The sequence below is a fragment of the Miscanthus floridulus genome, chromosome 8, assembly GCF_019320115.1.
Source record: "Miscanthus floridulus cultivar M001 chromosome 8, ASM1932011v1, whole genome shotgun sequence".
Taxonomy (NCBI): Eukaryota; Viridiplantae; Streptophyta; class Magnoliopsida; order Poales; family Poaceae; genus Miscanthus; species Miscanthus floridulus.
The window spans coordinates 80,712,994-80,767,810 of NC_089587.1; the positions used below are offsets into that span (position 1 = coordinate 80,712,994).

At 49.5% G+C, this 54,817-nt stretch overlaps 1 protein-coding gene and 1 pseudogene across 1 annotated transcript; one reads left to right on the top strand and one right to left on the bottom strand.

The window, feature by feature from the left end:
• Window positions 1-1,008: 1,008 nt before the first annotated feature.
• On the bottom strand, window positions 1,009-20,792 carry LOC136469471 (lysine histidine transporter 2-like; annotated as a pseudogene).
• A 4,887-nt stretch (window positions 20,793-25,679) lies between these two features.
• On the top strand, window positions 25,680-26,195 carry LOC136469473 (uncharacterized). Its single transcript, XM_066467656.1, has one exon. The coding sequence runs from the start codon at window positions 25,680-25,682 to the stop codon at window positions 26,193-26,195; it is 516 nt and encodes a 171-aa protein (XP_066323753.1).
• The last annotated feature ends 28,622 nt before the right edge of the window (window positions 26,196-54,817 follow it).

Below are 54,817 nucleotides of genomic sequence, written 5' to 3' on the forward strand. Positions count from 1 at the left end.
GACAACTGAAAGAGCAACTTCTTTTGCTCCTTCCTTATAGACTTGTCGTGTAGAGCAACTGGGGCCAAACACCCTATCTGATGGGGACAAGAAACAAGCACAATATGAGCAAACAATAGCCAGTAAAATGTCTGAACACCAACTCCTCCTTTTTGTTCCAAACAAAAAACACCAACAATTTAGTGAACACCACTGCAACTGGTAAGTTAAGGTATACTGAATTTTGCAACAAAAAATAAACTGAGCTCTGCTGCTGCTACTCACCGTAGGTGTAGGCGGTGGGGAACTAATAAATTCTAATGAATTGATAAAAAACTCTAAGCCTAGAACAATACGAAGTAGTACAAATGAAGATGAGGAATGCCCATGATTGTTTTCCAGCAGCCAAATAAGTAGGATAAACAAATACATAAAGAGAACAATGATTTCCGATGCGATGCACAGACCATGAGACAAATTTAGCCGGTTGATTAGTGAAGAGTGAACTAATTAAGCACCAATGCGATGCACAGACCATGCGATGGAAGTAGAACCTAAAAAAAGGATCGCAGCAAGTACTGGACTTCAGTAGGGATTCTACTACGATCTGAGATGCACGAATCAAAGAAATAAACAATAGATCAAGAAACACTGAAACTAACAGCTGACACATGGTGCACCAAACTTCACTAGGGATTCTACAACGCGCTAATCCTAGGCCAAAACTGATTTCCATCTCCCACAGGCATTTGAGCAAACAGGTGGAGCGCATGCTATTGCATACCTTGGAGCATGGGAGCAACACCACGAAGGCAGCCCCGCCGCCAGCACGACCTAGCGAGCGTCAGTAACAGCAGGGGCGGGGCACGAAGCACTACCCGACGTCGTCTGCAGCGCCATTGGCCGTGTCCTCCTCTCCCTGCTCGGCCTTGCCCCTAGCCTGTGCTGTCAGAGTAGGTGCACCGCGGGCACGCCGAACGCAGGCGGCAGCAGGTAGCACGCCATCCTCCTCCATGTTGACGATCCCCGCTATGGCTGCTGCGGGCGGGCTGGCGGTGCGGGGCGAGGTGGGCGCAGAGCACGAGAAGGGGAGCGGCACACGGAGCGGGAGTCAGGTACGGCGATGCCGCCGCCAGCTTCACCACCTCGGACCGCCACGTGCGCGAGCGCACCTCGCCGCCCGCACCCTTCGGCAGCGGGGACAGCTGCCGCCGCCAACGGGAGCACGGACGCCGCCGGGCCCGATCTCACCACGTCCAACGCCTTCGCCGGATGTATGCGGTGATGCCGTTCATAGGGGACTGGTGAGGACGGATCGCGTGCCCTAGCCGCCGCAGCCCTGCCCTCGCGCTCCACCGCAACACGAAGTCTTGGTGAGGAGGAAGAACAGAGACGAGAGAGTGGCATGGTCTGAACCTGAGAAATACATGAGACAAACTATACTAATTCGATCATCCCTGTACTACTCAAACATTATATTTTATTATAAATTTACCATTCTACTCTTAATTATATAAAAGAAATTCGAAAATAGAATTATAGTACCATTTTTTAAGGTGCTGATTCACTAATTTTAGTATGCACTTGGTGCAAATGATCCCACTATTTAGTACTCACTTGGTGCCTTCCCGGTGTCTCTCCAATTGGTTCCTCTACTTTTTTGGCCGTCGGATCGCTCCTCATGAGCCGTCCATTTTCTGACAACCATTGTAAAAATTCTCATAATATATATATAATTAATGACTATATATATAGTCATTAATTATTTCATAATATTTTTTTCTCTTCTTTTACCTATATATATATATACATGTAAAAGAAGAGGAAAAATATTATGAAATAATTAATGACTAACCCAGTTGATGAACCAGGAGAGGCTAAACGTCCTTGGCTTCTTAATCTTCAGCCACAGGATGCAGGGAAGCTGTTCAATTATAGTAGCGTCCGTTCAGTCAAATTAGTACATCAACAACTTGCATTGCTACTATAATACATACATACATACATACATACATACATACATACATACATACATACATACATACATACATACATACATACATACATACATACATACATACATACATACATACATACATACATACATACATACATACATACATACATACATACATGCATACATACATACATACATACATACATAATTGAAAGAAAAATTGTCAAGGATCTCTCACATAGTAGGTTGTCGGTGCAAATGCGTAACCACCAAAGAACCCTAGCAACCCCCCGAAGAACGGCACGGCGATGCCAACCAGAGCTGTGAACACTGCACATACGACACAAGATGCATGGAGCAACAAATAAATGATGAACAACACAATATAATACGCCAATTAATATAGATTTTCTTAGACACTAGACTATGCATGTAATCAGATCAGATCAGTTAATAAATGCATTGGATATATAAGTACTTACCAACATAGAGTGAGCGCGCTATCAAACGGAGAGGCAGACCTAGCCTGAACCGAAGTTTCTTCACCAGGAACGTCTCGAGCATGTCAAACACGGGCATGGCGTAGATCTATTATAGATGTATGTCGATCAGAAATGTCATCAATATAATCAATGAATCAATGCAATAATACATATGGGATTAGGGGATCGACGACGGGCCAGGGACCTAGCTACTATCAGACCTGCTGGTAGCTGCCGATGACGTGGACCACGACGAAGATGTTGGCCATGGCGATGAGCCAGCGTGGCTTCTCAAGTGTGATGAGGATGTTGTCGTCAACGGCATTGCCGAAGACATAGTAGCCGATGAACGCCACGGGGAGGTAGCAGATGGCGACGACGATGTAGGACGCCCTGCCACATGGGCTTCTTGGACGGCTTGTCGGGCGTGGACGGGATGGTGGCTTGGATGTCCAGCACCACGTTGTGGCCCGTGTCCGCGAACGCCACATCCCCCAGCGCGCTCAGGAAGTTGAACGTCTGCCCCGTCGCCATCGACGCCTTCTTGCTGTAGTCCACGTCGGCGTGCCGCCCCTTGTGCACCGACGCCGCCCATGCAATCGTCGAGTAGCTGCATTATATATACAAGTATTGATTGAATTGATCATGATCCGCGATCCAAGAGTAGGGGTTTGCTATGGTACCCCAAGTAACTTTGAACCGTGGATGACAATTATCATATTTATTACCCCCTAAGAAGTAATAAGATGAATATAATTTTATATATATTTTAAATAGGAAAATATCTTACAATTGAATTTATTAGGTAAACTATCTTGCAATTAGATCAAACATGCAGCATGCGAGATGGATGATCCTAGCACAGAGTCTTAGTCGTAACATTTCTTTAAAGTGATATTTGACTGACCCAATGCCAGTCTTAGTTGCAATGTTTGGCTATAGCCCCAACATGAATCATCATTCCAATGTTTTTTTTTGAGGTATACGAAATTGACATGATATGAACTATGCATGCATGTTACGGTTTGTAATGCAAATACAAGAAACATGTTAACTAGTGTCGGTGTTTCGTACAAGCATCGGCAAGTAAATTTATAGTAATGCGCGTTAGGCTCGGATGGTGCGCTAAAGGACACAGGATTTATACTGGTTCGGGCGGAACGTCCCTACGTCCAGTTTGTTGCTGCTTGTGTTATTAGCACCGTAAACGATCTGTAGTAAGGGATACAAATTGCCGAGAGAGGGACTGGTCCCAAGTCTCTGATCGAAGGATTGAAAGGTCGTCAAGAGCTTCGTAGCTGCTTGAATGTGTGTGAGTGCGTTCTATTGTTCGGTTCTCTTTTTTCCCGTCCCTTTGATGGAGGATGCGCCTCCCCTTTTATAGATGAAGGGGCTGGCTTTACAAGGGTGAGGGCTCCAGGATGCGTACTCTACTTAGCCTTGTGGCTCATGTCTACCTGGTCAGGTCCCCATTCTGATGAGTGCGAAGGAAGATAAGTGCTTACGATGTTGTCGATATCTCTGTAGGATGTCAGATTAGTCACAACATGCTGCCCCCAGGGTATGGGTTGTAGTACAGTGGTTTTGACTTAGGAGCCTCCCCCCAACCTTGCTCCACACGCCTTCTGGTTCCCATGATTCTTGTTGGGAGAATTCGGGGTCGGGGTCTAGTGTAGCGCCGTGGCCAAGGCTCTCTGACTGGGAGGACCTGAGGGGTCGGGAAGAGGGCCCCCCCGCTCCCTCGGGTCCACAGCGCGGTGACGGAGTATCCGTCGTTCGTGGAGATAGCAAATCCGTTCTTGGAGCGTAGCGGTTGTCGTATATCTTCGTTGGGTTCCGTGTCCCAGAGCTGAAGGCGGCGCCTACAACTCTACAGAGTGAGGTGCACGCACCTGTAATACCTTTTGGGCTCTGCGGCGCCCGGAAGGGTCTAAAGCATCAGTCCTGTCGTTCCCTGGCAGTTCTTTTCCTGTCAGGGCGCAGGGTATGGTCGTTGGAGCCATGGTTGACCCGAACGTCTTGTCTCGTCCTGTACCCATCGTTATGAGGGATAGATATCGATCAGGGCGAGGCTCGTTCTGGGCCATCGGGTGGAGGCCAATCCCTATCTCTTGGGCGAGACTAACCCTATCCCTCCGGGGTCGGGCGAGGCGGAATCTATCCCTTAGCCTTCGGACGGGACCGAGCCCGCCCTATAGGCGTCGGGCGAGACGGAGATTAGCCTTGAGCCTTTGGGGCGAGGCAGGGTTATCCCACAAAGGCGTCGGGTGAGGCTGACCCCACCCCTCCGGGATCGGGCGAGTCGGAACTCATCTCTCAGCCCTCGGGCGAGACCGAGCCCATCCTCAAGGCGTCGGGCGAGACGGAGTTTATCCCTCGGCCCTCGGGCGAGACCGAGCCTGTCTCAAAGGTGTTGGGCGAGGCGGAACCGAACCCCTGTCACTCGAACAAGGGATGACATGGCGCCCTTATGCGTCCAGGAGTTTTTTCCATTTGGTGGTTATCGGTTCCACCTCCTGGGGTACCCTGGTATTAGGTCCCCGACAGTAGCCCCCGAGACTCTAGGTGATTCGGGTAGAACCGCCTGGAGGGTGTTTTTTGATTTCGTTGAAGCTAATTTGCCGGAGGGTGCACGCGAGCGCACCCGATGGGTGTAGCCCCCGAGCCCCCGGGTGACTCCAGTAGAGTCGCCCGGGGGTTTGTATCGGCCCCTTCGCGGGTAAGGCTGAAGGACTTAGTTTTACATCAACTGGGTGTCTCTGCCCTTGATGGCGGATCGTTCGCGGATTCCTTCTTAGTTGGGCCGGCCGGCGAGTCCCTAGGCCCTAGGTGGGCCAAAGAGAAAAGAACAGGCCTTTGTGGCTTGCGCTTCCCCGGTGGGTAGGGAGTCTGGATTTGTTCGGGGAAGACGAACCGTTCACCGAGATTTTTGGGGTGAGAGGATAGGGACTGCGGGCGCGTGTCCCGCGATGTGACGCGGTGGCGCGCGTGGCAGGCCCAGAGATCGAGGCAGACGGTTGCCCTTCTCGTGTCCGTCACCCCCTATAAAACCACGGGGTTCGCCCCCAGGGTTCCGTATTTCGCTCCCCTTCCTTTGCATTCTGAGACGTCCGCCGCCAATCTTCCCAGCCCCTCACGCCCGCACCGCCACCGTCGACCGGCCTGCGTTCGTGTTCCAGCCGCCGTTAAGCTCGCGCCTGCCCTTCCCCCCCACTGCTTCAATGGAGTTATGGGGCAGATCAAGCATCTCTTCCCGGCGTCTGGAGGGCCTCATCCGCCGTGGCCTTCTCCGCCCACAATCCGCCGTCCAGGAGTGGTTGCTTCCTGGCGACGAGGGTGAGCCGGTGCCGCCTGAAGGGTATGTCGTCTCTTTTGCCCTCTTCCATGAGCGGGGATTCGGGGTACCCGCGCATAGATTCCTTCGGGGGCTATTAGATTACTATGAGGTAGAGCTGCAGCATCTAACTCCCAATGGGATACAGCATATGGCAGCGTTTGTTGCCCTGTGCGAGGGTTTCCTGGGGATCGATCCCCATTTTGATCTGTGGTGGTATTTCTTTAGCGTTAGTCTGTCGAGGAGGAAGATTGGGGGGAAAGAAGTAGACGCGCCGATGGGGTGTGCCAACATTCACCTGCGCCATACCCGGTCGAAGGGTTACCCGTACATGCATCTGGCTGCATCCAACAAGGGATGGCATTCGCAGTGGTTTTATGTTAGGGATGATGTGAGTGCCACCCTACCGAAGTACACCGGACGTCTTATTGTGGATGCTCCGGCGTCGTGGGGCTGGGGCGTCCAGACCAAAGACAAGAAGCACATCTCCGACCTTCTCTCCGCCCTCCATGCCCTGAAGGGTCGGGGTGTAAAGGGGTCGGGGATTATCGGCGCCTACCACGCGAGGAGGGTGGCGCCACTGATGGCGCGTGTGCTTCCCCTGCATCGGATGATGCCAGGGATATCGTTCGAGGGGACGGTGCTCGTTGACAAGGCGCTCCCTTATTCGGAAGTGGCGCAGCATGTCAAGGAGGCGACGGAGCCGATGAAGGATTCTGCCGGCATGGTCCTCGACATCGTGTATCCGGTGCCCGGGCATCCTCCAATGCGGCCAGAGCCTAGGTTCTTCGAATTCGTAAGCCCTCTTCCCCTGCACTCTTTTCTTTCTCCGGAATCTCCCCTTTTTAATACTGGCTTTTGTGATGTTGGGGCTAGCCGAGGGGGCTAGTCTTCAAGGATAATCTAGCTCCACTGCCGAAGGACAGGGCTGTGGCGGCGGCGAATCGACTCGCGGCCGAGCGGGACAAGAAGGCAAAGGAGGAGATGAAGAAGGCGAAACGACTGAAGCAGGAGGCACGGGATCGGGGAGAGGACGTGAGCAGTGAGGATGACGACGATGATGATGATGACGACGACGACGACGAGGTAGCCGTCGACGTGGATTGGGGCGTCCTGGAGGATGAGGAGACGCTGATAAGTGGCCACCCACCTGTGCAGGGGCCCTTCGCTTTTCACGCGGAGGGAAGTGAATCGATGAGGTCAGTGGAGGCCGGCGAGTCCGCCTCTTCGCACGGCGTGCCGGCCGAGGACCGGTGGATGGGGGAGGGCGAACCTGTCGCCGCCATCCCCGAGGCGACGATGGAGGGGAGCAGCTCCGGTGCTGCACCCCGTGAGACGATGGAGGGGGACGGCTCCGGTGCCGCGCCCGACGAGATGATGGAGAGGAGCGACTCCGGGGCCGCGCCCGATGAGATGAACCCCCTACCCCGGAGCAGGGGACAGGCATGAAACAGTCCCGCCTAGATGAGTCAGGGCAGGGGTCTGGGGATCCATCCCCAAAACGCTTCCGCCGGCCGAGGACGTCAACGTAAGCCGTTGATTCCTCTGTTTTCATCCTTTTTTCATTTTTATTTTGACTTAATGGTTATTACCTTTGCGCAGGTTCTTGCGGACGGGTCACCCCCTGGGGCTGGCGCCCAAGAAGAGTCTCGCCCTTCAAGTGGGACAGACGGCGTCGCCTGGAGCCACCCCTGTTTCGGGCAGGAGTGGTGCCGATGTCGGGGCCGCGTTGGCCGAACCGACGGCGTCCAAGGTGGCTCCCACACCCGCGGAGGTTACTGAGCGAGCGGTCTCTTCCGTGGTGGGCGTGGAACAGCCGGCCGAGGACCGCATACCGCCGGTGACGGTGGTCGTGACTGCGCCAAGCCAGGATCAGCCGGACGCGGTCATGGTGGCACCCGAGGGCGTGGTGCAATCCGCGTCGCCAGGCGCCCATGTGGATCCTCCCGTGGCGCTCGAAGCGGCCCAAACGGAGGAGGGTCCAGCCGGAGGGTCCTCGAGTGCGGCGGTGGTGCCGCACAGGTTCAGGAGGGAGCCGCCACCGGCCCCTTTGTCGAGAGGAAACCGCTCCCCTGCGCGGGGAGAGCCGCCGCTCCAGTGGATGGATGCTCAGGACCCGACGTCGGCTCTTTTCTCGCTCGATGATCATTCCGAGAGCATGGAGCGGGAGGGTCTTGACATCGGGATCTCGACCATGCTGAACGCCCTGGACCAAGCCAGAGGAGCCCTCCGTGAGATCGTTATCCCTACCACTCAGGTATTTTCTGGACTTTCTTCTTTCTTCATGTGTTTTTGTGTTCTCGTATTCCTGATATCAGTCTTCTTCCTCCTCAGATTCTTGTTGCTCGTAGCCGGGATAAATCCCAATTCCTCCACGAACAGAAGGAGGAGAGGGATCGCCTTTCCGAGGAGGCCCGGCTGCGAGCAGACTTGGCCGCCCAGATTGCTACTGTCCGAGAGCGGGAGGCCCAGGCGCGTCAGGATGCGGAGGAGGCGCACGGAATGTTCGAGGACCTGTCGGCGAGGTCTAGGCTGGATGGAGAGGAGATTGCCAGACTCAAAAAAGAGCGAGACGAGCTGCTGCAGAGGAATGCCGCGGCCAATGAGAAGGCCGGCGAAGTCCTGAAGGAGCTGGAGATGGAGCGGGACCTCCGGCGGAAGGCCGAGAGTAGGGCCACAGCCCTCCAGTAGAAGGTGGACGAGGACGTCGAGGTGGTCCGCTCTCTCCGGGCGGAGCTTGATGACGCGGTGAAAGGAAAGTCGAGTGCTGAGAATGCCGCCACCAAGCTGGAGAAAGAGGCTTCCTATACGCGCAGAGCCCTTCAGGCTGAGAGCGATGAGCACGATCTTCTACAAGCTGCGGTCGGGGTGGTCCTTAACGCCCTGAATGTGACGGAGCCGGTGGAGACCAGCCCGCTCGCGGCTCGCGTCGAAGGTATCACGGCTCGGGTGGGCCAGCTTGAGGAGAGTGCCTTTCACGCCGGGATTACCCAGGCCTTCATCGTCGCCCACGCCCACTATGAGAAGGAAATAAACCTGAAAGTGATGAGTGAAGGCTTTCCGTCCACCTACGAGGATGAAGAGCTGGAGGAAATGGAGCAGATGGTCGCTCCCCTTGCGAAGAACCTGGCAGACAGTCTGAAAGAAATGGTTCTCCCTTCACGGGAGTAATTAATCGAACAATTTTGAGAACAGCTTATATGTAATATGTGAACAAGTGTCGGTACTTTTCGAGTTTGGACGCCTTTCGTGCTTTCGCGTCTTAATTTCGTTTTGTTTGATTTTTGTGATTTCATTTTTTACGGTCTTACCAATATGTTCCCCTGAATTATGCCGCTGATTATAATGCGAGGAGATTGTTCCGAAAGAAGGAAAGGAGGTGGCCATACCTTAACAGCCCCCGAGTAAGGTCCGACCCCCGCACCTGCTGGGGTCGGGTGTTACTGGAGACCGGAATCGTGGTTCTGGTGATAATGGATGCCATCGCAATAATCCCCGCCCTGTCTTCCAACAGAAATCCCAACTGGAACTCTATGGGCTCGGCAAGGTGGGGCCTTTGTCCCTGCATTATTTGGCCCGAGCCCCCGAGCCTTGTCAGGGTCTGATAGGGGTCGGCCGTTATTTGCGTGTTACCCCGTCCTTGGTTTTCGCAATCGGAGGGGCTGAGTGAACGACACTTGCCTCGACGGCTTGAGTACCGCGCTCAACGAGCTCGCTAACGGGTACGCTCGTGCGGAATCCGGGTCCATCATTTGCTGATGGGGTCGGCAGAGCCCTCTGGTGGCACTCCACAACTTCTTAACCCGCCTCCCGGCAGATGCCTAAGTCGTTCGATAAGCTCAGGGGCCCCGATGGCCTCTCCTCGATGGAGATTCTGTGGGTTTGGCTCGAGGTTAGAATCGAACGAGAGAAGGTCGAGACGTCCCGGTTCGCTTCTGAGCGGGGTCGGGCAGGGCCGCTGGGGCTCGTCTCGGTTATCTCTCCCTGGCTCTGTTCGGCGTGAGGCGGCCTCGAGCCCTTCGCGGGCCGACCTTCGAACCTCAGCCTGTGGTTGCCTATATCGGATAAGGCGACAGTCGTTTCGTGGTGCGACACGAATCATTGGGATGCAATTTTTTGCATATGAAATGTTTTAAATGCAAGATTTAATTGAAAATAAAGGTGGTGACGTTACCTTGGTGGTATGAGTGGCGGAAAAGCTCCTACCAGATGACGTTTGTGACGAGGTTGGAAAAACCTGCGTAAGAATTGCCATTTTTTGTTTTGTGTCTCGGTGACGATCCGAGCTGTTCAATTAACTTGGGCGACCTGACAGCTGTAGGCGGACCCCTCCGATCCCTTCCTTGAGAAAGGCGGACGTCGAAACTAGAGACGCGAGAGGCGTTTGAGCATGATTTTTCTGGTGAATAGAAACATTGTAGCTATCGGGGCGTGGGGTTTGCTAGTTCGTCCAGTTTTACTCAAAGCTTTGTGCCTGTATGTCGCGCCCTTAGTTTCAAGCGTACGGAGGGGTTGGGTGAAGAGGATGTCTGGATTGGTAGTCATCCTCGACAGCCCCCGAGTGATGTTCGCGTCCCTGCTATTCGACGGGGTCGGAATCTTGCGAACAAATTCTAACGCATAAAATGTGAAAGATGAGAGGCTTATCTTTCTTTGGTCGTTCGTTCGTCGTGTCTTCTGGGCCGAACGGTCGACCCAGGAGAACTGAAGGGTCCCGTCATCGGGTCGTCCGTGGTCCTGCATGGGAAGGTGAAAAATTTGTCTGCCTATGCGGGTGCCTTAATCGCCGTGTCCGGAGCGGGTCAGTGGCGGGCCATACCCAGGCAGTGTTCAGTTTGACCAAAGAGGGACGCTTCGTAGACCGGGGTTCGTCCCATCACCTCTGGTGCGTCCCCTCAGATATCAATCAGCATTGATTGCGTATTTAAAAAGGGGAAGGGAGAGGGTTTTTCGTCCGACCTTTCGCCTTTCCTTAGTTACTGCGCCTCCTCTTTAAATAGGGAGGGGGAGAGGAGTTCTCAGCCCACCTCCCCTTCTGCCTCCGAGCCGCTATCTCTCCTTCTTCTTCCTTTCCGCCAAACGCGTCCGTGCGTCGCGGTGGTTCCTGAGTGAGGCAGAGTAATGCCAGAGAGAGATAGAGAACTTACAAACTTGCTCGTGATTCTGGTGCGTGATGTCGAGCCGGAGGTTATCCAACGTAGATGAGATGGTGCGCACGGCCCTTGCTAAGGAGTCACTGCTGCCGAAGGAAAGGAGGTGTCGGTGGGCATCGTACGTCGTTGATTGCGCCGTCGTTTGCTGCGCCCCTCCCTTGGCGGGAGGCGTTTCCTGCCCATATGCCGTTATCAGGGTTATGGCTGGGGATGATGGCGTAGTCTCCAGACGTCATGGCGGTAGCGTCGCTGCCGGGGTCGCGACTGACGACGATGGCGTAGTCCCCGGACGTTTCGGTGGAGGCGTCGTTGCCGGGGTCGTGGCTGACGACGATGGCGTAGTCCCCGGACGTTCCGGCGGAGTCGTCGTAGATGGTGGCGCCTTCGAGGATCCAGCGAAGATGTCGCCGATGGAGAGCGTGGCACGGCGACCGCAGTAGACGAGCTGGCCCGTGTACACGCCCCGGACGTCGCCGATGGAGAGCGTGGCGCGGTGATCGTAGTAGACGAACTGGCCCGTGTACACGCCCCGGGCGTCGCCGATGGAGAGCGTGGCGCGGCGACCGCAGTAACACTTGTGGTAGAGCTGAGCCGAGACTGTAATGAAATAACGTTGTGGGGAAGCCCCCGGGTAAACAGTCCTCGGAGTATATTGTTCCTTTTTTGTAATGACATCGCTTTGTAAGTGGTGAATTTGTGCAAAAAATGAACAAAATTGCATCCTTTGCTTATGGCAAGTCATTTTAACGCTTTCCAACTCTTCTCATGGTCTAAGTCATAGGAAACTAGGAACGTGGGTGAACTAATTCTGATTGAACTGGTGAGCAAAGAGGTTGCAGCCGCTGGGGCGTGGGTGCCTTGCGGTCCTACCAGTTGTATTCAGAATTGGTTCCCAAGATCTTAGCCCTCGAAACTCGTTTACGAGGCGAATGGAAAACTTAAAAAATGTTTGCAAGTATAACAGAGGGATTTTTTACAAGCGTAATACTTGTATTACACATGACATATGTTATGATCACATGCCAGCCCCCGAGTGAGGTCTGACCCCTCACGATTTGTAGGGGTCGGTAGTCACTAAGGATCGGGGTTCTGTTAAGACAAAAACTGATAAGGAAAAGTGTAAGCTTATTTTAAGGATAGAAACGACGTAGCTGCTCAATGTTCTAGGCGTTGGTGAAGACCTCGCCTTTGATGGTTTTCAACCGGTAGGCGCCTGGGCGAAGTATTTCTGCGACGATGTAGGGCCCTTCCCAGGGCGGGGAGAGTTTGTGGCGATCCTTGTTGCTCTGCACAAGGCGGAGGACGAGGTCTCCGACGTTGAAGGCTCGACCCCGCACCCGTCGGCTGTGGTACCGCCGTAACGCTTGTTGGTACTTGGCTGAACGGAGGAGGGCGATGTCGCGGGCCTCATCTAGCTGGTCCATGGCGTCTTGGTGAGATGCCTCGGCTCCCTGTTCGTCATATGCTCTGATTCTTGGCGCTCCATAGTCGAGGTCCGTCGGGAGAACGGCCTCGGAGCCGTAGATCATGAAAAAGGGTGTGTAGCCGGTGGCCCGGCTTGGAGTCGTCCTTAGGCTCCAGAGCACAGCCGGGAGCTCAGCGAGCCAACGCGCGCCGAACTTGTTCAACCGGTTGAAAATTCTGGGTTTGAGGCCTTGAAGAAGCATGCCATTTGTGCACTCGACCTGTCCGTACGTCCGGGGGTGTGCGACGGCTGCCCAATCGATTCGGATGTGTTGTTCATCACAGAAACGAATGAATTTCCTACCGGTGAACTGTGTGCCGTTGTCTGTGATGATGGAGTTCGGTACTCCAAAGCGATGGATGATGTCGAGAAAGAACAAAACAGCTTGCTCAGATTTGATTGTGGATATTGGCCGAGCTTCAATCCATTTTGTGAACTTGTCTATGGCGACAAGCAGGTGGGTAAAGCCTCCGGGCGCTTTTTTAAGTGGCCCAACCAGGTCAAGCCCCCAGACCGCGAAGGGCCACGTGATGGGGATCATCTGGAGAGCCTGGGCCGGGAGGTGCGTTTGCCGAGCGTAGTATTGGCACCCTTCGTAGGTGCGTACAATTTGCTCGGCATCGGCTACTGCGGTGGGCCAATAGAAACCCTGTCGGAATGCCTTCCCAACCAAGGTTCTTGGTGTGGCATGGTGTCCGCATGCCCCTCCGTGGATGTCGCTCAGTAGGAGTTTTCCCTGTTCGTCAGGGATACAAAGTTGCAGAATTCTGATGTGACTTCGTTTGTAGAGTTCGCCCTCTACAAGAACGAAGGATTTGGCGCGTCGCGCGAGCCGTCGGGCTTCTGTCTTGTCGGTTGGAAGTACGTCGTGGAGGAGATAGTCGATGTAAAGCATTCTCCAGTCATTGGGAGGATCGAACTCCATTGCTGGGTCTTCTTCAAGCTCCATGACCTCGGGGTCGGGAGGAACAGTTGGCGGATCGGCCTTGGGGGTCGGACTAGAAGGGCCATCGTCGGCTTGTTCCGACCCTGCGTAGCTTACCGAGGGTTTGTGTTGGTCACTGGCGAAGACGCCTGTTGGAACTGGCTCTCGGCTGGATGCTGCTTTTGCGAGTGTATCGGCCGCTTCGTTGAGGCGCCTGGGGATATGATTGAGTTCGAGGCCATCGAATTTGTCCTCCAGACGTCAGACCTCTTGACAGTATGCCTCCATCTTGGTATCGTGGCAGCCCGACTCTTTCATGACCTGGTTGACGACCAGCTGAGAGTCGCCCCTGACGTCAAGGCGTCGGATGCCCAGCTCGATGGCGATTCGTAGGCCGTTGATGAGCGCTTCGTATTCTGCAGTATTGTTTGATGAGGGAAAATGAAGCCGAACCATGTACCTCATGTGGACCCCGAGGGAGGATACAAAGACTAGTCCTGCTCCGGCGCCCTTCTTCATCAGCGATCCATCGAAGTACATTATCCAGTACTCTTGATCAACGGCTGCTGGTGGCATCTGGACCTCGGTCCACTCCGCGATGAAGTCAGCCAGTGCCTGAGATTTGATCGCCGTTCGGGGGACATAAGAAATGCCCTGATCCATCAGCTCGAGTGCCCACTTTGCGGTTCTTCCCGTAGCGTCATGGCTACGAACGACCTCGCCGAGGGGGAACGACGTCACTACTGTCACGGGGTGTGACTCGAAGTAGTGGCGTAGCTTCCTTTTGGTGATGAGGATGGTGTAGAGGAGTTTCTGGATCTGGGAGTAGCGGGTTTTGGAGTCAGATAACACCTCGCTGATGAAATATACAGGGCGCTGCACCTTGAAGGCGTGCCCCTCTTCTTCTCGCTCTACTATTAAGGCGGAGCTAACCACTTGGGTGGTGGCCGATATATATAGTAGGAGAGATTCTTCATCGCATGGAGGAACTAGGACCGGCGGCTTAGTTAAAAATCGTTTAACCATGTTAAGTGCTTCCTGAGCCTCGGCTGTCCACTCGAAGCGGTCAGTTTTCTTTAGGAGTCGATAAAGGGGGAGTCCTCGTTCGCCAAGGCGTGAAATGAATCGACTGAGAGCGGCAAGGCACCCGGTGATCCGCTGAACCCCCTTTATGTTTTGGATCGGGCCCATCCTCGTGATGGCTGATATCTTCTCTGGGTTGGCTTCGATGCCACGTTCGGAGACGATAAAGCCAAGCAGCATGCCCCTCGGGACCCCGAAAACACATTTTTCGGGATTGAGCTTGATGCCGTTCGCCCGGAGTTTCGCAAAGGTACGTTCAAGGTCGGCGACAAGGTGGTCAGCCCGCTTGGATTTGACTACGATGTCGTCGACATAGGCCTCAACGGTTCGCCCGATGAGATCTCCGAAGCAACTAAGCATACAGCGCTGGTACGTTGCCCCAGCGTTCTTCAAACCAAACGGCATTGAAACGTAGCAAAATGATCCGAAGGGCGTGATAAAAGATGTCGCGAGCTGGTCGGACTCTTTCATCGCGATCTGATGGTAGCCTGAGTATGCATCCAGGAAACAGAGGGTTTCGCACCCCGAGGTGGAATCGACTATTTGGTCAATTCGTGGCAAAGGAAATGGATCCTTTGGACACGCTTTGTTGAGGCCAGTATAATCAACACACATTCTCCATTTCCCGCTCTTTTTCCGAACAAGAACAGGATTTGCTAACCACTCTGGGTGGTACACTTCCTTAATGAATCCTGTGGCCAGTAGTTTGGCTATCTCCTCGCCGATGGCCCTGCGTTTCTCCTCGTCGAAGCGGCGCAGGCGTTGTTTCACCGGCTTGGAGCCAGGAAGGATTTGGAGAGTATGCTCGGCGACCTCCCTCAGGATGCCCGGCATATCCGAGGGTTTCCACGCAAAGATGTCCTTGTTGGCGCGGAGGAAGTCGACGAGCGCGCTTTCCTATGTGGAGGAGAGCGCGGTCCCGATTCGGACTTTTTTGCCCTCGGAGGTACTGGGATCCAAGAGGATGTCCCTGGAACCCTCTGCCGATTCAAACGATCCGGACGACTTCTTTGCGTCGGGTGTCCCCTCACTGACCTCCTCCCTGAGGGTGACGAGCTCTTCGGATGCGATGACCGTGGATGCGTGTCCGCAGCATTCGACCTCGCACTCGTAAGCGCGCTGGAAGGAGGTGCCGATGGTGATGATCCCATGGGAGCCCGGCATCTTCAGCTTCAGATATGTGTAATTGGGTACGGCCATGAACTTCGCGTAACATGGTCGTCCCAGAATGGCGTGGAAAGTCCCTAGGAACCCCACTACATCGAAGGTGAGGGTTTCGGTCCGGTAATTGGATCGATCCCCAAAAGTGACGGGCAGGTCAATCTGCACCAGTGGCACGGCTTGCCTTCCTGGTACGACGCCATGGAAAGGTGCTCGGACGGGGCGGAGGCGCGTTCGGTCGACGCCCATCTCGTCGAGCGTCTTGGCGTACATGATGTTGAGGCCACTGCCCCCATCCATCAGTACCTTGGTGAGCCGCTTTGGACCGACGATCGGGTCGACGACAAGCGGATACCTTCCCGGGTGTGGGATGGCATCCGGATGGTCGGTCCGGTCGAAGGCTATGGCGGATTCCGACCACTGGAGATAGGCTGGCATAGCCGGTCCAGCGGTATAGACCTCTCGACGTGCGACCTTCTGGCGGCGCCTGGAGTCGTAGGCCGTTGATCCTCCAAAGATCATGAGGGCACCGGTTGGAGTTGGGAAGGTGTCGTCCTTCTCCTCCGTGTCGTTAGTGGTGGGAACAGGCTCCTTCCCCTGCTCCTCCTTGTTAAGGCCCCCAGCCAAGTATTTGCACATAAGGCCGCATTCCTTGTATAGGTGCTTGGCCGGGAAGGCGTGGTTTGGGCATGGCCCCTCGAGCATTTTCTCGAAGTGGTTCGGAGTGCCCTCCGTGGGCTTCCGGCCACTTTTGCGGTCGGCAGCGGCCGCGAGTGAGTTGTCGCGCTGTTGCTTCTTATTTTTCCCTTTGGCGGGACGGTTGGAGGCGCCTTCGCTGGCGTCCTCGTCCCGCCTTGTTTTTCCATCGGTACGATCAAAGATGGCCCCGACTGCCTCTTCTCCAGAGGCGTGACTAGTGGCGATGTCCAGGAGTTCCTTGGTAGTTCGCGGGCCCCTGCGTCCCAGCTTGTGGACCAGGGATTCGCAGGTCGTCCCGGACAGAAAGGCTCCTATTACGTCAGCGTCGGCGACGTTCGGGAGCTCATTGCACTGTCGGGAAAAGCGCCGGATGTACCCGCGGAGGGTTTCATCGGCCTTCTGACGGCAGTTCTTGAGGTCCCATGGGTTTCCAGGGCGTTTGTACGTGCCCTGGAAATTACCCACAAAGATCTCAGTCAGATCCGCCCAGCTCTGAATAGCATTGGACGGTAGGTGCTCCAGCCATGCTCGTGCCGAGTCGGCCAAGAACAGCAGGAGATTGCGAATAATGAAGTCATCATCACTCGCACCACCGGCCTAACATGCAAGCCGATAGTCTTCGAGCCAAAGCCCGGGATTTGTTTCGCCGGAATATTTAGGAATGTTCGTAGGTGGTCGATACCTTAGAGGGAACGCAGCGTTGAGGATGTGCCGGCCAAAGGCCTGAGGGCCTGGCAGGATGGGGCTTGGGCTTCGATCCTCGTTGCTGTCGTAGCGCCCGCCATGTCGGGGATGATAGCCGCGACGCGCTGCTTCTCCCTCGTCGCCGTGGGCACGTCTCCGGGCGTTGATGATGCTGCGTACATCGCGGCCACGACCGAGGCGTTGATGTACGGGGACGACGGAGGGCTGCCCGCCGGCTGGTGGTGTTTGGTGTACGGATGCGTCCTTGGTGGGACGCACTGAGGGTGCACGCTGGCTGGTGTCGGGTTCGCGTCGTCGAGACAACGAACTTTCCGCCTGCTGCGCGGCTGCACGTTCGAGCAACGTGCGAATCTCCCGATAAGCGCGTCGATCCTCGGACGTCGCGGCCTTCGGGAGGCCATGCAGCAAGGCGGTTGCTGCGGCGATGTTCTGGCTGGCTCGAGCAAAGTGAGGAAAGGCCCCATCATCGGTGAGGATCCTTTGATGTACGGTGCGGGCTGTGGCGCGCGCGCGCCCCCCGTCTTTGCGGCGTTCAATCTCGCGATTGATGTCCGCGTATTCCCGTGCGAGACCTTGCCCGGCCTCATCGATCTCTTGCTGACGAGCCCTTAGCTGCTCCATCCTCAGGCGAGATGGGGCTGTCCCTTCTTCCCCGGATCTGCTGTCAGGATTGTTTGTAGGGGTGGCCTCTTCCTTGGAGACGCTTTCGACGTGACCCTCGGGGGTCTGCGTCACGTAGCATTCCCGAGAAGGGTGGTGGCTCCCCTTACTGGAATCTGAGCTGGAGAGCGATACAGGTTCCTCGTTGAGAAGCTCGTAGAGGGTCTCCGTATCCCGCTCAATCGCCCCCACGAATTCGATGTCCGTGGGTGGTTGAACCACACGTAGCGCCAGAAGGAGGCCACCGGTTGCCGCAACGTTGCGGAGACCGAACGGAAACGCTGTCGGGGCGCTCCATACGGACCCTTCCGGACACTTGGTGGCGTTGTGAGAGGCCTCTTTGGGCGACGGGACTCCCCGGGAGTTGCCCGGTGGGCCCCTAAGCCTGAGACGGCTAAGGTTGATCGAAGGGGGAGAGGGAGCGGCTGAATGAGTCAGCGCCAGCTCTCCTCCTAGTGTGATGATGAAATCCAGGTCGCCGAAACGCACGTGTGCACCCGGGGCCTAGGTGATTGCGTGGGTGGTCATCCGAGACCTGATTTGGAACGCGCAAAGCCCCTACCTGGCGCGCCAACTGTCGGTGTTTCGTACAAGCACCGGCAAGTAAATTTATAGTAATGCGCGTTAGGCTCAGATGGTGCGCTAAAGGACACAGGATTTATACTGGTTCGGGCAGAACGTCCCTACGTCCAGTTTGTTGCTGCTTGTGTTATTAGCACCGTAAACGATCTGTAGTAAGGGATACAAATTGCCGAGAGAGGGACTGGTCCCAAGTCTCTGATCGAAGGATTGAAAGGTCGTCAAGAGCTTCGTAGCTGCTTGAATGTGTGTGAGTGCGTTCTATTGTTCGGTTCTCTTTTTTCCCGTCCCTTTGATGGAGGATGCGCCTCCCCTTTTATAGATGAAGGGGCTGGCTTTACAAGGGTGAGGGCTCCAGGATGCATACTCTACTTAGCCTTGTGGCTCATGTCTACCTGGTCAGGTCCCCATTCTGATGAGTGCGAAGGAAGATAAGTGCTTACGATGTTGTCGATATCTCTGTAGGATGTCAGATTAGTCACAGCATGCTGCCCCCAGGGTATGGGTTGTAGTACAGTGGTTTTGACTTAGGAGCCTCCCCCAACCTTGCTCCACACGCCTTCTGGTTCCCATGATTCTTGTTGGGCGAATTCGGGGTTGGGGTCCGGTGTAGCGCCGTGGCCAAGGCTCTCTGACTGGGAGGACCTAAGGGGTCGGGAAGAGGGCCCCCCGCTCCCTCGGGTCCACAGCGCGGTGACGGAGTATCCGTCGTTCGTGGAGATAGCAAATCCGTTCTTGGAGCGTAGCGGTTGTCGTATATCTTCGTTGGGTTCCGTGTCCCAGAGCTGAAGGCGGCGCCTACAACTCTACAGAGTGAGGTGCACGCACCTGTAATACCTTTTGGGCTCTGCGGCGCCCAGAAGGGTCTAAAGCATCAGTCCTGTCGTTCCCTGGCAGTTCTTTTCCTGTCAGGGCGCAGGGTATGGTCATTGGAGCCATGGTTGACCCGAACGTCTTGTCTCGTCCTGTACCCATCGTTATGAGGGATAGATATCGATCAGGGCGAGGCTCGTTCTGGGCCGTCGGGTGGAGGCCAATCCCTATCTCTTGGGCGAGACTAACCCTATCCCTCCGTGGTCGGGCGAGGCGGAATCTATCCCTTAGCCTTCGGACGGGACCGAGCCCGCCCTATAGGCGTCGGGCGAGACGGAGATTAGCCTTGAGCCTTTGGGGCGAGGCAGGGTTATCCCACAAAGGCGTCGGGTGAGGCTGACCCCACCCCTCCGGGATCGGGCGAGTCGGAACTCATCCCTCAGCCCTCGGGCGAGACCGAGCCCGTCCTCAAGGCGTCGGGCGAGACGGAGTTTATCCCTCGGCCCTCGGGCGAGACCGAGCCTGTCTCAAAGGTGTTGGGCGAGGCGGAACCGAACCCCTGTCACTCGAACAAGGGATGACATGGCGCCCTTATGCGTCCAGGAGTTTTTTTTTCCATTTGGTGGTTATCGGTTCCACCTCCTGGGGTACCCTGGTATTAGGTCCCCGACAACTAGATTATCAAAACAAGAAACGAGACATGCTTTATATAGATCTTGACTTGTCTTACTTTCAAAATAGATCTTGACTCGTGATCAAATCTGTGCTTCACAGTTCATCGGCAACAATTTCTAGATAAAATATATTGAGCAAATAAAGTTAGTTGAGAAAATTTAGATGCTAATTTGTGAAGTAAATTCTGTACGTGTATGGCCAATCATGGCAATACAATTTTCTAATACTTAAATTAAATTATGTGAAGGTGATTTGCCGTGCATGTCAATTGTCAAATCATACTTCATTCCCGTAATTAGGTGCATGGACAGTAACGTTGACATAATTTTCCATCTAAAACTAATAATTTGCTGGTTATTTCTTTTTTTTTAACTTTAGTTAATCATTTTACTTTTTCTTAAAATGAAGGGCTCAGATTTATTTGACCTCTTACCTCCTACTCCCTCCATCCCAAATTATAAGACGTTTGACTTTTTTGGCTCCAAGTTTGACCACTCGTCTTATTCAAAAAATTTATGCAAATATAGTCAAATTTAAGTCATTCTTAAAGAACTTTTATTAATAAACTAAGCCACGGCAAAAGAAGTGATATTTTGCACAAATTTTTGAATAAGACGAGTGGTCAAACTTGATGTCAAAAAAGTCAAACGTCTTATAATTTAGGATGGATTGAGTACTAGAAAGTAGTGTACCATAGCAAGGCTCCCAAGAGTAATCATTCAAGTAGTAATGACAGATAGCAGATGATAAGACAAACGTAAGCGACATGATCGCGGCGGCCAGGGAAACGAGTGTGATGGAGTTGAAGTTTGGGAGCTGCGAGAGGAGCAGGTGGATGGCGGCGAATATCATGATCCAGAGCCCGGTGCGGAGGGGCTTGCAGTCCGGGCAAGCGACGGTGTAGCACTTCTCGAAGGACTTGCCGCCGGTGATCATGTAGACGATGCATACGCCGACCTCCACGATGAGCTGCTGCGGGACGACGATCCAAAGGCCCAGCTTGTCGCCGAACGCGTGTTGGCCGAGCTCGTGGTAGCGGTCGAAGCGCTTCCCCGGGACGCACTCGTGCATCTCAACCATCTGCCACAACGTGTACAGGGTGATCACCCAAGACAGGAGCATGGCCACCACGCCTGGACCCCTGCATGCAATTTCATATCCATCCATTAATTGGTCAGCGGCGGATCTAGGATTTTATCAAAAAAAAAATATGCCAAGCTAAAAAATTTTGTATGTAATTCGATAAAATCCATGTAGCAATTTGATGACAAATTTTAAAATTTTCACAGTAGGTCGGTATCATATACTAAATAAAATGAAAGGCTTATTATATTGAAAGGTTAAGATAAAAAATTGCACAAATTATATTTGATGTAGTTCAAACACCAAATAACTAATAATTTAAAATATGCATAGAAGAAGCAAGATAAGTACGGCACAATGTAACAAAACTCTTGTGATGATATAATCATAATTCATAGACGATGTAATTAATAATCTCTTTATATAACAAAGAAATAAATGAAGAATACAGACACGAAGAAAAAAATATTAGTAATGGTGATCTCACTTGCGATTAAACAAACAATTTAAACAGAAAAAAAATACTAACTCTACGGCATGGGCGAAACCCCGGTGTAACTAATCTCTGCAGTCTTGTTCGCATGAGGCATTGTCATTAGGAAATCAAGCATGATTTTAGAATTTAGAGATGAGAAATCAGGCATGGTTTTAGAGATGAGAGATCACAGACGAGAAGGATTGCAAAAGAAAAAGAAGGAGAAGATCCATACTATGCACGAGAAAGAACAAGATGATTATTTCTACGATACGCCTAGCGCCCGGATGTCCGGCGCCAGGACGTGTTCGGACGCACCTCTAAAAACAGCAACTGCGTACAGAAACACCAACAGCATGCGTGCACACATCCCCATCCGTGGCCTATCTCCTCCACACCCCCATCCTGCCACCGCACTGCCATCTCAGGGGCGCTCTCTCTGCAAGCCCCCCAACGCGCCGTGCAGTGCCGCACCCGTTTTTCGCGCTGCACACGGGGCCCGCGCCGCTCGAGCAACAAGACGGGAAGGTCGCGCGGCGCCTCCGATTCGAAGAACCCGGCCGCGGCATCATATGTATGCCCTGCCGGCTCTGGGAGAGACGAGGCAACAGAAGATGGGGAGGTGAGATGCAACACTCGATGTCGGGTTCATAAACCTGGGGTCCCTAATGGACCTGCTTCCCAGCAAAAGCTCGGCCCAGCAGACAACGTTGCAAACGACACGTAATTTCTGGGCCGGCCCAGATACCTAATGACAGGCCAGAAGAGCGATCCAATCTCTGATCGGAAGGCCTGGCCAAGGAGGAGACGATGCTCACTTCCGACTCCAACCCGCTTCTCTGACCGGAAGGCCTGGCCAAGAAGGGGACCACGCTCGCTTCCAATTCCGATCCGCTTCTCCGACCAGAAGGCCTAGCCAAGGAGGGGGCGACGCTCACTTCCGACTCCGACCCGCCTCTCCGACTGGGAATACATCGAACCTCTGCTTAAAGCTCTTTCTCTGACCGACGCTGTCGGAGCTGACTAGGAACAACCGAACGAGGACGTCCGCTCAGTAAGGACCCCAAGAATTAGGCGGAGCAGATAAGGCGAGGCGCTCAAAGTCAACCACAATACCGAGGACTGTACCCTACGCGCCTACGGGATAGTACTGTCAGACCATGTCAAAAGGGTGCTTTGCAACCTTCCAGACATATCAGAACATAAACAGTGTTGTGGGCGCCGATATTTGTCCTACAGTATGGTAGGCGTCGACATTTGCCATACCAGAAGAACACGATGGAGCCTACCACATGCATCTAGGCATCAACAGTATTGTGGGCGCCGACAAACTGTCTTGTACCCGACGGTATGGGCAACAAGACTAGGTAGCACACACACTCTCTTTCTCTCTCACACACTCTCTCTCTTGTAAGGCTATCCTCTTCACCTATAAAAGAGGATGCGCTCTCTTCTAGGACGGAGGACGATTACGGACAACAGACGGATCATTCCGATTCATTCTCTGCTAGCTTTAGACACTCTAAAGCTACACAGAGCATACATTTGAATACTTAGCGCACGTAGGAGCTCCCATCACTCTTGGCCCTCTGGTCTAGAGTCCGACCGGACCTCTGATATTCCCCATCTTATTCCCACTCGTTTGTAACCTCACAGCAAACTTCGAGAACCTGGGCTCAGGAATAAAGTCATCGACCGACTCAAACTAGACATAGGGCACCTTGCCTGAACTAGTATAAACCCTGTGTCATTGAGTGCTAGGCCACATCTGATCACAATGTATGGCAAAATGATAAATATTTACTAGTTGGTCACTTTTCACACCGACAGTTGGCGCCGTCCGTGGGGCCGCCGCCGTATGTTCACGCTTTTGGTCATCGAATGGCCCATTTTTCCTCCATCTTCGCCATGGCGGGCTCAAGCGATACGACTCGCTTTGGCTCGCTGGAGTTTCCCATGCTCCTAGCTGTTGGGATGTGGGTTCCTCCCATCTTCGAGCCGTCCTAGGCCTTCCTCTTCGGAAGCCTAGACTTCGTCGACGATTGGCTCAGCGTGCTTCACCTTCGTGAGGAGGCACTTGTCCCGGCGCCCATCGGAGGAGGAGCGCCCTCCACTGGCTCTAGGCCACCCAGTGACCTCGACGACGAGATGCCTGCGCTTCGCTCTGAGCCCACACTGGGCTCAAACCTCGCTGTGAGTAACATACATATTGTTCTTTTCTCGCTTTTTAATATCTTTCACCGACTCCCCGGAGGGACCCCGTTGTCCCCACCGCAACCGCCATGCAACCGGTTCCCCTACGACCTCGTGTCGCCCGTGGACGCGTATGCACGGGGACTCCAAAGAATGCTGACGCCACCTCCTCTCACATCCGAATTTGTGGGGATGGCGGGCTATGCTCCCGCCTCTTTCCACGGCCTTGTGGATGATGAGATTGAAAGAGACCGCTCTAGCATCAGCGATGTGGCACCTAGCTACCCTCTATCCTGGGAGTGCGCTATGGCGGACGCTCCGAGACAGGCGCCGGTGGTGGCAGAGTCCCTACAGAGTCACACCCCTCTGGATCCTCGTGTGGAGGCCCTCGCACGTGCACAAGAGCACGGCGAGGAGCTACGACAAAGGCGGCAGAGCCAGCCGCCACCTACGCTGGCGCTCTCGGCGCAGCACGCTGCGCAGCACGCGCATAACCCAGCGAGCGGCACCCGGGGTTGCACCCGCTAGGTCCAGCGCAACATCATGGATGGGTGCAACAATCCCCCATAGTTCGCTCGGGATGGCTAGAACATCGTCGCTGTGGTGATGCTTCTGCGCGGCCTTCCAGAGCCTGTCGACACCTAGGAGTAGGCGGTTCCCCGAAACCTCCGGGTGCTGGTGGAAATCACCGCCGTCCAATAGGCGAAGAGCTCTGCGTCATGACACTGGCTTGCGGCCTCTCTCCCCACTGAGGGAATGGCGGCACACCAGTCAAACCGCTCCATTCGTTCACCAATATAGTCATCGGGCGTGGAATAGGAGGACGCAGCTACACCATGGCCTGACTCGGTGCCCGCTCCACACCGACCACCTGTGTGCGAATGGCTCGAACCGAACCGAGACGCTTGTAGGATCATCAACAATCGGCGTCAAGCCCGATGTGATGATGACGTCCACCATGCGGTGGTGAGAGTAGGCGGCACGGGCCCCAGCTGAACCATCGAGGGGAGTAGGGAAACACGCCCTAGGCATGGTCCCCAACCAAACGACCGGAGTCCCAGCCCAGATGGCTCAGGACCACGGGCCTTTGGCCATCGCATCTAGAGAGCACCATTCCCACAGCGCTTCTGATCGCCTACCAACGTCACCAAATATACTAGGGAGACGAATCCCGGTATATGGCTCGAAGACTTTTGGCTCGCCTGCCAAGCCAGAGGAGTGGATGATGACCACTTCATCATTCAGTACCTCCCTATCTGCATGGGGGAACATGTTCGAGCATGGCTCGAATTCCTTCCGCATGACAGCATCCACGACTAGGCGGATCTCAAGAGGAACTTCATCAGGAATTTCTAGGGGACGTCTGTCCATCCTGGGAATTCCTGAGACCTCAAGAGCTGCTAGCATGAGCCCAATGAGTCCCTACAGGATTACATCTGTAGGTTCTCAAAACGATGCAACTCCCTTCCTGACATCGTCGATGCGGACATCATTAGCATGTTTCTCTCTAAGACAACCTGTGAGTCTTTGATCCACAAGCTTGGCTGTCTAAAGCCCCGTACCACCCGCGACCTGCTCGACGTCGCGACGAACCATGCCTCCGGTGAGGAGGCGGTCTTTAGTGGACGCTAGGACAAGGGCAAGACCAAGCACGAGGACCAAGACGAGGGCCCCTCCATGTAGAGGGGCAAGAAGAACAAGAAGGATCGGCGCCGACCGGCCAACTCTGCTTTGGTCGCCGCGGCTGATCGTGCGGGCAAGCAGCCCTAGTGGGGCTAGCCCGACCACTTCGACAAGCTCATGGAGAGTCCATGCACCAACCATGCCTACCCCATCAAGAACCTCTACAAGGACTACAAACTCCTCAAGCGCTTTTTGCCATAGGCCGGCAGGCCAAAAGAGGGAAAGGGCAAGGGGGCAGCGGCCAAGAAAGGAGGCGCGGTAGGCAAGGATGGGGGTGACTTTCCTGATCCTGAGGAATGCCTCATGACCTTTGGGGATCTGATGCCATCTACTCCAAGTGCCAGCACAAAGTGCGCTATAGAGAGGCATATGTCACCAAAATGGCCGTCCCCTCCTTCCTTAGCTGGTCAGAATCTCCGATCACTTTTGATCAGGGGGACCATCCTTCCCACATCGCTAGACTAGGTCACTACCCACTCATCATCGACCCCATTGTCCGCAAGAAGCACCTCATAAATGTGCTGATGGATAGAGGCAGCGGCCACAACATCCTCTATGTCGACACCCTCGACACCATGCGCATCCCCTGGTCGGAGCTCTGTCTAGTGAGCTCTCCCTTCTACAGCATGATCCTAGGAACACAAGCATGCCCACTTGGGCAGATTGACCTGCCTGTCATGTTTGGCGATCGAGCTAACTTCCGCTCAGAGGTCCTTACCTTTGAGGTGGTGGACTTCCTGGGGTCCTACCACACCATCCTTGGGCGGCTATGCTACACCAAGTTCATGGTGATCCCCAACTACACCTACCTGAAGTTGAAGATGCCGGGACCAAATGACATCATCACTATGGGTAGCACCTTTTCGCACGCCTACACATGCGACCGCAAGCATTACGAGCTCACCACTGCTGTCATCAACTCAACCGAGCTCCCTCGGCTCAAAGAATCATCGACCCCAGCAGCCCTGGACTGCAACAAGATAACCTCCTCGACTACCTTCCACCCACTCAAGGAAACTAAGGCAGTGGGGATCGATCCCACTGACCCAACCAAGACGGTGTGGATCAGGACCCAGCTCCCAGCCAGATAGGAATGCAAGCACGCTGACTTTCTATGCGCCAATCGCGATGTCTTCACATGGAAACCTTCTGACATGCCAGGCATACCACGGGAGGTCGCCGAGCATGCATTACGCCTTGTCCCAGGCTCAAAGACCGCCATGCAATGCTTGCGTCGCTTTGATGATGAGAGGCGCAGGACCATAGGCGAGGAGGTCACTGAACTCCTGGCAGTCAAATTCATCAAGGAGATATACCACTTCGACTTGCTTGCCAATCCTGTTCTAGTTAAAAAGAAGACCGGGAAATAGAGAATGTGCGTTGATTATACTGGCCTCAACAAGGCGTGCCCAAAGGACCATTTTCCTTTGCCATGCATAGACCAGATAGTCGACTCCACCTCAGGATGCAAAATCCTCTCTTTTCTGGATGCCTACTCGGGCTATTACCAGTTCGCGATGAAAGAGTCTGACCAGTTCACAACCTCATTCATCTCCCTGTATGGTTCATACTGTTACATAACCATGCCTTTTGGTCTAAAGAACGCTGGCGCCACCTATCAATGGTGCTTGCATCAATGCTTCACCGATCAAATCGACCCGCTCGACCAACCTGACCAAGTCAAGCGGTCAAAACCAACAATCACCATCTATGTTGATGACATAGTGGTCAAAATGGCTCAAGCAACATTCGCGAACCTCCAAAGGTTCAACATCAAATTGAATCCCAAAAAATGTGTTTTTGGGGTTCTGAAGGGGAAGCTACTTGGATACATCATGTCCGAACGCGGTATCGAGGCCAACCCCAAAAAAATCATGGCCATCTCCAACATGGGCCCTATGCGCAATGTCAAGGACGTACAAAGGCTCACTGGCTATTTGGTTGCCCTGAACTGGTTCATCTCCCGGCTAGGCGAGCGGGGGATGCCTCTCTACAAGCTTCTCAAAAAGACAGATGCGTTCGTCTGGACTGAGGAAGCACAACAGGCTTTAGAGAGCCTCAAAGCATCACTGACGTCGACCCCAATTCTCATCGCTCTCGAATGGGGAGAACCCCTCCTCCTCTATGTCATGGCAAGCAACCACATGGTAAGCGCCGCCCTAGTCATCGAAAGGGAGGAGCCAGGACACCACCTAAAGGTCTAGCGACTCATATACTTCATCGGGGAGGTACTCACCGATGCTAAGGTTTGGTACCCCTAGGTGTAGAAACTTCTATATGTCCTACTGTTGGCGACACGGAAGCTCCTACACTACATCACCGACCATGAAGTCCTGATTGTCACTTCACATCGGTAACTTTGTATTTTAGTGTTTGATGACCAACACAACCAAATCAGGGTAGTCCATTCCTTTAATTACCCTACATAACTTTGTTTTAAACTCTCGACCGATCACACCCCGCCATGACCTATGGTTACGAGCAGTTGAGCCTTGCAGGCCATGCCCAAGTTCTAAAGGTTGCAGCCTACCGGTCAAATGGGTAGGTGCAAAAAAAAAGGATAAAAAATAGAGCTATGCTAGGGTAAAAATAAAGAGCGGATGGGACAAGCTTCCCCTTATGAAGTGATTCCATCACAAAATGAAATTGATGCATTGATGAATACAAACTGTTCACACAGGGGCTCCCCCACGAACTTAACTTTTACATATGCTAACTACTTCTACTCTTAAATCTACTGTGGCCGCCCGGTGGCATCGGCTGACGGCATGACCGACGAAGACAAGGGCTACTCGCTCTCTGATGGGGCGACATTCGGTTTGGTTGGAGGCGGGACAACACTCGCTTCTAACCTAGCCTCCACTCCATCCATAGGCTGGATGATGTCTTCTTGATGCACGCCTTCAGCCACGCTCGCACGGTGAGCCTCCATCACCCACTACACGGAGACATGCTCAGCCACCATCTGTGCGCATGGCACCAAGCTCTCCCCGAGCGCATGGATGGCGTCCGCACTCTTGCCATCGGCGTACCCATTGTAGATGGTGGCGAAGTCTAGGTCTAGGTGGTGCGTTGCCACTGAGGTCAGCACCCCTGATGTCCTATAGAACATCCCGTTGGAGATGAGCACCCGAACCTCATTCGGGACCTCCGCCAGCTGGAAGGTGAGCGTGCTGGTGCTCGGTGCCGACCCGAACACCTCCAAAACAATGACCTAGGCGACGTTGCGGATCTGGTCGAGCTCCCCCTCGAGAGCATGTCACTCTTCAAGGGAATTGGCTAGCACCTCCATGCTCCGACCAATTGCCGCCTTGGCTGTGTCCAGCTTCCACTCCAGAGATCTAATCCTTCCGCCTAGTTCTAGAAAAAGGACGACAAAATTAGAAGCAAAAGAAAGGAAAAATCAAGGCATCAACCAAAGGCAGAACAGGTACATACTGAGTCAGGTGTTCTCAAGGATGGAGAGTCCTTCCTCCTGTTGGGTCAGCTTCTCGAGCAGCCGAGCATGCGACTCCTCTGCCCTAAGCACTTGCCCCCGGAGCACGAGCACTTCCTGATCGGCCTTAGACTGGGCCTTCCGCTCCATCTCTAGGGTCTCCAAGGACTTTTGGAGCACCACCTCAGTCTTCGTCAGGTGGACCTTCTCCGCCGTGAGTCCCCACTCGGCAACGGTCGCTTGTTCCACCTCGAGCAGCTCTGCCGCCCGTGCCCCCATCGCCTTGGCTGCTCGATCTTGGGATTCATGGCAAGCAGACTCTAGCTGGCGCTCAAGCTCATCGACCCGCTACGACATCATGGCTTCCCACTCCATCTGACCATGCTCCTCCAAAAGGAAACGAGACTTGCGGATCGACATCGCCTCTAACTCCTGTGAAGCAAGAAGCAAGCACACTAAGACAACCAGTGGAAGACCAAGGAGTTGAGGACAAACATGAAAAACATAGAAGGCTTACCTCGACAATGTGTGGCAGGTCAACTGAGACCACCTAATGGACAAGCTCAACCCACTCCAAGGCCTCCTTGAGCTTCGGCTTCGCTTGGGTGAGGTCGGACTCCATCGACAGCCCGCTCTCCTCCAGGAAGTGACATAGCACCACCTCCTCCCCATAGCAAAGGATGAACTGAGCCTTCCTCGGGTCATCAGGGTAGGTCCACACTAGCTCATAGGTCACCCCCAACTACTAGAAGACCCAGCTGCTGTAGCATCATGCAACAACCGGACCACCGCCAGCTCCTACAAGGTGGGATGGCCGATGGCTCCACCCTAGCGCCTGCCTTGCCGGAGCAAGGGATCTCCGCTACCTCGACCCCACGGCCTGTCGGTGGATGTTGTAAGGAAAATGGATCCTAGGCCCATTTACTTTGGATTTTAGTGTTTGATGACCAACACAACCAAATTAGACTAATGAATTTGCAAGTGATTGTTTTGTAGTTCAATAGGATGCAAGACATAACTTGGACAAAGGCGACATGATGATCCGATGATCAACACCTTAAGCAAGACCTTAGGAGCACAAGAGAAGACCCAAGGTATCAAGCAAAGTCCAAGCACGAAGATAGGAACCAAGCCGCACGCAAGATCATGAAGAAACGAGCTCACAGAAGCGACCGGACTCTGGACCGAACGCTGGAGGAAAGCGACCAGACGCTCTGATCAGGAGGCTCAGCAATAGCAGCAGCGACCGAATGCTGGACTGGATGCTGACGAAAAGCGACCGGACGCTTCGATCAGAGGCTTGGCAACAGCAGCAGCGACCGGACGATGGCAACAAATCGACCGGACGCAGGACACCAATGTCCGATCAAGTACAGAGAGGTTCTAGAGCGGTGAACTTGCGACCGAACATGTTCGGTGGCAAGTGACCGGATGCTGGCAGCATCTGATCAGTTGTTTGCGGCTCCAATGGTTGGGACGATCGGACGCGTCCGATCAGGATGACTCCAGCGTTCGGTCAGTAGCAGAAAAGCATGATTTCATCTCCAACGGCTACTTTCTTAGTGAGGCTTATAAATACAACCCCCAACTGGCCATGTGGTCAGTGTGGAGCTGAGGAAACATATTAAGGGTGTTGATACACTATTTTAGTGATCTCCACATGCATAGTGCTTAGTGTTTCATTAGGTGATTAGCGTAGGTGCTTTGTGAAGTGCTTAGGTTGATTAGACCACCACTTGCGCGTGGGGAAAGCCCGAGGCTATCCACAGAGTTACCCGATAGGGAGCTTGGCCCTTACGAGGGATTCCTTACGAGGGGCTCCAACGAGGACTAGGGGGAAGCTTGCATGCTTCTCGATACCTCGGTAAAAATACCGGAGTCATCGATGGGAGTTTGCATATCTCTACCTTGCTCTTTAGCTTCCGCATTTACATTGATTGTATTACTCCTTTTTGCGGTAGAGATAGCAACACACTAGCAAAACCATAGTTGCACATTTAGATTGTTTATCTTTTGCATAGGTTTTTCTAGGGTTAGAAAAAGAGGCCATAGTTTAGGAGTTAGATTTTTAAGTTGCCTAATTCACCCCCCTTTTAGGCGTCATGGTCCCCTACATTTGGTATCAGAGCCGGTTGGCTCAATTAGGACCTTTGCCTTAACTGCCGTTGAGCCAACGCTATTTAGAGTGGTTGGGATGGATACCTCTGGGCCTCCGCACTTTGACAGCAACAACTTCCCCTATTATAGAGCTAGAATGGCTTGCTACCTTGATGCGGTTGATTTGGGAGTTTGGAGAGTCACTCATGATGAGATGAAACCCATTAAGAATCCCGATAAACCCACAAAGAGTGATGAAAAGGAAATTCATTTCAATGCTAGAGCAAAAAATTGCTTGTTTGAATCATTTAGCATGGATGTGTTTAACCAAGTGTTCACTTTAAATATGGCACATGAAATATGGTTAAAACTCCAAGAGCTCCATGATGGCACATCTAATGTCTGTGAGCAAAAACATTGTCTAGCTAAACAAAATTATGATTCCTTTACAATGAAAGATGATGAGCTTGTTCGTGATATGTATTCTTGTTTGAATCTAATTATCAATGAGCTCCATTCAATAGGACTAACAAAGCTAGATGATGTGGACATCGTGAGGAAGATCATCTTCGTGCTACCACAAAAGAAATATGCAAGCATCATCACCATCCTTCACAACATGGAGGATTGAGCACTATGACCCTAGCCATAGTCATTGGCAAGATTGTGGCATTTGAAATGTCACGAAAGATGGGTTAAGAAGAAGCCTCTTCATCAAGCAAAGACAAGGCTCTTACTTGTTGCGAGAAAAAGAAGATGAATGGCAAGCAAGTTGAGACAAGCTCAAGCTCCTCAAGTGAAGAAGAAGAAGAAGATGAGGATGAGGATGATGATGAAGATTCAAGTGATGATCAATCTTCCTCCTCCACCTCCGACCTTGATGAAGAATCAATCAAACTAATCAACAAGGTGGAGAAGATGATCCAAAAGCTCAATGTCAAGGGTGTGCCCATCCAAATCCAAGATCTTATTTTCACCAATCAAAGAAATGAGCAAAGAAAGAGCGGATGCTATGGATACGGTGAGTTGGGGCACTTTGTGGAAGTTTGTCCAAACAAGCCCACACCCAAGACAAAGAAGAAGGCATGCAAGAACCAAGCCCTCACATCAATAAGGTCATGGGATGATTCTTCAAGTGAAGAAGAACACCATCATAAGAGGCGAGGGCGCAAGCACTCATCATCAAGCTCTTCTCGTGTGTGCCTTATGGCATGAGGTAACGAAAGCTCATCCTCTAGTGAGAGTGATAATGATGATGAAATGCCTTCTTATGAAGAAATTGTGCAACAAAATCTTAATTATGCTAAAGTTTGCACTAGTCAACAAAAGAAGCTCGGAAAGATTAAAGAAAAGCTAGATAGTTCACAAGAAGCATGCAAAACTTTGCTTGAACAGTATGAGAACTTTGCTAATCTTAATGTTGAACTATCTACTAAAATTGAGCGACTTGAGGCTAGTGCAACAACAAATGCATGCACAATCAATGATGAGCAACTTGTAAAGAAAAATGAAAAATTAAAAGAAAAGTTAGCTAGCTCACAAGATGCTTATAAAAGTTTGGTTGCTAAAATAGAAACCATGTGCAAACATTGTGACGAGCTAACTAATAAAGTTGCTAATCTTGAAGCCGTTAGTACAACCCTCACCAAGGCATCTAAAAATAAAAGTTCTAACATGTCTAAAAAGGATGCCTCTACTTCTTGTAATGATTTATGTTTAGACTCATTCTTGTGCAACCAAGTTTGTGTCGAGAAAGTTGTTGTAGATACATGCACACAATAGGTTGCAAAGGAGAATGTGCAACTCAAGCAAGAAGTAGCTCGCCTCACCAAGGACTTGACTCAAGTGAAAGGCAAGGCGAAGCAAGCCCAACTTCATCAAGATAACACTGTCAAGGGAGTGAAGAAGCTTGATGAAGGACAAACCATGGTTTGCTACGTGTGCCACAAGGAAGGTCACAAGTCCTATGAGTGCAAGGTGAAGAATGGGAGAGGAGCAAAGAAGAAAGAGAAGAAGCAAACAAGCAAGCTCTCCAACACCTACACCAACAAGGTGGACAAGAAGGCCTCCACACCTTATCTCTTGAAGAAGAAAAATGACAAGGTGGTGGCCATCAAGGTGAACAAGCAAGCCAACAATGGGGCCAAACGCTTTTGGGTGCCAAAGGAAATCATTTCCAACATGAAGAGCACTAAGAAGGTTTGGATCCCGAAAGGGAAGTAAGAAGTCCGATGGATGTCGGAGAATTTGGTGACTTGGCAAAGTATGGATGCATTTCATGGGGTGCATCATGATGGACAAAATCATTGCCAAGTGGGTTAGTGAATACTTTGGACCCAAATTCCCCTCCCCATGTTAGGTAACTAGATTCAATTTCCTTCAAATGGTATTAGATTTAAATTTTCCTACAATTGGTATCTTTTAGCATCTAGTTACTCTTCATGCCTAGGTTTGTATTTGCATGCTTATATCTTTTGTCATGCATACACTAGGTATATCATATGGTAGGCTTGCTCGGTTTCATTCTTAACCCTTGGAGCAAACCTACATGGTTTAAAATTGTTTATGAGCACGACACATAGCTTGTCTTTTGATTGATTCATCTAATATGTGCCAAAGTCCAAATTATAGATAACTTCTCCCGAATATCATCTTCGAAAATGATTCTCACATTCATGAGATGTCATCTTTCAAGTGGTATTTTTTATTCTAAAATCAATGTGCATGTTTCCTACAAGTATTCTATACTTGTGTGCACAAATTTAGGGGGAGGCTACTCTACAAGTTGGATGCTTTGCTACAGATTCTTTTGCATAGGTTTTGCTAGGGTTAGAAAAAGAGGTCATAGTTTAGGAGTTAGATTTTTAAGTTGCGTCCAGGCGCCCTGTGAGAGTAGTGTGAGCCCAACGGATCTATTTCGTTGGGGGCTCTATTTAAGGCTTGTGGCCGGCTCTAGCTCACTCTCTTGGCCATTTTTATTGACATAGCAACCTAGTGAGCTAAGTCAAAGCCCTCCCACCCATCTTCATCATTGATTCATTATCTTTATGAGATTGTGAGTGAATCCAAGTGCATTGCTTGAGTGATTGCATCTAGAGACACTTGGTGATTGGTTTCGCTGCGGGGTTCGCTTGTATCTCTTGGTGGTTGCTGCCACCTAGACGGCTTGGTGCAGCGAGGATCGTCGAGCGGAGGAAGGTGATTATCTCCAGCTCTGATCGTGGTGATTATGAGGGGTTCTTGACCTTTCCCCAGAGGAGAGCCAAAAGATACTCTAGTGGATTGCTCATGGCTTGTGGATCCTCATCTTGTGTTGGTTGTGCGGCACCCAGTTGCGGGTTAGGCGTGTGATGCCTATTAGCGCGTGAACCTCCAAGTAAGTGAATTGCCACAATGGGAACTAACTTGTCGGTAAGTAAGTGAACCTCGGTGAAAAATCATTGTGTCATCATTGTCTTCGAGGATTTCTTGGTATTCATTGGGTTTGATTGATTGATCTTCGCTTACCACGGCGGTATATCTTCACTACCTCACTCTTGTACTTACATTTCTAGTGTAGCTAAGCTCTTTAGTGTAATTAGTTTTGAGAGCTAGCTTGTGTCTTGTCAAGTGGTTAGTGAGGCTCTTTAGTTAGTCTTTGAGAGCTCACTAACTTAGTGGTATAGACATAGCCTCTTGTGTGTTATAGAGATCATAGATAACTAGAATTATGGATAAGCGGCTTGCATTTTGAGTTGGCTAATGCAACACTCGCTTCGCTTCATAATTGTCTAACCACTTGGCTTAAGTGTTGTTGTAGAATTTTTTATAGGCTATTCACCCCCCTCTAGCCATTAGGACCTTTCAGCGGGCACTGCCGCCGTCGGTGCTGCGTGGAGCCACGAGGATCTGCTGTTGCTTCCCTTGCGTTCTCCTCCTCCGTGCCCGCGCGCTTGAGGAGCTCGTCAGCCACGAGCTCGCCCGCGCTGACGCCAGCATCAGTGCACGTGTATAGAGAGGAGAACAGGGGTAGCAGTAGCAGTGGCAAGAGCCATTGCAGAACTAGCGGTCCGGTCCCTGTGCTGCGCTGCACCACTCTACAGCAGGCAGCGCTGCACGTGCGGTGGTGGTGGGGTGAAGTGGACAGAGAGAGAGGGAGGGAGGAGGAGGGCGTTTAGCACTCTGGCCCTTTCCCCTTCTTGCCTAGCCTCCCTCCCTCCGTCGAGAGAGAGGAGAGAGTGTGCTGCTGCTGCGGCCATGCCCAACAAAGAAGATGAACAGTCACATGACAGGGCTGACATACGGGCCCCACTAGCAGTGACCAGCAGAGAGGGGGAGTTGACGGGCAGTGCTGGCACCGTTGAGCTGGGCAAATTGAGATGTCAAAGTCCACACTGGCGCGCTGAACTGTCGTGTGCCGCCAGCGAAAGTGGCAAAATTATAGGCAAGTTACTGTTTTCTGGGGTAAATTTGTAGTTGGCACGATAAAACTGACAAACGAAAAGGCGGCCACCGTATCGGTGGCAAATAATTAGAAATCCCATGTTTTGATGCTACGAAACGGATGTTTCCTTCCCTGCTTTTTATCTTATTTCTAAAACTTAATGCTCCTTTGTTCTAGTGATTATAGTATGACATAAAGCCCCATTTCTTTCCATCGAAGGTCTTTTACTAAGCAATGGCGGGATTGTTTCAATTCAGGTTAGGCTGGATCCTTCTAGACCCTTGAGCAGACATAAACACTGGGTTGTTGCTGAAGTTCTGCGCAGAGCCAAGGTGTATGTTGCACCGTCTGCCACAGCTTCCGGTGAACATGGTACCAAGAGTCAGCAGGCTGGCGTTGGTACCAAATCATCTGCCTTAAGTTCGTCAGAGGCAAAGGCACAGTTGCTCATTTGCTCGTTGTATAGTCTTTTTCCTTGTGGATGCAATTTCAATCCATGGAAGAAATAACACGGCACCAGTCAGCTTTGCTGATTTGGCACGCTGACTTATCGTTGACGAGCATTTTACTGTCGGGAAAAAAGGATGCCTAGGTTTGGTAAATATCTGCTCTGCGCCACGAGAAGAATAACAGGGTACCCGAATCAAATCACGCAGCACGAAGCTGCCAAGCTCAACGGGCTGGAAATGTCCACTGTACATCGTTATTACTGCGAGCCTGCGAAGCGCTTCCATGTGCTATATACGGAATTTTTTTATTTTTAGTCTTTTTTTAAAGGATTTCACAAATATATCTCTGAAGGTATGATTTCAAAATCTGCACCCTTAACTCGGCGTCAGCATTGTTGGCGCCAAACTTACACTGCTCGGCGCCATCGTTGTTGGCGCCGAGTTCGGGACCAAGTTAGTGGCATGGACGCTGACATGACAGCCAGCTCGGCGCCGAGCTCGGCGCCAACAATCCTGGCGACAAGCCCTCTCTTACGTATAGGACCTCCCTTCCTTTCTCTCTTCCTCTCTCTTTCTCTCTACCGCCTGTCACTGCTGCCGCACCGTCCCCGCCTGCGCGTCTGCGTCCACGCCGGCAGTTGTAACACCCTAGGTGTTAGGCTTACATAATTTGACTTAGGCATTGCATGAGCATGAGCATGAGCATCGAACATTTATATATAAGTTTTTGCATTTGAAACATATAAAACATGCTTGTTATTTTATATCTCCTTGTATGTATGCATGTGATCATGTATGAATGAGTGCAAGTGATTGATGTGAGTTACTAAAACATCTTAGCTACACTTAGGATGACTAATGGAACATTGTTCATGAAGATCACTGTCTAATTAAGCTTCTAAGTGATGCTATGCATGTTGACCTAGAAAGTGAAATGTGTAACCAATGTATGAAATATTTGTGTGACCTTATGAATAGCTTAAACATGTTTAGAATGTTATTATGAACAACTTTGGTAATCATGACTAAGGCTAATTTGGTCACTAAGTCATAGTTTGTGTTAGTCATCATTTGAATGTAGTAGGTTTGACCTAGTTTGAACTATATGATAGAGACTTTGCATGGATGTGGTCACTAAAGCAAAGTTGTAGTATTTGATTAGAGGAACAACTTTTATTTTTGGGTCATAGGCTAGTTCAGCTCCTAACATGCTTGAAATTAGCTCATAAGAATCAAGGTTTCACTGTTTTTCAACACTTTGAATTTCGCTAAGTCATTTCGAGTTAACCGTTTGACAGGATCAACTTTAGGCTGATATATCTCTCCAACCATCGAGAATTAGGACTTGATTTCTAAGTAAGATTTGTAGCTGGTACATAGGTCTACAAGTTTTGTTTTAGCTTTGTTCACTAAAACGCCATAGTTTAGTAGTTACAAAGGATCAAAATTTCGCTGTTAGTCACTTGATCGGGCGACTGATGAACACTGTGTCGCGTCGGGTCGTGGCCGACCGGCCACAGAGCATGGCCGCCGCATGGCCAACGCTGGTCAGCGACGGGTCTCGACGCCGCGAGCTGGCGTTTGTTATCTACACACCCCGCGCCCCATTTCCACGCACCCGAGCTCACTCACTCTCCATCTCCTGCTTCCGCTCTTGTCGCGGAACCAGAGCAACGCCGTCGGGCACAGCGCAGCTCCACCGCCGCCTAGCACCCACGCCACCGACCTCGCCCACAGCTGCGCCACATCCCCTCCACCTCCTCGATTTGATTGCAGCAGCTGACGAGCTTCGGTGAGGGCGTATTCGCCATTTTCTTCCTCGCCGGAGTTCTCGGCCGCCATGGCCGCTTCCACGGCGAACTCGCCACTGCTTGGCTCATGCGCGCGTTGCTTCCGATTGTTTGCGTTCGCGCTTGTACAGGGTGTAGTGTAGTTGGTTGCATGAAGTTACCGCGCATGGGTGTCTCGTCGGCGCGGAACATGGCGACCCGTGCCGCCGCGCTCGCACCTCCGCACCACCACGCACGCAGGCAGGGCTCGTCGGAGCACCTCGAGCCGCCTAGGTCACCTAAATAGACCTGCATGGTCACCATGATGCTGGTGCCCTCCTCGCCTGGCTTCGCCGTGGCCGGTGATGGCCGGCGCACAGCAGAGCAGTGCCGCCATGCCGCCATGGCCAGCAACGAGCATGCTCCGCCACACCTGCGCTGCCACCACCTAGGTCACTAGATGCGGTTTGTTCTGTAGATCACATCGGTGCACTTGGTTTTGCCGGAGAGCTCACCGGCAACGAGCTAGGGCCGGTCCACGCGGCTCCCCTGCTTCCTGTGTCGCTGACTAGTGGGCCTGACTGACCTCTGGGTCCCGGCTGTCAGTGGCACAGAGTTGTAGGATAGCTCAATTATTTTTAGATTTACGTGCTAGCTTTGGAAAATCATAAGTTGAGTTATAGGGATCCAAATCTTGTGAAATAAATTTTGTTGTGTTTCTGAGGAAGTGTAGTATTTTATAAAAATATGATATATACAGTTTCTGATGTTTTTATTGGGGATTTAAATGTATTTAGATAAATGCTTTTTGAATGTTAATAATCTTGTAAAATAGATATCTTAAGCTAGAAAACTCCTAAAATTGTGATTCTAATTTTGTTGGTTTTGTATTTACATGCTCTAGCTAGGAAAAATAATAAACTTGCTGTAAACATGATTTAAATATGGTATTTCTATTTATTTACTAATAAATGGTATTTTCTAAGGAAATTTGTAGGGATAAAAGTATGTAATATATTGCTATACAAATTTTTGTACAGTAGTATGGCACTAATATGAAGCTAGAGAAAATATATAATTTGTTGCTTGACACTTTTCTATAGGGTTTACTATTTTTACTAAATTAACCCTTGCTAGCTTATCATTTTTGTATAGGATGTTATACATGTGCAAATGGTATAAAATTTTCACAGTAGCCTATTGGGAGCATTAGGAGTCCACTATAATTTTATGAGAATTTATTGTGTAGCTTTGTGTATGTTTATTATTTACCCTAATTATTTAATTAAATTAATAAAGGCATTTAAGTAATTAAATTGGGGTTCACCATGATGTTTTCTATGATTCTTGTGATTCATAGTAATTGTTTATGTTCATAGTAAGGTGTAAAAGCCATCGATTGTATGCAACTAACTAATTATCACTTTATAATTCAAATACAAGGCTGCATGTATAGTTTTAATTGTGTCGATGGTTTCAAATGGATAATGGTCTTTGATGTAAAACTTGTTAATAAAAAAGTTATAGATAACTTACTATTCTACCTTGTGTTAAATTTTTACAGCCACAGGACTTAGGGTTTTAGAGTTCTAGCTGTTACAAGTTTGCTGTCCGAAAGGTTTACTTTCTAGATAGATTTGATTGAATGATTTGTTTGCCCTATAGAACTGTTGAATCACAGTAAGAGTCTTAAAAGAGAGTTGCAGACAATTTCTTAAGCTTTCTAGAATGTCCACAACCATATGATTTCAATGTATATAACTCCAGTTATGAGTAAAATAAGTAGTTGTTGTTTTGTGGTGTAATAAATGAATTGTTGAAGTGTTTGATTAAGTAATCAAGAAGAGATATGCACCTACTCTGTAAAATGTGATGCACTTGTTATTACTATAACACCATGCTATTAAGAATACTTACACGAATGCATTCATCATGCGTCATCATACTATACTTGTCCGCATGTATGCATTCGCAATATCTTATGCCATATTCATGCATATAGGATCGACCGAAGAGATAATATTGCTGGAATTCCACGGAGAAGAGGAAGGGGACCAGCAGGAGATTCCTCAAGCCGTAGCTCCCGAAGAAGAGGAGCAGACCCTAGAAGAGCTCCCAAAGTGTTCTGACCACCGCCCCACTTCTTTTTTGAAAGACAAGCCCCGGAGCATTCTAAGTCTCCTAGTGTTTTACAACATATTACTTGAGTCCTTTATGATTGATGCATTAGGTTATAAGAGTTGTCTGAAAACACTTGATGCATTGAACTACCTTATCCATATATATATATACACCTTAACCCTGTGTAGGTCTAGGATCGAATATATGCTTAGCCCTGCTTAGACCGGTAGAAGTCGGGTGATTTCTTGTCACCTATGAGATATAGGTGGATACCAAAGCACGGTTGGCTATATTTGCTATCGTAGAAAAGAACCATGGGGTAAAAGTAAATTGAGGCTGGGCGGAGTCTATGGTAGGTTGACTCATATGATTCCGTCTGTGCCAATTAAGGACCGTACCATTGTTGGCGCTTCTGACAAGATTGAACGCATGCCTATCACTTACCTGGCCGGATAACTCGTTCCGACTGTGAAGCCGAGTAGCTCAACTCAAGTCGGGCCTCGCTTTGTCAAAGTGCGCACTCTGGATGGTAGTAAGGATGTGCGAGGAGCCAGATGTGAGCCCAAAGGTAGGCCAGGCTTGAACGTCCTGACAGTTGGTTGTCCCTGATTATGCGACGCTAGGCGAACTCGTGAAATGTGTACTTGAGTTATACCAAAGGTGACCTAAGACGATTAATGATCTAGTCTGCCTGGGTTTGTGTTAGAAATAAATTCCCAGCTGATTGAAATCGATTCGAAACGCCACCTCTCCTGGATAGTGAGAAACTTGGCTAGTCCCAACATCATAGTAATTGTATTATGGAATATGATGGTTCTGATAAACATGGAATTACTATACCTGCTATGGTTACTATTGTTTGCTCTTAAAATGATATACCTCATGTTTGGCATAGGATAGCTGCTAATCTAGAGATGGATAGTTATAAATAACTTGATGATAGAATTAGAACTGTATAACTGAATTAATCGCTCTTTATGCAAAATGTTGTCAAGCTACCTCCACTTATAAAGCCTTGCATAATCCTTGGAGTCAATTTATTTCTAGTTTATGATGGGTAAGTCTAGCTGAGTACCTTCTCATACTCAGGGTTTTATTCCCATTGTTGCAGATGACATAGTATATCATGGGTATTGCAAGAGTTGCTTCTATCCTGCTGAGGATGAGGAGTAAGCCTTGGGCAGGCGTCTTTATTAATCCTTCTATATGCTTTTGTGGACTGTGATCATATGATGGTACCATATTTGAACCATGTTAGAAACTCTACTTTCAAACTTAATTTGCTTCCACTATTATCTATCAAACTTGGTTTGTAATAGCTTTATTCCATACTCTTATGATGGAAATGTATCGGTGAACTTTATGTAATATGTGACATGTATGTTGAATCATGTACGATCTTGGTTGTTTGTGGATTGTTTATCAAGACTCGTCGTGGTACTCGACAGACTACCAGGTTTATATGGGCTCAAGTATGACAGTGCGACTGCTTGCGGGCTGCCATTGTACTTGTGCTCTTATAAATTGGTCAGTTCTGCGATAGGTAAAAATTGTGAATATGCAACGTAGGTGCTTAGTTAGCTTTGATTGTAATGTAGTAGTTCGATTATTTATTATTTACTAGTTAATGTGATGACTTAGGTATTTGATTTAGTTAATGATCAAGTGAGATAGGTATGTAGATAGATAGAACATAGATACATAGGTACATAGATATAGTTAGATATGTAGATAGATAGAAACATAGATATATAGATACATAGACATAGCTATTTTGTGAGTACATTGTATATATATACATAGTTATTATCTTATTTACTTAGTTTGTAGTACCTGCTTCAATTGTGGATGTGGGCTTGTCTACTAGTTGGCCATCCCAAGCTTCTAGCTCATTGTGAGTGGTTCCTAGGTGTGGGGAGTACGACCCCGGATACCCATGGTAGACCACATGGGCTGCACCCCTAGGGGCGGCCCAGCCCACAAGATGAAGCCTTGCGAGGCACGACTCTACTCAGCGCCTCCCGCAAGACACCAGGAAGATATCCTGAAGATACTACGAGATCTGTTAGGATACATATGATCCCAAGATTCCTATAATCTGTTATTACTTTCTGGTTATCTCTCAGATCTAACCGACCAGTAACCCTGCCCCTAGACTATATAAGGGGGGTAGGGACCCCCTCCAAACTCACACAATATCATACGATAGCTAATACAAACCAACAGACCACAGGAGTAGGGTATTACATCATACTGACGGCCTAAACCTGTCTAACTCGTGTGTCTCTGTTGCCTTCTTGTTCTTGATTACACGCTTCTTTGCCGATCAATCTACCTTCGTGGGATACCCCATGGAGGACTGCTAACGATATTCTGTCGATAGTTGGCGTGCCAGGTAGGGGTGCGTGCTATTTCCTTGTCAAACAAGATGGCTTTTTTCGTAGGCTCTTTGTCCCTCCCATAGCCTGGCCAGATCTTCACGGTCGAATCCATCTCGTGGGTCATCAACGTTGATGGAGTCGAAGAGCTCATCGAGCCGGTGTAGATCAACGCTGCACCGATCACCCCAACATCTATGACTGTAGATCTAATCTTAGAACCACCTCCAAGGTCACCTTCATCGATGACTCGCCGCCCGCTTCCTCGCTACTAGAGGAGGCAGATCAACAACGATGATCTGATTGCATCCATTGATCAGGTTGGTCTGAAGCTCGTCGATTGCCTCTCCATCGCTGAATCGGCTCTGGACACTCTGGTTTAGCGCTGACCACCCTCCGATCTAGATCTATCGGAGGCTGCTCGGGAGACTCCAAGGGTCTCGCTCTTGCTAAAGCCACCGACCTCTCCATCTAGATGGCCAGTGTGGTCACCGATGCCAAGACGGTGCCCACCAACGACCTAGAGATCCCATCGCTGGAGCCTCCTCGCGCCTCCGCCAAGTCTAAGGAAACCAAGGAGGTCGGCCTCGGCCTCAATGACCCCTCCAAGACCATGAAGATTGGGGCTCACCTCGACCCCAAATAGGAAAACGCGCTCATCTCCTTCCTACGTGCCAACACTGACGTGTTTGCTTGGAAACCTGCAGACATGCCCAGGGTACCGCGGGAGAAGATCAAGCACTCCGTGAATGTCTCGCCAACCGCCAAACCGATCAAGTAGAAACTCCACCGATTCATGCCAGACAAGAAGGAGGCTATTAGGGTAGAAATAAAATGACTCCTAGCTGCCAGATTCATAAAAGAAGTGTATCATCCTGAGTGGTTAGAAAACCATGTTCTCGTTCAAAAAAAGAATAAAGAATGGGGAATGTGTGTTGATTACACTGATCTTAACAAACATTGTCCTAAAGACCCCTTTGGTTTGCCTCGAATAGATGAGGTTGTAGACTCCATCGCCGGCTGTGAACTACTCTCCTTCCTCGATTGTTACTTTGGTTATCACCAGATCTCCCTCAAGGAAGAAGACTAGATCGAGACATCGTTCATCACGCCCTTCTATGCGTACTGCTACACCACCATGTCCTTTAGACTCAAGAACACCAGGGCGACTTATCAAAGGGCTATCCAGATGTGCCTCGATCAACAGATCAGCTGCAACATCGAAGCTTACATTGATGATGTGGTCGTCAAGTCCAAGACCGTCGATGATCTTATCGCTGACCTTGAAGAAATGTTCACCAACCTGAAAATGTACCGATGGAAGCTGAACCCTTCAAAGTGCATCTTTGGAGTTCCATCTGGTATACTCCTAGGCTACATTGTCAGCGCACGTGGCATCGAACCCAACCCCGATAAGGTCTCCGCCATCACCAACATGAAACAGCCAACATGCGTCAAGGATATACAGAAGATTATAGGCTGCATGGCTACTTTAAGCCGCTTTATATCGTGCCTCGACAAAAAAGGGCTACCATTCTTCAAACTCCTCAAGGCCTCTGAGCGCTTTTCTTGGTCGGAGGAGGCAGACACAGCTTTCAAGCAGCTCAAGTTGTTCCTAACAATGCCTCCGATCATGACGATGCCATGGCCAGACGAAACTCTCCTGATCTACATCGTCGCTACTTCTCGCATCGTCAGCACAGCCATTGTGGTCAAACGCGAGGAGGCTGAGCATGCCTATAAGGTGCAATGCCCAGTATACTTCATTAGCAAGGTTCTCAATGAGCCCAAGACTCGTTATCCTTAGGTCCAGAAGTTGCTATACGCCATCCTAATTATGTCGTGCAAGCTCCGTCACTACTTTGAGTATTACAAGATTGCTGTGGTCAAGAGTTCCCTCTAGGGGACATTCTCTGCAACAAAGAGACCAACGGCCGTATCATCAAGTGGGCTGTCGAGGTTGGCACTTACTCCATCGAATTCAGAAGCAGGCCTACCATCAAGTCTCAGGCGCTTGCCAATTTCGTTGCTGAGTGGACAGAGATTCAAGATCCCATCGCCACTACTTGCCTCGAGCACTAGGTGATGTACTTTGATGGCACCCTCAACATCAACGATGCTGGTGTAGGCATTCTGTTCATCATGCCGACCAAGGATAAGCTCTGATACGTTCTCCGGATATATTTTTCGACCTCCAACAACGTCGCCGAATATGAAGCATGTCTCCACAGACTCCATATAGCCGTTGAGCTCGGCGTTAAATGCATCATGGTATATGGGGACTCTGCGCTGGTCATCAACCAACTCAATAAAGACTGGTCCTGTTCTAGTGAGAAGATGGATGCATACTGCGTCGAAATCAGAAAGCTTGAAGGGAAGTTCTACGGTATTGAGTACCACCACGTGGTACGCGATCAAAATTAGCTCGCCGACCACCTATCCAAGTTAGGCTCCTCTCGTGCCATGATTCTACCGGGGGGTCTTCGTTCAAGATCTTCTGGCACCATGTATTAAGGAAGATAAGGAAGTTTAGGAAGTTCCCTCTGCTGAGCAGTTGGTACTTATGGTACCTTTGCTGACCGCCAACTAGAGGGAACAGTTCATCAAGTACCTCGCTAGCACTGAAGTACCCACCGACAAGACTAAAACCAAACGCCTAATCTGCAAGCATTACAAGGTTCCATCAAGTAAGGAAACTATTTCAGTAGTAACTCCGACCAAGAAGTACTCACCTTTTAGCTCCTCAACCAGTTTATCTGCTCACCTTGTCTCCTTCGCCTTCTCCTCTCGGAGTTGTTTGGTGTCTTGGTGTAGCTGGCCGAGCTCTACATCTTGCTCTACAAGCACAACAGTCATCACCAAAAATATAGCTATTCAACTATACAAAGCATATTTGTCATTACGCCATACTTGCTTTCTGCTCGGATATGCTTTTGAGCTGCTCGGACTTCTTTTCTAGTTGCATGGAAGCACTCGCCAGCTGCTCAGACTTGCCTCATAGCTGCTCAAACGTAGCCGCCAGCTGCTCGGATAGGATGCCTTTCTGGTACTCTAGGTCCCGCACATTGGACTCAGCAAGGTCTTGCTTGCGCTGGGCCCTCTGGATGTTTCTCTCCATAAGGATCATCGCCTGCTTGAGTTTTTCATTCTTGTTAGCGAGGGGCTCCATCCTTTTGATTAGCTAGTGTCGCTGCTCGGCAGTACGAGTTATCCCCTACAAGCGCACAATGACAATGATGAACTCTGATCTCCAATGTCAAAGAGGAACACTCTAGATGCAGTACCGACCTTGATTTGTTTCATCATTCTGGCAAGGGTGGACTTCAGTCTCCTCATCTCCCTGGTGGTGTCCTCCTCGACAACCACCACTTCGTCACCGTGCTTGCGGTGGATTCAGACAGATTGGGGTTGAGGTTCATCACACTCGATCTCTTCCACCTCGTCCTCCTCTGCCATAGCTAGAGGCACCACCTGGGGGCTCAATGGCTGGATAGCATGTCCGGCCATGCCCTCTGATGCCTCAGACAGCGCTGTCTGCTCCTCCAACACCGCAGGCTTCTCCGCTCCAAATGCTGGCCTGGCATCGGCGGCTTCAGCCTCTGTTCCAACAGACCCAATGGCATCCATCGTCACCTCAGGCACCGTCGTTGACTCATCCGCTGTCGATGCCAACTTCTCACTGCCATCAAGTTCACCAGTAGCGGCGTTAACTCCTTTCCAGACCGTTGAGCACCCAGAGACTCTAGGATGGGGTCTACCGGCACCTCCTCCACCCTAGGGCCAGCCTTCGGCTGCTTGTTAGTCTGGATGAGTGGGGCATAGTCCTCCATACGCCTCGCTCTGCATCATATCAGCTCATCAAATCGCCAAAAAAGGATAAGGAAATGACAACCAAATAACTCCAAGACAAGGGTACTTACGCAGCGGTTTTCCGATAGATTTTTTTTGAACCGGTGTTGCCTACCCGAGCCCCTAGCCATGGCTGTGGGGTCAACGCCTGCCTCTTGGGGTGGAGGTCCCATGGTCTCTGTTGTTGGCCCCTCCTCTGCCCGCCGCTCTAGGGCTCCCCTCGCCTGCTGCTCGAGGACTTCCTTCGCTCGCCGCTCTGGGGCTCCCCTTACCTGCTGCTCAGGGACTCCCGTCGCCTGTTGTTCGAGGACTCCCATTGCCCACTGCTCGGAAACTCCCCTCGCTTGCTGCTCGGGGACTTCTTCGCTTCTCATCGATCGTACCTCCATGCGCGTGTTGCGTGGAGGCACCCTCGTGCTTGGTGGTGGAGCAACTAGGACTTCGTCGTCATCCGATCCCTTGGACATCATGATACTTCATGTCCGAGTGGTCTGGTCACCGCCAAGTGAGATGCTGGTCAGTTTGAGGGGAGTGGCACCTGCCGTCTTTCTCTTCTTTTGGTCCAGTTCATCTGCCACTGCCCTTTTCCCTAGATTTTCTTTGACACCGGGGATGGTCTCCGATGAGATGCTGATGGTTTCCTCCTCAGGTTGCATCGGTGGCCGAGCATCTACCGCCTATGGCCAATCACCCCTCGGCATGCCCAAGAAGTATACCGCTCTTTCCTACGAATAGATCTTTGCATAAGTGAATTAGTCTACTGCTCGGTGATGACATATGATAAAAAGCATTAGGAACAAACAACTGAGATATTTACCTGAGGAGGCAGATTCTTGCAGTTAAAGGGCCTCGTATACCCTGACATGTTGAATGAGTTAAATGGAGCGAATAGCTCTGTAGCCCGCTCTTGCATAACGTCCCTCGACAACATCTCCGACCTCTCTCGGGTACCGTCGGTCTCCCCCTTGAAGTTAAAGGTGGGGTGGGCCCTCTCCTTGCAGGGCTGGACATGGTGCACTATGAAGCTCGCTGCCACCAATCCACCATTGGTATTCACGCCCTTTATTAAGCCAAGGAGCTCCCTCACTTGCTCCATATTAGCGCTGCTTGTCATCTCTAACCAGCTCTTCTAGCTCTCCAGGATGTGTTTGGCATCGTAGTGGATGGCCGGGTGGATCTGCTTCATATAGAACCACCTGACGTTCCACCCCTTCATCGATGTGTTTAGTGGCACAGTAAGGTACCCACCCGCCATTCCATCGTGCAGCTAAAGATACACTCCACCGACCACCTTGGAACCACCGCCGCCACTCTTCTTTAGCCAGAACAGGTGGTGGAAGAGGTTGAAGTGGGGATGGACTCCGAGATACGCCTCACAGAAATGGATGAAGATAGATATGTTCAATATTGTGTTTGGGTGGAGGTTGCACAGACTGACTCTCTAGAATTCCAACAAATACCTCAAGAATGGGTGAACAAGAAATCCCAACCCACACTAGAAATAATCTTCAAACACTATAGCTTTGTCGGTATGAGGCATAGGGAAGGGCTCACAGAGGGCCGATCGCCATCCGGCGGTGACGCGGTCAGGCAGAATGCCTGCCTCTACCAATCTATTGAGCTCTGCGTCTCCCATTCACGACGGCACCCACTCTTCATCGCGTCGGGCTTCGGCGCTTGCCTTCTTAGGGCTCATCTTCTTTGGTTTCGTAGCTCTCTTCTTTGGTGCCATCCCTCAGATCTGGTTAGGTTTTGGTAGCGAAAGCAAGTATGGATGTGAATCTAGAAATGTGAGGGCTATGGAGGAAGATGAAGTGGCAGAAGTGGGAGCACGGGGTGCGGTAGCGCAATTATAAAGCACTCCCCCACCTTTTCGCATTCGAGGGTTTTTAGGAAACCGTTCCCGCAATTTGCGCTTCTCCGAATTCTCCGCAACTGAAGGTGGGCCGTTACCTAGGCCTTCACGCAACAACGGCCCGTATTGTCGATTTATCTCCGTAATTTGTTATGGCTCACCGAATATTTGCCGACATCTCCACCAACTGTTATGGCTCAGTAATTACTACTATACAGTCATTACTCCGATGTTTTCTCCGTGATTCTATTTTCTCCAAGTTGACTATTGTTTCTGACCCTAGCACCACATGACCATGTCACCTACTGTTAGGCTCAGGGACTAAGTGGGCACACTTCACCTTGTGGTGAATGTGTTTTTTCTCATTTTGGGGCAACGCCCAAGGACTGGCTGCCTGCTCGGCTAGTCTTCTACTTTTCTTCTACTTTGGACCCTGGCACCACATGACTACGTCATCTACTGTCAGTCTCGGGGACTAAGTGGGCACACTTCACCTTGCGGTGAATGTGTTTGCTTTATTCTGGAAGACTCCACGCCTCTTGAAGCTAAAGAAGACTATCTCCTTTTCTCATGGTTGGACTCTAAGTGGGCACACTTGGTCCACTATGAAGAAATTTTCAATTCTAAACTTGAGCTCCTTACACCCTTATGGCAAGCCATACTTGGGTTATACTGTTTGGCAACAGTTTGCGCTGCTCAACGACGGGTCACGCTGCTCGGCAATGGTTGGCGCTGCTCGATGATGGATCACGCTGCTCAGCAACTGCTCACAACTGCTTGGCAACTCATCACGGTGGTCGGACCATGAGTTTGATTGTTCGGCTTTGTTCGCACCTGCTCAGACAAGCTCAAGACGGCATTGCACAATGGGTACAAGGCGCTCGGGGACTAGCTATGGGAGGTACGACCCCAAATACCCATGGCAGACCACATGAGCTATGCCCCTAGGGGTGGCCCAGCTAAAAGGTCCTAATGGCTAGAGGGGGTGAATAGCCTAATAAAAATGTATAACAATATTTAACAAACCGGTTAGACAATTATGAGGTGAAGCAAGTGTTGCGCTAGCCTATTTAAAAATGCAAGCCACCTACCACAATTCTAATTTTTGTAGTTTCTAATCACACAATGACTATGGCACTACACTAAGTTAGTGTGTTCTCAAATGCTAACTAAAGAGCCACACTAACCAAACTAACAAGCTCTCATAACTAGCTACACTAAAGAGCTTGATAACTAGTTTGCAGTAATGTAAAGAGAGAGCAAGATAGTTATACCGCCGTGTCGAGGAGTGAACCAAACAATCACAAGAATGAGTACCGATGAAGACCAATCACCTCGGACTCAAAGAATGACACAATGATTTTTTATCAAGGTTCACTTGCTTGCCAGCAAGCTAGTCCTCGTTGTGGCGATTCACTCACTTGGAGGTTCACGCGCTAATTGGCATCACACACCAAATTTTCAATAGGGTGCCGCACAACAGACACAAGATGAGGATCACATAAGCCACGAGCAATTTACTAGAGTACCTTTTGGCTCTCCGCCGGGGAAAGGTCAAGAACCCCTCACAATCACCACGATCGGAGCCGAAGACAATCACCAACCTCCGCTCGATGATCCTCACTACTCCAAGCCGTCTAGGTGGCGGCAACCATCAAGAGTAACAAGCAAATCCCGCAGCAAAACACAAACACCAAGTGCCTCTAGATTCAAAGACTCAAGCAATGCACTTGGATTCTCTCCCAATCTCACAAAGATGATGAATCAATGATGGAGATGAGTGGGAGGGCTTTGGCTAAGCTCACAAGGTTGTTATGTCAATGCAAATGGCCAAGAGAGTGAGCTTGAGCCAGCCATGGGGCTTAAATAGAAGCCCCCCATGAAATAGAGCTATTGTACCCCTTCACTAGGCATTGCTCGGGGTGACCAGATGCTCTGATCAGATCGACCGGACGTAGGACCCCAGCGTCTGGTCGCCCGATGCTTGCCATGTGTCATTGGCTTCAAACGCTGTTTATCAGATCTCAATGATCAAGTGTTGACTGTATGCTCTGCACAAACTAACCGAACGCTCCAGCACTAATGTCTGGTTGTTTCTAGTAAGGTACCAACTGCGACTGGACACGTCAGTTGGATCACGACCGAACGTAGGACCTCAGCGTCCGGTCGTTTCCAGTAAGTTCCATGCATGAGAGGACGCGTCCGATTACGTGACCAGCGTGACTAACCCCTTTTCAACTCTATTTTCTTCACCCTTGCTCAAATGTGCCAACCACCAAGTGTATCACCTTGTGCACATGTGTTAGCATATTTTCACAAACATTTTCAAGGGTGTTAGCATTCCACTAGATCCTAAATGCATATGCAATGAGTTAGAGCATCTAATGGCACTTTGATAACCGCATTTCGATACAAGTTTCACTCCTCTTAATAGTATGGCTATCAATCCTAAATGTGACCACACTGCTAAGTGTCTTGATCACAAAAATAAAATGGCTCCTATCATTTATACCTTTGCCTTAAGCCTTTTATTTTTCTCTTTCTTCTTTTCAAGTCCAAGCACCCGATCATCACCATGGCATTATCACTGTCATGTCATGATCTTCATTTGCTTCACCACTTGGAGTGTGCTACCTATCTCATGATCACTTGATAAACTAGGTTAGCACTTAGGTTTCATCAATTCACCAAAACCAAACTAGAGCTTTCAATCTCCCCCTTTTTGGTAATTGATGACAACCCTTTCACAAAGATATAAATTGAAATTCAATTGAATCTATATTGCTTGTCCAAGCATATTTTACTATGTGTGAAAGGATATGGACAAGTTTCATGAACCCCAAATGGTAGCAATTGCTCCCCCTACATATGTGCTAAGAATTTGGATTGTAGCTTGGACATATGCTTAAATAGGAAGTATAGGAGACAATGTGTACCAAATAATGCTAAGATATAAAAGATGGACCTTTGAAGCGTGATACCAATCGGAGTGCACCAATATACCATCCTTAGCACCATGGTTAGTTCTATACCACTTGGAAATGAAATTACTATATAACCTATGCATGCTAGTTTTTTCATTTCATCATCCAAACCTACAACTAGCATACACCATACAAGCATGGATATTGAAATTTAAAACTTGTGCCATGCAAGCAAACATATGAAATGCACATTCAAATGCACCATACAAGTTCATAAGCTTGCTCCCCTACTTGTGCGCTTAAAATTCTAATTGATCCCCTTCCTTTGTCATATCTCTCCCCTATGTCAAATTCTCCTTTGTTGTCTTTTCACTATCTTTGTACACTATTTCTCCCCATGTACTAATATTACTAATATCTTTGTTTTTCTCCCCCTTTGTCATTAATGACCACAAAGGCTTAGATTATAGATAGGTTAGGATTATCAATGTCAAGCAATGGGGTGAGGATTATTTTTCTAAATTTGGTTTAATATAGATCATTTGCCAAAGATACTTAACTCGGTTTGATCCAAGGACAAGCTTCTTCACACCTCCAAATAAGGGTTATCTTGTACCATATTGAGTTAAACACTTAGAGCTCATTTTTTGGATAAAACACTAGATTTACAAGCCCACAAACATGTCATAAGCTACCACTAGATCAAAGTAAGCATAGAAGCAATAGTGGTACCATACAATCATCAAATTCATTTGATTTTCATGAGTGAGCCTATTAAAAGTGAAAGATGTCTAGATGCACTAAACATGTCCTTAGCAAGGATGTATGCCATGCCAATCAACTTTTACCTTGGATTGCTCAAAGGAGAGGCATGTCATATAAGTGGGGGTGCATCAACACATATTTGAGAAATCCAATATGTTCAACCCATTTCTTAGCTTGCAAAACCTTTTTTCATCCAATGGCTTGGTGAATATAACGGCAAGTTGATCTTTGGTGCCTACACTTTCAATGCAAATGTCCCCTTTTTGTTGGTGATCCCTTATGAAATGGTGGCGGACATCAATATCCTTTATTCTTGCATGTTGAACCAGATTGTTGGTCAACTTGATTGCACTCTCATTGTCACGTAGCAATGGCACTTTCTCGAACTGGATTCCAAAATCACTCAAAGTGGCCTTCATACAAAGTATTTGTGCACAACAACTACCGGCGGATATATATTTGGCTTTAGCGGTTGATAATGCAACACTATTTTGCTTCTTTGATGATCATAAAACAAGTGATCTTCCCACCAATTGACATGTGCCTAAAGTGCTCTTTCTTTCAACCTTGCATCCCGCATAATCCGAGTCGGAGTAACCAACTAGCTCAAACTTTGCTCCTTTGGGATACCATAAACTAATATTTTGTGTATGATTCAAGTACCTCAATATTCTCTTGGTAGCCTTCAAATGACTTTCTCTTGGTGAGGCTTAAAATCTTGCACATATGCATACACTAAACATGACATCCGGCCTTGATGTGGTTACATAGAGTAGGCTTTCAATCATAGACCGATACAACTTTTGATCCACCATATTTCCACTTGTATCACTATCCAAGTTGCCATTTGTTCCCATTGGTGTGCTAATGGTTTTGCTATCACTCATGTTGAACTTCTTGATCATGTCCTTGATATACTTTCCTTGACTCACAAATGTACCATTCTTCAATTGCTTGATTTGAAGACCAAGGAAGTAACTCAACTCTTCAATCATGGACATCTCAAACTCATTAGCCATCATCTTTCCAAACTCATCACAAAAATCTTGATTGGTTGATCCAAATATGATGTCATCAACATAGATTTGCAATACAAACAAATCTTTTCCAATCTTCTTGATGAAAAGAGTGGTGTCAACCTTGCCCATTATGAACCCTTTAGAGAGTAGGAAGTCCCTTAATCTCTCATACCATGCTCTAGGTGCTTGCTTCAAGCCATACAATGCCTTCCTCAACTTATATACATGGTCAGGCTTCTTGTCATCTTCAAATCTGGGGGGTTGCTCAACATACACTTCTTCATTGATATAACCATTGAGAAAAGCACTCTTAACATCCATTTGATAGAGCTTGATCTTGTGGGCACAAGCATAGGCTAGCAAGATTCTAATTGCTTCCAATCTAGCAACCAGGGCATATGTTTCTCCAAAGTCAAGACCTTCAATTTGTGTATAGCCTTATGCTACCAATCTTGCTTTGTTCCTTACTACTATCCCATCTTGATCTGGCTTGTTTCTAAAGACCCATTTGGTTCCAATCATTTTTTGTCCCTTTGATCTCTCTACTAATTCCCATACTTGATTTCTTGTGAAGTTATTCAACTCTTCATGCATAGCATTCACCCAATCAACATCCTTCAATGCTTTATCTATCTTCTTTGGTTCAATGGATGACACAAATGAGATGTGCTCACAAAACGAAGCCAATCTTGATCTAGTTTGCACATCTCTTGAAATATCACCAATGATAGTGTCCAATGGATGATCCCTTGCAACATTGGTTGGTTGAAGGATTGGAACTTGATTGCTTACACTTGCTTGATCATTGGGTTGAGATGATGTTCTAGCCACTTGATCTTGTTCATTAGCATGAGAGCCACTTGCACTAGCTTGATTTGCATCATCTTGCACATTTGAGTTGGAGAGCACTTGCACTTGATCATCTTCATCATCATTCACTTGCCTAGGCCTCAATTAACCAACATCCATGTTCTTCATGGCATTTGAAAGTTGAATGCCTCTAACATCTTCCAAGTTCTCATTCTCTACTTGTGAACCCTTGGTTTCATCAAATTCAACATCATGAACTTCCTCAAGAGTACGACTATCCAAATTCCAAACTCTATATGCTTTGCTAGTGGTTGAGTATCCAAGTAAGAATCAATCATCACATTTCTTGTCAAACTTGCCCAATCTAGTGCCTTTATTTAAGATATAGCATTTGCAACCAAAGACCTAAAACTATGCAATATTGGGCTTTCTACCATTCAAGAGCTCATATGGTGTCTTGTCTTTCAATGGGTGACAATAGAGGCGGTTGCTACAATAGCAAGTCGTGTTGATAGCTTTGGCCCAAAAGGATTGACTCACATTGTACTCACTAAGCATAGACCTTGCCATATCAATGAGTATTCTATTCTTCCTCTCAACAAGGCCATTTGATTGTGGAGTGTATTTTGCCGAGAATTGATGTCTAATTCCAAATTCATCACACAACTCATCAATTCTAGTATTCTTGAACTCACTACCATTGTCACTTCTCACTCTCTTGATGGTTGTTTCAAACTCATTGTGAATGCCCTTGACAAATGATTTGAATGTTGCAAACACATCACTTTTATCCTCTAGAAAGAATACCCATGTATATCTAGTGTAATCATCCACTATCATAAAGCCATATTTGTTACCACCAATGCTAGTGTATTAAGTTAGCCCAAACAAGTCCATGTGCAATAACTCAAATGCTTTGCTAGTGCTCATCATGCTTTTCTTAGGATGGGTGTTTCCAACTTGTTTGTCGGCTTGACAAGAGCTACAAAGGTTATCCTTTTCAAACACAACATCTTTCAAGCCTCTAACCAAGTCATGCTTAACCAATCTATTCAATTGTTTCATTCCAACATGACCAAGCCTTCTATGCCATAACCAACCCATACTAGACTAAGTGAACAAGCATGTAGATAATCTAGCTTCACTAGCATTGAAATCAACCAAGTATAGATTCTCATATCTAAAGCCTTTGAAGATAAAATTAGAGCCATCTACACTTATGATCTCTACATCATCTACCCCAAATATGCATTTGAATTCAAGATCACACAATTGAGCCACGGATAGCAAATTAAAGTTCAAGCTCTCTACTAGCAACACATTGGAAATGCTCATGTCATTGGATATTGCAATCTTACCAAGCCCCTTGACCTTGCCTTTGCCATTATCACCAAATGTGATACTATCATAACCATCATTGCCATTGGTATTGGTTGAGTTGAACATTCTTGCATCACCGGTCATGTGTTGAGTGCACCCACTATCAAGAACCCAATGCGTTCCTCCGGCTTTGTAATTGACCTACCAAAGAAGATCAATTTTTTAGGTACCCAAACTTGCTTGGGTCCTTGAAGGTTAGTGACCAAGCCCTTTGGCACCCAAATGGCTTTCTTCTTTGAGCCCATCCATGATTTACTAATGAACTTAGCCTTTACACCATTTGCACCCTTGGTAAGCATATAGAAAGAATCAAGCTTAATGGAGGATACATTAGCATTTTTGCTCTTGTTGGTGCATTCATGCTCTTTATGACCAACTTGCTTGCAACTAGTGCAAAATCAATCATTGTTCTTCACAAAACTAGTCTTGTGAGGAGCA

Excerpts from the sequence above, each read along its gene's own strand:
- LOC136469473 (XM_066467656.1), top strand. The coding sequence starts at position 25,680 with ATGCGCATCCCCTGGTCGGAGCTCTGTCTAGTGAGCTCTCCCTTCTAC.